This window comes from Hibiscus syriacus, unplaced genomic scaffold (genome assembly GCF_006381635.1).
Source record: "Hibiscus syriacus cultivar Baekdansim isolate YM2019G1 unplaced genomic scaffold, ASM638163v2 tig00116951_pilon, whole genome shotgun sequence".
Lineage (NCBI taxonomy): Eukaryota > Viridiplantae > Streptophyta > Magnoliopsida > Malvales > Malvaceae > Hibiscus > Hibiscus syriacus.
In genome coordinates this window covers 1,478,176-1,539,559 of record NW_024063482.1, presented here as the reverse complement: position 1 = coordinate 1,539,559, position 61,384 = coordinate 1,478,176, and the positions used below count along the sequence as shown (strand labels likewise).

General features: G+C 33.0%; 5 protein-coding genes, 1 long non-coding RNA gene and 1 pseudogene across 10 annotated transcripts; 4 read left to right on the top strand and 3 right to left on the bottom strand.

The window, feature by feature from the left end:
- The first annotated feature begins 8,527 nt into the window (after positions 1 to 8,527).
- Positions 8,528 to 14,172, top strand: LOC120188653 (signal peptide peptidase-like 4). 3 transcript variants are annotated; one of them, XM_039192066.1, is made up of 14 exons: positions 8,528 to 8,756; positions 9,589 to 9,747; positions 9,901 to 10,012; positions 10,568 to 10,684; positions 10,862 to 11,013; positions 11,126 to 11,308; positions 11,994 to 12,028; positions 12,236 to 12,392; positions 12,615 to 12,668; positions 12,865 to 12,957; positions 13,049 to 13,191; positions 13,371 to 13,441; positions 13,730 to 13,813; positions 13,937 to 14,172. In XM_039192066.1, exons 1-14 carry the CDS (start codon positions 8,622 to 8,624, stop codon positions 14,050 to 14,052), a joined length of 1,611 nt encoding a protein of 536 aa, XP_039047997.1. In that variant the 5' UTR covers positions 8,528 to 8,621; the 3' UTR covers positions 14,053 to 14,172. The 3 variants fall into 3 exon arrangements, with proteins under 3 accessions (XP_039047997.1, XP_039047996.1, XP_039047998.1); XM_039192065.1 differs by having other exon boundaries at positions 8,530 to 8,756; positions 12,230 to 12,392; positions 13,937 to 14,171; XM_039192067.1 differs by lacking the exon at positions 8,528 to 8,756 and having other exon boundaries at positions 9,621 to 9,747; positions 9,908 to 10,012; positions 12,230 to 12,392; positions 13,937 to 14,171.
- A 2,155-nt stretch (positions 14,173 to 16,327) lies between these two features.
- Positions 16,328 to 20,187, bottom strand: LOC120188652 (U-box domain-containing protein 33-like). Of its 3 annotated transcripts, XM_039192063.1 has the most exons (10): positions 19,828 to 20,187; positions 19,613 to 19,743; positions 19,302 to 19,423; positions 19,108 to 19,209; positions 18,765 to 18,924; positions 18,381 to 18,518; positions 17,937 to 18,279; positions 17,590 to 17,897; positions 16,692 to 17,423; positions 16,330 to 16,584 (listed from the first exon to the last, which is right to left on the bottom strand). In XM_039192063.1, the coding sequence occupies exons 1-10, from the start codon at positions 19,973 to 19,975 to the stop codon at positions 16,405 to 16,407; spliced, it is 2,364 nt and encodes a 787-aa protein (XP_039047994.1). In that variant the 5' UTR covers positions 19,976 to 20,187; the 3' UTR covers positions 16,330 to 16,404. The 3 variants fall into 3 exon arrangements, with proteins under 3 accessions (XP_039047993.1, XP_039047994.1, XP_039047995.1); XM_039192062.1 differs by having other exon boundaries at positions 16,328 to 16,584; positions 17,590 to 18,279; XM_039192064.1 differs by lacking the exon at positions 19,828 to 20,187 and having other exon boundaries at positions 17,590 to 18,279; positions 19,547 to 19,682.
- Positions 20,188 to 21,744: 1,557 nt separating this feature from the next.
- LOC120188942 (U-box domain-containing protein 33-like) lies at positions 21,745 to 27,065 on the bottom strand. The gene is made up of 9 exons (XM_039192313.1): positions 26,622 to 27,065; positions 26,236 to 26,357; positions 25,689 to 25,825; positions 25,453 to 25,560; positions 24,824 to 25,268; positions 24,543 to 24,677; positions 23,818 to 24,345; positions 22,515 to 23,261; positions 21,745 to 22,228 (listed from the first exon to the last, which is right to left on the bottom strand). The coding sequence occupies exons 1-9, from the start codon at positions 26,890 to 26,892 to the stop codon at positions 22,046 to 22,048; spliced, it is 2,676 nt and encodes an 891-aa protein (XP_039048244.1). The 5' UTR covers positions 26,893 to 27,065; the 3' UTR covers positions 21,745 to 22,045.
- A 12,611-nt stretch (positions 27,066 to 39,676) lies between these two features.
- LOC120188835 lies at positions 39,677 to 40,938 on the top strand. Its single transcript, XR_005522445.1, has 2 exons — positions 39,677 to 39,833; positions 40,896 to 40,938. It is a non-coding gene; the product is annotated as an uncharacterized LOC120188835 (long non-coding RNA).
- A 1,046-nt stretch (positions 40,939 to 41,984) lies between these two features.
- LOC120188973 lies at positions 41,985 to 43,350 on the top strand (annotated as a pseudogene).
- A 5,147-nt stretch (positions 43,351 to 48,497) lies between these two features.
- Positions 48,498 to 49,268, top strand: LOC120188972 (putative ripening-related protein 1). The gene is made up of 2 exons (XM_039192334.1): positions 48,498 to 48,551; positions 48,663 to 49,268. Exons 1-2 carry the CDS (start codon positions 48,498 to 48,500, stop codon positions 49,266 to 49,268), a joined length of 660 nt encoding a protein of 219 aa, XP_039048265.1.
- Positions 49,269 to 53,840: 4,572 nt separating this feature from the next.
- On the bottom strand, positions 53,841 to 54,886 carry LOC120188762 (transcription factor MYB17-like). The gene is made up of 3 exons (XM_039192161.1): positions 54,751 to 54,886; positions 54,542 to 54,671; positions 53,841 to 54,460 (listed from the first exon to the last, which is right to left on the bottom strand). The coding sequence occupies exons 1-3, from the start codon at positions 54,881 to 54,883 to the stop codon at positions 53,854 to 53,856; spliced, it is 870 nt and encodes a 289-aa protein (XP_039048092.1). The 5' UTR covers positions 54,884 to 54,886; the 3' UTR covers positions 53,841 to 53,853.
- Between the last annotated feature and the right edge of the window lie 6,498 nt (positions 54,887 to 61,384).

Sequence of the window (61,384 nt, the reverse complement as noted above, 5' to 3'; positions counted from 1 at the left end):
GAATATTCCTATCAGTACAAGTGGAAAATGTTAATAATTATTTATTATTAAGAATGCAATGTAATTTATTATTATATTAATATATATATATTTAAGATATCATTTGACGGTGGAACTTGGTCTATAGATTCAGCCCGATCTCCTGAGAGAATAAAAATTTGCCCATCATAGTTCTTTTTTATGACTTTTATGCTTATTAATATTAAAAAAATCGTTTATGATAGGGATCGATGCTGATTAAATAACAATATTTTATTGCATAAAATAAAATATTATAAGGAAAACGAAATATGTACACATGAATACGGATTTATAATAAATCGTGTTTGAATAATTTTTTCTTTTTCTATCGATGTTTCAAAATTAATAGGCTGATCATTAATATTATAGATTTATAATAAATCGATCATTTAATATTAACAACCATTACTAAGAATGACAAATTACGGATGTGACACGTTAATCAATTAATTAGACATTATTTTTCTCATGTGAGACGATCTTTACAATGATCGACTTTCTCTCCCTTATTTAAAGACCTCCATAAATCCTAATTTATTTACCTCTCGCCAGAGGCCAGACCTCAATATCACTCATCCCTTTCATCATCACCTTAATCCCTTCAATACCTAAACTCAAAATCCCTAAATCTTCTTAAACTCAAAGTCCCTAAGTTTACAGTACCCTAATTTTTAATTCCTTCCATTTTCACCCTTCTAACGATGAGTTTTCGAGGAGGGGGAAGGGGTGGTTAAAGGGGGAAGGAATTAGAAATTAGAATACTGTGAGTTTATGGAATTAGGATATTTAGAGATTTAAGTTTAAGAATTTAGAGAATTATGGTGACAATAAATGGATGGTTAATAATAGAGTTTCATTAATGGATGGGTGGATGTTTGACGATGCCATCCAATAGTGGTAATGAGCTTTAGGATTAAGAATTTTTAGGGTATTTGGAGATTTTATGAATTTTGAGGTGTTTTATGAAAAATAGGAAAAGTTGTGTGTTTTTTTTTTAAATTTATGATTTTAAAAATAATTAAAGAAAATTAAAAATAGGTCACATGTTAAACACAGACTAACCGATTGCGTATTTTAATGGACTCAACAGAATTGACTTTAAAATGGTAACTTTAAAAATATTACTTTGACAAAAAGTTTTAGACCTCTAAAATAAACAAGAGGTATAATTTGGACATATATTTTTATATTAAACATATTAAAAATATATATTATTTTGATTTTTAAGAAGTTGAAAATACAAATTTAAATGTAATCTCGAATTAAAATACAAATGTGACACTTATTAAAAAATAAACTTGTTTAAAAAATAAAATATTTACATTTTTTAAGATACAAAAAAATTATTCAGTGATATTCTTTTATTACAAATAATTCAGAAGATAAATTTTTAATAAATAAATAATAGTTTGATGTGATTATAATGGAGTATATGTTTAGATTTTTTTTTTATAAATATTGACAATATACACGCATTTTGTAAATGTAACTCATTGAACTTAGGGTTTCTAAGAAGAATAACCTTTCATTTTACTACTGAAATCACTTGATGAATTTATTTAATCAATTATTAGTTAATAACATAAGTATTTAATGATTTAAAAAATTGAATAAAATTAAAATTTCATATATTATATTGTATATTTGATATTTATCATATCTTATGTTAATTAAGTATTATTATATGGTTCAAAAGACTACAGTTTATTACATATTCTTGATGACTTCTTACGGAAGGTATAAAAGGCATATTGTTCAGTCTTACATGCATTCCCTTTGCTAATTACATAAACTATGCGATTAGTAAAATATTTAGCTTCCATGTGACATCGACCTAATAATTTTGTTGTGATTTTAAAAAGAAAAAATTACATGTCTGACATAAATATGTTTAATTATTAAAAAAAATCATGTATTTTGAAGGGTTATATAACTCATATCCTGATTTTGTTGAATAAGGGTGTGTTTGTTTGCTGTAATTAGAATTACGGAATTGGTTTTTCCTGAATTTCCGTGTTTGTTTCACGTAATTCGTTTTCCGGAAAATGTTTTCCGTGTTTGTTTAACGTAATTGGTTTTCCAGAATGTAATTCATTTTCCTAGTAACAGAATTTCCTTTGTGTTTTCTGTAAAATGACTTACGGATTCATTTTCCGTAAGTCATTTTCCGAACTTTTCACTTCAAAGAATAAATACTCAAAATAATTTTATTTTATGAATTTAATATTAATAAAATATTTTAATATCATTTTCATCAAAATATTATTTATTTATTTATTAATATTTATAATAATATAATATAATATTTGTAATATTATATATAAAATAATCAATTATATTATAATAATATAAGATATTATATTTTTATTTTAATAATATATAGTAAAAAATTTATATATTTAATAATGAATAATATTATTTATATATTTAAATAATATTTTAATAAAGATATTTAAAATATACTAATTAATATTTTTAAAATATAATATAACACTATTACTTTAATAAATAATTAATATAATTTATAATATTTTATTTCACTAAAATATACAAAAATTATTATTTTTATTAATAAAATTATAAAAATAATATTTTAATAATAAATAAATTATTTTAATATTTTAAAATAATAATATTAAGTTTTATGATAAATACTATTATTTATTACATTTAATATTTGTAATAAATAATTTTTTAAAAACTCTTCAACTAGTGGAAAAGGGTTTAAATAACATCTTCCAAACATCATAAAACGTTTTCCAGATGCTTTTCAGAAAAATGTAATTCATTTTACGGAAAATGTTTTTCGGAAAATGTTTTCCAGAAATGTAATTCATTTTCCAGAATTCAAATTCCAGTAATTCATTTTCCAGTTCCAGTAATTCAAATTATAGTAATTCATTTTTCGAAAAACCAATTACAGCTAAACAAACAGACCCTAAATGTGTTAAAATTAATATTTCAAGAAAAACGAGGAGTAAAAAACCTAACAAGTATATGCCATTAACGTTATTGAAGTATTGTTGGATTCATTTTCAAAAGGGTATGTGATCAGAATAATGTTATATCTCTTCCTCAGCGATGCTAATTGTATTCTAATTGACTCCTTGAGGAAGAGTTATAGCATCATTATTGGAGGTTCTAATGTTATAACAAGGTTCGTTTAATATATTTGTCAATTAACATCGCTATCTTTTATAGATGTTTGATCTTTTTGTAGTGTCACAAATGGGGCTAATTTGTTCATTCTTTGGTTTAAAATAGTTTTTTTTCTATATTTATTTTCTTTTCCATTTTCTTATGAGAAAAGAAAAAGAATGCATGCTTATAGGGTAATTTGTTCCATATAGCAAAGCAATAGAGAAATAAATCCAAGATTGAAGATTTTTGACTTATTTGTTCATATTCTTTATGATATATCATTGGGTGGACGTAATATTAAACTATGGTTGCGATTATTGTATCGTAGTAGTGGATGTTATGATGTGATTTATTTCTTAAAAATAATAATGATTTTATGTTGCGGATGCGATTTGCGGTGTTGCGATGATCTTTAAAAATATTATGATGCAATCGTTATACTGTGTTGAAATTGTAATTTAATATTATGCAAGTGGATGATATGTGTTGCATATTTAGTTTGGAGGTAAAATGGAGATTGAGTTGGTATTTGGAGTCTATTTGTTCTTCTTCTGTCTCCATAATTAGGGTTCCTTTGATGGATGGGGTGGGTGTTCGACGACAACAATGGCGTCCAACTGTGGTAATTGACTTTAGGATTAGGATTTTTAGGGGTATTTTGAGGTTTTATGAGTTTTGAGGTGTTCTATGACAAATAGGAAAAATATGATTTTTTGTTTAAATTTTATGATTTTTAAAAAAATTTAAAGAAAATTAAAAAGTAGGTCATGTGTTAAACACAAACTGACTGGATGAGTCTTTACCAATTTTTTTAACGGACATAATAAAATCGACTTTAAAATGATAACTTTAAAAATATTACTTTAATGAAATAATAGACTTCTAAAGTAAATAAGAGGTATAATTTGAATATTTATTTTTATATTAAGCCTACTAAAAATATATGTTGTTTAATTTAAAAAAAATAGAATTACACATTTAAATTTAATCTCGAATTAGAATATAAATGTGAGGCTTATTAAAAGAATAAACTTTCTTGAAAAGATAAAATATTTACATTATTTTTGAAGATACAGGAAATTATTTAGTGACTGATGTTCTCTTATTACGAAAAATTAACAAGATAACATTTTAATAAGAATAGATTGAGATGTGATTACAATGTAGTATCTATCCAAAATTTTCTTAACATATTGACAACATACACACACTATATAAATGCGATTCTTCGAACTCAAGACATCTAGAAAGAATAATCTTCCTTTTTATCATTGAGACAACTTAATGGTTCATTTAAACGTTTATTAGTTAATAATAAAAATATTTAACGACTTGAAAAAATTGAATAAAATTGAAAGTTCATTATACTATACTGTATATTAATCAAATTTCATGTATGATTTTAATATTTATCATTTTTTATGTTAATTAAATAGTATTATATTGTTCAAAAACCTAACAAGTATATATCATTAACAATATTAAAGTATTGTTGGATTCATTCTTAAAAGGGTATGTGATCCTTTAAAAATAATGTTATACCTCTTCCTCAACGATATTAATTGAATTCTAATTGACTCGTTGAGGTAAAGGTATAGCATCCTTCTTGGAGGTTTTAATGGTGGATTCATTCATAATTATTGTCGATTTCATCAAGTTCCTGATCGTTCTAACAAGGTAAGTATGTTCAACATATTTTTCAATTAACATTGTTGTTTTTTTATAGATGTTTAATCCTTCTGTGGTGGCATAAATGGGACTAATTTGTTCATTCTTTGGTTCAAAATAGTTTTCTTTGTATAGTTCTTTTCTTTTCCATGTTCTTTTTACGGAAAAAGAAAAAGAATGCATGCCTATAGGATTGTTTGTTCCATATAACAAAGTAACAGAGAAATAATCCATGATTGAAGTATTCTTTAGGATATATTATCACGTGGACATATTATTAAATTACGGTTGTCATTGTAGTTTCGATTACAATTGCGATATTTTGATTACGGATGTTACGACGTGATTTATTTTTTTTTTAAAATAACTACGATTTAATGTTACGGATGCGATTTAGGTGAAATGAAGATACTTCGTCAACTTGAATTGAAGAAACTAAATAGTTTCGATAAGATGGCTCAAAGAAAACATATTTAGGGATTGGAATTCTTGGCATTGGAGACCCCTTGTAAGTTTTTTTTACTTTTATTTATTGTGCTTAACCAAGATGCAATTTTGATTATGAGGACGCTCATTGAGTTTTTATTATATTTAACTAAAAAGTAAGTAATCAAACTAATGGTTGATTAGTGTTTATCTTGTTATTGTTTAAAGTGTTTAAAGTTTTATTCAATTATCTTTTTTTAGGTTATTTCGTCAATGATAATTTAAAAATTCATTAACTAATGGTTATTTGACATGTGACATTTTTATTTTTTTTATTAATATTAATTTTAAATAACACTAAATTTAAGAATTTCTAAAAAAATCTTATTTTTTTTAATTTCTCAAACCCCTATATCCTCGTAAACAGTCGGAGGTTCAGTTGGCTTAGTTTTGATTTAGGGATTGCGAGAAATGTACTGTAGTTCGATGAGAAATAAATGATTTTAGGTGACGACATATACCGATAATGGAGACAATCGACCAATGACAGTTTGACGACAAAAGGCAAGAGGGGTGATCGATAGTGGCATATGAGATTTAGATTTATGGATCTAGGAATTTTGAGTAATTTAGAAATTTTAAAGATCTAGAAAATTAAAGATTATGTTATGTGCTAAGTATCGATTGGATAACGGATTTTTCTAACGTTATTAACGATTAAACACTTTAAATAATAATAAAATAAATATTAAATTCTTACTTTAACAAAAAAAATGTTAAATACATAAAATAAACCAGAAACATAATTTAAATATTTATTTTTTAATTAAGAGTATTTTCATTGAAAAGTAAAAAATAAATAAATTAGAAGATTATGGCCTTATCATGTTTTAGGCAATTATGGCCTTAACTTAGAATGCTGATATGGTTCAACTACCATCTAATCAGTTCTGGTGCTATAAATCCTTTTTTTTTTTATATATAACTAACTATTATAGACTTTAATTTAATTGATATCAGGATCATCGTTAGTAAAATCTATCACGTGATAATATAATCAATTTATTTTGTCAATTTACAAATGACCATTATTACTCTATAATTCACATTTGTGTTGAACTTGATATGTTCACATATCAGGATAAGTATATAGACCCCAAGACATAGAAAAATGGGTCTATTTGGACTTTTTTTTCTTATTGTTTTCTTTTTCGTCAGAATAATGTTTATCATCTTGAATACGTCCTAAAATGATTGATTATGGTTTTATATTTTTCATTATTATCATTAATAAGTGTGAACTTATATTAAAATTTTATGGGATGTAACATTACATATTTTTATAAATACAAAATTAGATTATTAATAATAAATATAAAAGAATATTTAAATTATATTAAAATTCAAAAATTTTGAAAATTTTGAGTGTATCCCAATATTCTCTCGATCTATTTCTTGTTAAAAGTTCAGTTTGATGTCGATGGAGCGTGTGTAATGGGGTATCTGGCCTCCCATCCTCCACTAGTGCACAACTTATAGTAGTCAAATGTCCCAATGGAAATTCGTGGAAAAGATGTAAAGCCTATCCACTGGTACGGTCACAATTTACAACCAACCCTTTTGTTATTATGTGTAAGAGAAAATATATGAGTAGAAACTAGGGCCACGCGAATAGATAGATTCTCATACAGCTTGTCAGCTCATACGAGTAAAGAGCTGGGTCAAATTTCCATGATTCGGAAGATAAATGATGGCTCCTCCACAAATTCGAGTGAGCGATTACGTGTAAGAGTAAACGTAAAATTTTATGTTAAATAATAAATAAAAACATTAGAAAATTAAAAAATTCAGAGGGATGAATACCGTAGGAATTGCAATGTGCAACCAGGCAAACACTGGTTGGGTTGGAACATGGCTAACTTAGGCAAAGAGTCATTGAATAAGGGGGTCCACACATGTGGCACATCCCACACGAGTGATTCCAGCATTAAAGATAGTGCATGTGAGAATAGTAGGCCATTGAGTGGTACCCATGTGAGGGCCCCTTCCTTTCTGTTGCCGTCTGTCTAAAGAAAATTCCATCTTGTTGGTTCGCAAAACGGGGATTCGAAGATGATCAGCGGGTAATCGGCGAGGTGGATATTATTACTTGAGCCAGTAATTCAAAGTAAATAATCATTTAATCTGCCGTGTCTGCCGTACGGTTTATACGGAAACTTTTTATCAAGTAGCCGGGAACATTTCACTTTGTGCCACGCGCTCTCTGATTTTTCTTTTGATCCTCAATTAAATCAAATTAATCAAAATTAAATTAATCAATTCTTTTAACTATTAATTGATTTTTTTTTGAAATTTATTAATTGAATCAAATAAATAATCAAATGCACCAAACGATCAACCCAAAAGTCAAGTATCAGTCCTCATTAAATTTAAATATATAATTAATATTTCATTTAGAATTTAAGAGATTATGATTAATTAAATATTTTATGTAAAAAGTACATTAAATTAATTTTTATAATATACTTTTATTGCATAATTTGAATAATATTGATATATATTGATCTCATACAGTTGCTCATAATTTCTTTCAATGATAATATTGTTAAAAATATTTTTCATTAATTATTTTGAACATGATTATTGATTATTAAAGTCATTAAGTGATGATTCTTACCTAATTAACTATTTGACTCACGCTTTGAATAATAACCACTCGATTTAGTAATAAAATATTTTCAAAAGGATAAATATACATTTTAATACTTAAATTTAATGTTTAAATTTTTAATATAATTAGACACATCAATTTAGTTTTTATTTTAAATTAGTATATAAATCTAACTTCGTGATTGGAATAAAATGAAGTTTAAATGTTAATTTGAACTACTAAATCAATTTTAAATATTTAATGGGAACCAAAAAAATACCGAATACTAAATTAAACCTTAAAGCTAAATTTAAGTATGGACCTAATCAGATCAAAGAAAAAAATTAAGTATCAAATTGTACCTTAAAGTCAAGTTTAAGTACCAAAATATATATTTACCCTTTCTAAAATTGTAGAAGGCGTGAATTGCAAACGTGAATTGCAAACGCTGACCTAGAGCGTCAACCACAGAGGAAAGGTTAAAAAAGCAAGTCCAGTCAACAGCTATTACCAGACGGCATTTCTTTCATTTTTAACCTCAACACAACGACAACAAAACAACCCAAAATAAAGTTATATTTATTTCCTCTGCTCCATCTTCTTCATTCGTTATTCTCCTCCCCCCCCCCCCTTTTCACTTCGTTTATATATCTGAAAGAAAAAGGAAGAAACTAAAGAATCGTTCTAGTTTTATGGTAGTTTTTTTCTTCTAAATATGGAAATAAATAGGGGTCTGTTCATAGTAGTTTTAGTTGTAGTTTTGACTGTTAAGTTGGGGTCGGCTGGGGACATAGTTCATCAAGACAACGTTGCTCCAAAGAGACCTGGTTGTGCTAACAACTTCGTTCTGGTATTCCTACAAAAAGCACTCAGCTTTACTATTTTTCCTTTTTTCTTTCATGTGGTATTCTCATTGACGTCTGTTTGGTTGCTGGGAAAATGGACGATAAAAGAATATTCCTTTTTTAGGTTTTCTACTTGATATCGGGTTTAGATGTTTTGTTAAATTTGATGAGTAGTTTAATTGTTTCTTTTTTGGGGGATTTATTTACTCCAAATTATGACTTTGTCCTTTTGTTCCTGCTGTTTGATTGCCGGGAAAATTTTATTTTCTATGCTTGTTTTTCTGATTCAATATTATTGTGCGTTCCTTTCTTTTTGCTTTGGATTAAAGGAAAATGAAGGGTTTAATCTGTCATGAGCTAAATCTTTGTGAAAGAAATAGTTTCTCTGACTTAGCTAAGTAGTACTTCTTTTGAGTATAAGACTATTTTCCCATAATATTGGTATGGTCAAGCACTTTCAGATATTTCCTAGCAGCCAAACGACACCAGAATTTTCCTCAAAATTTTGAAGTAGATCAAAAGGGTATTTTACTTGGAAAATATCTTTCTACTGGAATGTCTTTAATCTCCTAATATTTGCTAATTGTACTCAGACATGCAAAAAGTTAAGTAAATAGTGGAAAGTATTGTCGCATATATATATTTTTTGCGTCTAAATTTTGGACTTGATAATAGTTCCATGACCTCTTTGCTGGCGTTTGACAATTGAGTTAGTATGATGCTTGTTTATTCATAATACTTTTTTTTTCTTGGTATATTATTATGTTCCTTTGGTATATCATTTTTGTAAATTGTTGAATATTGCTTTTGGATTATTTATCATCCAATTTGTTATAGGTAAAAGTCCCAACCTGGATTGAGGGTTTAGAAGACAATGAGTATGTTGGTGTTGGTGCACGTTTTGGACCTACTTTGGAGTCGAAGGAAAAGCATGCAAACCACACCAGGCTTGCACTTGCAGATCCTCCAGATTGTTGCAGCAAACCTAGGAATAAGGTGTTCAAATTCTGATCTTTTTACAATAAATTTATCCAATTTGACTCCCAGATAATTAGATATATTCACATATACGTGTGTTTTCATCTAATCAGTTGCCCTTACTCTGTTTCCTTTACTCTTAGTTAATCTTGAATATTTTGTCTGTGGTAGCTTACAGGGGAGGTCATTCTGGTTCACCGAGGTAACTGTAGTTTCACAGTGAAGACTAATGTTGCCGAAGAAGCTGGTGCTTCTGCCATCCTCATAATAAACAATCAAACTGGTATGTCATTTCATTTTACCACTTCTTCGGCCAACTACTAAGAGATTGTCCATCTCGATGGCCTGTTGTGAACTTGTGATAAAAGCTAGCTCCATACCGTATACCCTTTAATGTGCTATTTGCCTTGAGTAGAGGCATTCTCTTGACTGATAGGTCTCAGTCCATTTTATAGTTAGTTTTTGTGTCTGAATCAAAAGAGAAAGAAGATTTTCTGCGCTACATATTGCTTCATGTTGGAAAAGAGAATAAATTTTGTGGGCTTACATAGGCTTAGGACCTCTACGTTTTTCAACTATACCCATACCGCAACTGGGATTAAATTACATAATCTTACCCTTTATGGATGTGTTTAACTAATGTTGCTTTTCATTCATCCAAATTCAAGATAGCTGTTCGATCCTTGGAGCTTATTTGAGCTTCAATTGTGATAATGTTACATTAAAGATGATAGAATTTATTGTAATGGTAATGGCTAATTACAGTTTTGACAGCTGTCAGCAGTCCAAAACTTGTTTTTGCTTTCCAAAGATTGAATCAGTTAATCTTATTCTACAGAACTCTTCAAGATGGTTTGTGAATCTGATGCTGATGTAAATATAACAATACCGGCTGTCATGCTCCCTCAGGATGCTGGTTCACGTTTGAAAAAATATATAAGTAACAACACCATGGGTATGATTTTCTTTCTTCTGCATTTCTTTTATATTAATGTCACAGTTGATCCTGCATCTTTGTTGTTCCAGAAAAATGCTCTCTTCTGATCTTTTACCTTGCTTGAGATGGGAATACCAAATATGGCATTTTGTCAGAATGGATTTTAAATTATCTTCAATTTTCATATTTATGTAGTTTCTGTTGCTCTTTACTCTCCAAAGCGCCCGGCCATTGATATTGCTGAAGTGTTTTTGTGGCTAATGGCTGTTGGTACCATTTTGTGTGCCTCTTATTGGTCTGCATGGACTGCTAGAGAAGTTGCTATTGAGCAAGACAAGCTACTCAAGGTCACTTTTATGCCCTAATTTTATGTGTTCTTTGTTAAAATTCTGTTCTATCATATATATAGCTAAAGAATCGTTCATCAAAATGTTGTGTTGATTTATGTTGGTTGCTCAGGATGCATCAGAAGAATTTCTACAAGTAGGAGCTTTGGGTTCTAGTGGTTTTGTTGACATAAATACAACATCAGCAATTCTCTTTGTAGTAATTGCTTCATGTTTCTTGGTCATGCTTTACAAGCTTATGTCATTCTGGTTTGTTGAAGTTCTGGTGGTTCTCTTTTGCATCGGTGGAGTAGAGGTGCGCCTGTTTTCATATATTTGTATGCTTAGTTCCAGGTGGCTTATTTCTTTCATTTTTTTTATTGGTAGTTCACAAGTTATTACTGAGCTATTTCATGTTATCTTCTACAGTTTTCAACAATTTTTTTGGGAGTTTTGTGATTTTACTATTGCTGCTGGTCTTCTTTCCTTCTGTTTATAGACTTCTCTTATTCCTGTTTTTGATGTGTTCATCTTTGTAAATTTTAACCAAAACTCGATTTTGCATCATCTGCAATGTCACTAAATCTGACTGATGGTTATGAATTATGAAGCCATTTCATGAAAGCTGCAATGTTATTTCACACTTACATCTTGTACACGCTGCGCACCATCATCTATATGTCTCAGGACTTTTCTGAAAAATCCATAGATGCATGCACATCTTTGGGGGGGGGGAATTTCAACATGAATATCTTGAATCTGTTTACTGGAAGCTGCAATCAAGGACTACTTGTTCCTTTTTTTTGTTCAAACTCAACTTATTGAGAACCGGCTTTTGTCTCTGTTTCATAATTTCTTTGGTAAATACTGTGATGTGTATTCCATGTTACATTTTTCCGACATTCTCTTGTGATAAGGCTTGATAGAAAGGGCACGGGTTTGGGGTTAGGGGAGGTCCTTTTGAGATGAATGCTGATCCTTGATGTCCTTTATGCTTCCAGGGCTTACAAACGTGCTTGGTGGCATTTTTAGCGTGGTATGCATATTCCTTCCCCATTGCCTTTCCATTTTTACATCAAGAATACCAAAGTCTCAATATATGGAACAAGTCTGCTACTAAATCTCTATTACAATGTTCTAAGAGCAACACTGCTCCCCAGAATACATACCTTTACTTTCTACATTTTAATGATCAAGTTACAAATCATATGAAATTGACAGCTAAATATGCATGTAGTTTCAGGTGGTTTCGACGCTTTGCTGAATCATTTATTAAAGTACCCTTCTTTGGAGCTGTTTCACATCTATCACTGGCTGTTTGCCCCTTCTGCATAGCTTTTACTGTTGTTTGGGCAGTGTATCGCCGTATTTCATTTGCCTGGATAGGACAAGATATTCTTGTAAGACCATTTTTTTTGTATCATATCTTCATGTGTCGTTATTAGTACTTCCCTTAGATACTGATCAGGTGATGAATTGTATTGTATCTGATGTCTCCACTTGCTTGTGGTGACATCTCTTGTTATTGAAAGTTAATATGCTTGTATTGGAGCCGTGTTTAATTAACACTCTTTTTTGTGAACTGATGAAATTTAAACCTCCTTTTTTTTGCTTTCAATCAGGGGATTGCACTAATAATCACTGTCCTTCAGATTGTTCGTGTACCAAATCTCAAGGTTAGCACCTTCATCTATTTGGCTTTTTCTGCCTACTGCTTAGAGAGACATGCATGTTTTGCTATTATATGGTTCTTATATTCTACATATTTCTCTACACATGATACGTAGGCATGTAGTTGGTATACATTTGAGAACAATTGAAATGTGTTGAAAGCTCCTTTTGATGCTCTTTTCTGTTTTTCGATTGAATCAGGTTGGAACAGTTCTTCTGGGTTGTGCTTTCTTGTATGACATCTTCTGGGTATTTGTTTCCAAATGGTGGTTTCATGAGAGTGTAATGATAGTTGTAAGTAGTCATAAGTCATAACAATAATGGTTGGTATTCTTTCTGTAGACCTGTGGAATGACAATTATTTCATTATTTTTCTTTTATATAGGTAGCTCGTGGTGATAAGAGTGGAGAGGATGGCATACCGATGCTACTAAAAATTCCACGGATGTTTGATCCTTGGGGTGGATACAGTGTTATTGGATTTGGAGACATAATCTTACCTGGCCTTGTTGTGGCATTTTCGCGAAGGTATGAACATTGGAGCCTCGTGGCTACCAGCTCTCGACCAAAAAAAGTTTCTTTTGTTTGTTTTCATAGTACTCTTATCTTCATTCAAATGTTTCAGCAACTAGGTTTGCTCAAAACAAAGTGTTCAGTTTCTGATGTTTAGTCTGCTTATCAACTGACACTACTGATGAATTTTGCAGATATGATTGGCTAGCAAATAAGAATCTTCGATCGGGATACTTTGTACGGGCAATGACTGCCTATGGTGTAGGTATGAATAATTCTAAATTTGCTGAGCCATCCTGTTGATATGTATGGGACTGTGATGGAACCAAGCCAAGCTTGAATTCATTTCGTTTTAATCTTACTTAGCCTCTAATGACTGTTAACAGAGAAAAATATTGCTTGAGCCTAACCTTCTGAGCTTACTTACTACTCCTGTAATCGGAAGAGCACGAAAATGATGTTCCTCAGATTTTGCAGTTTCCTTTTACTATCTGTCTTGCAATGCAAAGACCATTGGGTCATTAATGCTCTATTCCTTAAATTCACTCAACAGGTCTTCTGGTCACCTATATCGCCTTGAACCTGATGGATGGACATGGGCAACCTGCTTTGCTTTACATCGTTCCTTTCACGCTTGGTAAGTGGTTGTGAGATTAAGAACGGGTTTGGATGCTCTAACATATATTTCCGGGCTCGTAAACCCCGACAAAATGTTAACTTTTTCATCGTCTCTTACCATGTATCTATTGCTTGGTTGCAGGCACCTTTATTACATTGGGAAAGAAGAGAGGTGATCTTGAAACTCTGTGGACAAGAGGAGAACCGGAAAGACCTTGCCCGCATATGAAACTTCATCCCTTACAACAAAAAGAATAATTGTAATAAACTATGAAAAAATAAGTACCTCAAACTGAATGCCAGTTTTGGCTATTAGTACATAAATCAGCTGAAAAGCTTTTACCCTTGTAGGTTCTAGAGAGAAGCATGCAATATTTGCAGTATTGCAAACACCTGTAGAAATTGACCTGTAACAGAGAGCTTTTAATCCAATTCAGCTAATTATGTAGAAATTTACAGTTAATTTGTGTAACCCTCTGATTAGATGATTAGAGAGTAATTGATTAGTTTGAGATTACCATAAAACCTGCGTAAAGACCACCGTTTTGAGTGATATTTTGCGTGAATGTACCGAGTAGGGCTGTAAATGATTCGAGCTCGACTTGACTCGAAAATTTTAAAGCTGAGCTTGACTCGAAAGCTCGTGAGCTTAAAATTTTCATGTTTAACTTAACTTCAATACTTGAAGTTCCATTCGAGTTTAGAAAAAATTTGAACTCTAAACATTCTCAAACTTAGTTCTTTGAAGTTCAAGCTCGAATTCAAGTTCGAACATGAATCTTAAGTACATGAAAATCTTATATTATATTTTTTTTAAATAAAAACAACATATAAATATTGATATTATTAATAATTTACTTGAGAATTAAAATTTGATATATTATTTTTTTCAAATTGCTTGCGAGTTTTTTGAATTGGATATTAAGTAGCTTGTTTCGGTTAGTTAATAACTTAAGTTTGAGCTCAAATCGAGTTCATTCAATTTAAGTGTTAACTGAACTTTGATTAAGTCAAATTCGAGTAGTTCACGATTTGTATTGTGATACATGAACCAGTTCACAATGATGACAACGTTTTTTTCTTTGGACTAATGTTTCTACTCGAACCTCTTAAAAGAACAAAATCTCGAAAATTCAAAGCACATATATTCGGTAAGTATAATATGAATGAATGCTTTAAAATTCCTAATGTCCCTCTCTTTGGTGTTTTAGATTAGAGGTTTAATCCTTTTAAAAATAGGGGATGATACATGCATCACAAGACTCACATCAAAAGAAGATAGACTATTACTTCCAATTGATGCACACGAATAAGCCTTGGAAAAGAAGAATAACAGACCAACAAACTTGCAACTACTTTTTGAATGGGATCCTAATCTTATTCGATCAACATGTCTTCTGGAGATATGACCGGCTGTCTCTTAGCTTTCCAACGGTTCTTGAATTGCATCAATCCAATACTGGGAACTCAAGAGATGCCCATTCTAGTGAAGACAAAACATGCAAGAATTCCTATACGGGATTAATACGAATTTTCAATATTTTCATATTAGGAATAGTTTAAATCAAGGTTATAAAGGTAATTTGCTTGTATTGACAAAACCCTAGTAGCCCCATCTTATTCTCCAAACCACCACCTTCTAGAAGATCAATCTGGATCATTCATCACATCCAACAGTTGAGGAACAAGTAATGCATTCAAATTCTTAGTTTCCATCACCACCATCGGATCAAACACTACATCAAAGGCACATATTGATGCAGCCCACATCACTTGGATTAGGATAGACTTCAGTTATTATTTTATTATTCTTTAGTCATGTTAGGATAATGACTCATTTTCCTTATATAAAGGATGCTCCTCCTACCATTGTAATCATGAAGTTTTATTATTTTCAATACAACATGAGTTCTTGAGAGTTAGATATTCACACTCTAGTTTAACTTTTCATTACGACTAGGAGGGCTAGTTAATTGCGATTAGGAGGGTTCGTAGGACAATTATCAATCTATTTTCTTCAAATCCATCATCACCATCATCACTTTTGTTGTTCACCTTCATAAGAGAGATCTTTTTGATTTCTTGATTATCATTCTTTATTTTTAAGTTCTTTATATTTTGTTTATCTTGTTTTAATTTTGTTTATTACCTTGTTTCTAGCACCTAAAAAGAACCTTCGCCGCTGCCGCCACCTTCCCCATTCATCTTATTCTTTTTTTTATCGTATCTAGAATTTTCTAAGTTTGATTCTTCAACAAGAACAACATTCAATTATCTGCTGCCGCTTCCCTATCATATTGTCTAATTTACCGTTCCAAGTGACATAATTTCGCATCGACCTATCATTACACCATAATATTATTGGTTAGATTTAAGTTTTCGTTCCAATACGCTATTTCCAACATCAGAAGTGAAGTTAAAATTTAGCTTAGATTTCGGTTTTACAATTGCAGATATATTGCTTTGCTATCAAAATATTGGGTTTCTGAACTCGACACTATATAAATGCAAACAGAATATAGGACTCGTACAGTATTACACCCTTTATAAACATGGAAGAAGCGGTCAAGGACAACATGGCCAAACATGTTCCAGGAACAAGAAACAGTTTCAATGATTTTGCTGCCATTGCTGAATAGCAGAACGAAGAGGAAAGTTAGGGATAAGATCGAGATGTGGAAGCCTGAGGTTTGTCATAGGGGAAGTATCATGGTCAGCCAGCCAATCCTGCAATGCCGATGCTTCGTAAGTATAACCATCAGCTGCCACACACGGATCAGTCATAACTCCCTGCAACCCGACATCATCATATGAATTACAAAACTGTGATTCATTGGATTCAAATATAATCCACCTAAAAGAGAAATTTTCAAAACAAGGGAAAAAATGGAGCTAACCTGTAAAATGGGACAAATGAAATAAGATGGAGGCTCGAGATTATCTTCATCAGAGTCTGCAACATGTGATATCGACACTCCAGAAGGTTTCATTGTCTCAAGTACCTTGAAAACATCTGATGCAAGATCAGGTCTCCGGCTTCGGTTTACATCACAGCATCTTATAGCCAAGTGCGTCAACTGAGCAACTTGGTGTGGCCAGTTTCCAGCTGAAGAATCCAAGAAGGAACTCGGACCATTTAATAGCTCGTTTTGTGCGATCTCAGCTATACCCTGAGCTAACCTCCCACTAAGTAATTGTAATACTATAATGCCAAAAGGGTATAAGTCCAAACTGTGAGATACTCTTCTTGTACCACGAAAATCGGGATCAAGGTAAGGATTAGCATTGCTTGATTCCGTCGTGTTGTTTGAGTTTTTCAAAAGAGAAAGTGCACGATGAATTCCGAAGTCGGTAAGTTTGCAACCAAAGTTTTCATCAAGAAGAATATTCCCAGGTTTTAAGTTGCCATGCATTAGTTTACCCGAATGTAAAAACATTAGAGTAGAACAAAGCTGAGTAGCTATATGCAACCGAGATTGCCATGACAGCGGGGGCATGCCATTCCTGCAGTTCAAACGATCTTCAAGACTTCCATTAGGAACATATTCATATATTAAAGCCCTTCTCCCAGGGCAGGCTCCGATAATAGTTACTAGGTTTGGATGCCTCCATTTAATCAAATCATCAACCTGAAATACAAGACAGCATACTCTATTTCACTCTATTGCAGGTTATCACATCTTTGATTCTAAAAAAATGTACCCTCGGCAGTCGAGTGTTGGCCTTCAAACTGAAACAACAGCATAGAAAAATTTAAAATGCCAAAAGAATGTGACTTTAGGTTCGGTTCCTTACCTGCTGTTGGAGTTCAAAGGGATCTTGAATGCTACTTCGACCAAGCACCTTTACAGCCACTTCAGTGTGACGAAGGACACATTTATAATATACATTCCCCCGAGCTCCTTCTGCTATCTTATACAATTGGTAAAAGCCCTCAGTTGCTTCCTCAATCTCCGACAGAGAGAACTCTATAAAGTGTTGCTGCAAGTGAGAGCTTGAGGTATCTTCGGATTGTTTTCTTAAAAGCTCTTCGTTTATCCTACAAGTATTTTCGAGCATGACCTGCAACTCATCTTTTTCTTTCTGGACAATCTGTAACTGGTGCAAAGTTGCATCATTAATCTCTGATACAGACAACCGGTCCAGATTGAATTGGTCCATATGTGCGCTTAAGGTCTCTTCTGCTTGTTTTCTCAAAAGCTCTTCAATCATTTTACGACTATTTTGGAGCTCAATTTGCAACTCGTCTCGTTCTTTCAGGGAAACCTGCAACTGCTCCATAGCTGATGCTAATTCATCTTCTAATTGTTTCATCCTGCGATCTGAGTTGGTGACTTGGCTCTCCAGTATAGACTTTTGCTCCCTGGCAACTGAATGTTCTTCTTCTCTCAGCCTCTTTATCTTTTCAATGCTCTCCTTCTGTTTTGTAAGTGCTGTCTCCTTTTCTCTCTTGCATTCATTGTACAACCTTTCAAATGTTTTTGCCTGCAAAAAAAAAAAGAGGTCAGGATTAGTAACCATTACAAGGCTGAATTTGAAACTCCATAAAAGAGGGAAACCAAGGTCTGAATTGCAGAAGACATTACTTGGCGCATAGCCCGGGCGGCATTCATTTCAGCTTTCACACGCTTGTCGGACTCTTCAAATGCTTTTCGATTTGATGATTCAGCTTCCTGCAGCGCTTGTTCAAGCTGATCAAATAGTTGATCATTACTACTTCCTTCCTGCCAAAAAGCCATGAACCATTAGAGACATCAGCAACAGTCAGTTCAAATTTGAAAATGCGTCATTCCCCAACATCCAGTTCAAAACTAAGCTATAGTGATAGGAAATTGGTAGCGACGATGATCAATATATAACTACTGAAAACATTAGTATACATTCTCAACATGTAGCTTTTATGGCAGATGAATTCCTACTGTACTGTAGTATTCCAGGATATTGGGGCATTGGATAAATGAATCACAAACCTCTCTAGAGCAAAGCATTTCATACGGCTCGAGCTCGCATTCACTCTCATCTCTTTCGTCGAACACAGTCGAATCTAAAATACCAGCAGCTTCACTAGAGCTTGTCAAATAACTAGAAGCAGATGGACTTAATGCATTTGATGATTGCCCGATTTCAAACCTGCTCCAAATACCTTGAAGTCAATATAACGGAAGCAGTTGGAATGTGCAATGCCATTTGTCATAGTTTACTAAAGACTGAGAAACTTACACCCATGACCCATTAGCTAAAAATCTGCATCTGAAAAGTTTCAAAAGATAAAAAAAAATTAAAATTAGGATTCCGGCGATCATCGAGCATTACCTTGTATGTACAAGGTGCTCCCTGCAAATGAACCAAATTTGACAAGAAAGTGGCGCATTTTCGTTCAGATATTGTGCTTTCTCAGACATCAGCCACATTCCCCTGGTCAATCTCAGCAGATGAGAGAAGAGAACAAGTAAGATGGTTAATGTTTAAAGAGAGTGTGAGCAATTCAATAATAGAAGTATTTGTACTCTGAGAAGCGCTCATCAGCTGCGGCTCCCATCACTAGCTTCTTGATATTGTGCCTACGAATCAGTTCCAGAATCCCCTTTGCAACATCATCCATCTGAATATGTAGCCTTATGGCACTGACCTAAACAATATTGAAGAACTGCTTATGGGATAAAGGGGAAGTTTTTTTTTTTGAATCTTCCAATGCATTCAACAACACAAAAATTCAATGTTCAGAATTGATAATGGGAAACCATTTTCATACTTAATATTTCAAAACCTATAAACCCAGAAATTATAAAAGTAAATAGGTTTACAGAAGAAATAGTACCCCTGCTTGACTACAGAAAAGAAGGTGTTCATCCGTGATCCGATTCATCATGTCCTTTCCAACTTCCTCTAGACCCCTAATTTGTCGCTGATCAAACATGATTTCAGCCAAATCCTCATCAACTCCGTACACTCCATAAGAATAAAAAAAAACAGATTAAAAATGGCAAAGAAAAATCTCCAAGAAACGATTAGAAATCAACAGTGAGTTCTTACCGGATGAGATCACTCTGGAAGGCTGATGAACATGAAGAATGCAAAGTTTTCGAGGATTAAGATTGTGTAAAACCCATAACAAAGTGTTCTCACTTTCTTCAACTTCTCCTACTGCAACGTATATCGTATCATCACTAGACGTAGCCATAGTTGTTCTGTTAACTCCCTCACCTGCTTTGAAATTGCAGACATGGAACTCGGTTAAAAGCCAAAGATAAAGCAACCCATTTCTCTCCTCCTTTCTACTATTAAAGAAAATACTAACAAAAGCTTCAAGGCAAGTTCCTAGTCAATACGGGGTCAATGAGACTATTTCATACGGGACGAAGGAAAGAGATCCCCTAATAACTATTGGGAGTTGATGTAGGTGACTTGTCACTGTAAAATCATTTTATAGTATAATTTTGTGGTTTGTTTTATCGTATCAATATCAAAAGGAAACTGTTGAATTCCAAAATGGTTCTTGGCTGCTGCTTGGTTCCGCAAACCAAACAACGTTTCTTCTTTATTTATGGGATATAATAATACGAAGCATATTATTATTCCTTGGTTCTTTTATCTTCTTTCTGTCTAAATGCGTGCATTTTGCCCTTTTTATTAAAGTGAAATCACTTTCATAACTTGGAGGAAATTGGAGTATATATTAACGGATAAAACAATTTTAGTCCACTGACAAATTTCTCAATTTAGTCCATGAACTTTGTTTTGATACATATCAGTTTATGAACTTTACAATTTTTGTTTACATTTTAGTCCTTTTATAATATAATGTGATGTCACGTAATAATCTCTCGATGTGTCATATTATAAAACTAAAATTAAGTTAAAAAATTTTAAGTTCAACAATCAACGTGGACAAAAAATATTTAGAAATGAAGTTAAAAAATAGGATACATTATTTGTATAGTCTAAATATATATGTGATAAAAATATATTAAAAACTTATTATATATTATTAAAATAAAAACATTATAATATATATACATATATATCATTATATTAATAATTTATTAACTACAATTTAAATTATATATACAATGCCTTCTTTTCTGGTTTTGAACTTAATGTCTCTACATGGATAGTCTTTAGATCGTTGGATATTAGGGTTCGGCTACAAGGACACTGGGCGGAAAATAATACCAGAAAAACTCGGCACTTAATCTACTTCAAATAAATTACGACTTTATCTTCTCACTCACTCACTCCTTTTTTTTATTAGCTTAGGATCAACGCACGATAGTATGTATTTAATAATTTTAATTATTTAACATGAAGCGCTCATATCCTTTCGTACATGATATTTGAATCCTAAAATCTCAAAAAATAATAATAATTTCTTAATCACTAAAATCACTGCTATTTTCTTACTCACTCAAACATGTAATGTTGAGCCTACATATTATAACACATATCCACATATGGAAGTAATAACAAAATATAGATTATAAGAATAATTTTAAGTCACAGACTTGATCCACCAATTTTCCACGTGTAATAAACTAAATATTTTCATAATAAATTCTACATATATTATAAAAATTATATTGGATAGATCATATAAAGTATAGCGAGAGTTAGACGGATCTCGATACTCACATGGGTGGTGAGACATGAATGATTTTAATTTTACGAATGCGTGAGACCAACCATTACTGAGACTGGAATGTGCCAAAGGATAAAGGATTAATATTGAAGAACAAGCATTCAGTGGCAGAAATGTAGCTACAAACTATGTGATTATAACTCTAGTACAATGTACATACATAATTTAGATACGAGAATAAGAGTATCATCTTCCACATATATATATATATATATATATATATATATATCATATAATATTATATATATAATATCCGTAAGACTTATTTTTGTAAACATTCACTACAATTCCCATTAACATAAGCTACGAACGCACAGCAACAAACCATCACAAGCTTTTATTTATCTGAGCTGTGGAATACGAACAATTTCCTGTACGATTGTTGAAGAAACAAAACCTTGCACGTAATAGACCATGTCCAATCCCCAGCATCATTTTCCATCATTTGGGCATTTGCATCTTAACAAGCTGACTACCTCACCAATTGACTGCAGAACAAATCACCATATACCCTAAAAAAGAGGAATATAAACATACAAATAGACTAATTCGGCTGCTTTTCTAGCTTTTAGCTACTTAAGAAACAATTATAAACAATATGATAGTATTGCATTTTTAATGTTGTTGCAGCCACTCCTGAATAGCAGAGCGAAGAGCAAGGTTAGGGACTATATTGGAATGTGCCAACTTATCATTTGTCATGGGTGAAGTATCGTGACCGCTATCAAGCCAGCCTCTCACAGCCTCTGCTTCATAAGTGAAACCGTCAGCTGCTACATGAGGATCTCGCATTACTTCCTGAAATGTTGCAAAATGGAGGAATAAAATTTAATTGAAGAACCAGTTAATTCTTTGCAGCTAGTCACCACATGCTTGTTAGTAAAGGTTAACTGCAAAAATAATTGCTTTTAAAACATTATAATATATTTTATATTGGATGTCTTCTGTTGTCCCTATAAATCATTTTATTTCTTTCTCTTTTACATAGTTCCATGAAGGTAAAGGACGGAAAACTTGATCATTGTAGTTGTGCCACTCCAAGAAGTATATGAAAGATCGGATCAGCAGGAATAGATTAGCTTACCTGAAAAATGGGGCAGATAAAATACGAAGGAGGTTGGCAATGCTCTTCAGAACCCAGTTGAAATGAGGATGAGCCTCCACATGAAGCCCTCATTGGTTCAAGCACCCTCCACACATCTGTTGAAAGGTCTGGTCGACACTTCCGGTTCATTTCACAGCACCTCAAAGCTAGGTTAGCCAATTGCTCAGCTTGCACAAAAGGCCAATCTCCGGCCAAAGGATCCAAGAGTTGCATCAAATTTCCATTATCTAATGCATATTGCATTTCCTTTATTATACCAAAGGCTTGTCTTCCAGTTAACAACCGGAGCAAAATGACTCCAAATGAGTAGACATCAGCTTTTGGGGTAAGTTCTCCTGTTGAAAGAAACTCTGGATCCATGTACGCAAAAGTTCCCTTAGGGTAAGTTTTACAGCAGACAGTTGTATTGTTGCTTAGCAGACGACAGATTCCGAAGTCACTCAGCTTAGTAACAAAATTGGCGTCAAGGAGAATGTTTGCAGGTTTCAAATCTCCATGCACTATGCCATGGGGCTTACTAGAATGAACGAAGATGAGCACAGAACATAACTCGGTAGCAATACGGATGCGTGTTTGCCATGATAAAGGTGGGGAATTATCTCTGCAGCTAAGTCGGTCTTCAAGACTTCCATTGGGAAGATATTCATAAACAAGAGTCCAAGCTTCAGGACAGGCTCCAATGAGAGTGACCATGTTTGGATGCCTCATCTTACTCAAAACATCGACCTAAGACACAACCAACAGATGTCATCCAATGCTCCAAAACTTGTAAGCAGATACAGTTTGACTTCTAAATGTGTGGTTCTTTGCCACTTGCAAGACAAAAATATTCTTCCATTACCCAAATACAACATGCTTGATACTAACCAAGTACAGAGAAATTTAATGTAAGTTCTTTGTTCTTACAGTTTTCTGTATATGGCAACCTCCTCTTATTAGAAATAATTTATGTATATATATATATATTACACACACACAACATGGTACTACTGTTAACAAATAGGTAAACTAAAGCTTATTTAGCATGCAGAATTGCTTGAGAACACCCCCCTATATATATATATAAATATATATATATAAATATATATATATATAAAACATAGATATTCTAAGACACAAAATACAGTTCCAGGATGGCGGACAATTAACTTTGAGATATGTAAAAGTAAGGCATGCTACAAACATAACCAAATAACATGTTCAACTCCATGTAGCATGAAATCCATCCGAACACTAAATAAATCAATACTTATAGCTGACCAAAAAACTAACAATAATATACCTCTTGTTGAAATTCCGATGGACCTTGCAAGCTATTAGAATGCAACAACTTTATGGCCACAGTGGTATGACGCAGAATACCCTTATAAATATTTCCATATCCCCCTTCCCCAATCTTCAAGGAGGGATCAAAGTTGAGAGTTGCTTCCTCAATCTCTGCGAAAGAGAACTCAGTGAAAAACTGATGCAAATGTGTATCTGAGGACTCAGCTCGACTTTTCCGCAATTCTTCAGCCTCTTTGAGTGCATTATCTCGATCCATCTGCAACTCCTCTCTTTCTTTCTTGTAATTCTGCAAAAGTTCAACAGCTGAGAGTATCTTCTCTTCGAGCTCCTCAATCTCCTTTTCAGATTCCGTAATTTGTTTCTCCAGTGATGATTTCTGATCCAATGCAGCTTGAAGTTCTATCCTGAACTCATCCCGTAGGTTCATTATCTTGCCAAGTTCCTCTTTTTCTTTTGCTAATGCTTCCTCAATTTCTTTCCTTTGCTTTACCTCCTGTGCATACAGATTTTCTGATGCTTTGACCTGTAAATTAATCTCGATTGGTTCTTTTACAAATACATTAAGAATATTTTATAATAAAAAATTATGGAGGATTTATTTTTTCCAGATAACAACATCAGGTATTAATTTCTGAACATCTCCCAATACAGGAAGAAAATTTATGAAGGAACCATTAGTCTGGGTGTATGTTTGATACAGAATCAAATCTGAGAACTTACCCCATGTATAGCCTCAAGAGCATCTTTCTCTGCTTTTGCACGTCTCATTGCCTCTTCAAAAGCTTCTCTTCTTGAGTTTGTTGCCTCAGCCATTACTTGTTGAAGTTGGCCATACAGAGTATTGCCGGTTCCATCCTACAAGCAAGAATGAATCAATCTTTTGTTTTCAAATAGTATAGATATAAAAGTGTGGCACTGCACAAAGCAGGTTGGTCAGTTTAAAAATATAAGAGAGTGAAACTTAAACACTCTGAGAAGATAAATGAAAGTCTTGCACATACCAGAACACTGGGAAGAGATGATAGATTAAAATTCCCTTTGGCCCGAGAATTTAAACTATATTGTAATCCATTTTCATTTGGGACCAAAGCTGCATCAGCCATTCCACTGGAAGAACATGGTGAAAAAACTGAACTCTGAGGACTTCTTCTGGATAAACTATCACATTCATCAGAACTCCCTTCTACATCAGATCTTCTTTGTGGAGTTGATATCCTTTCAGTGCCATCAGGAGAAGCAAAATCCAATGAACTTCCCACACGCCCATGAACATTTGCAGATCTTGCTCTACGTAATGAATCTTGTGCAGTTGTAGAGGGTTTTACTTGACTAGTTGACTGCAGTGTCACAGATTGTGACCTGAAATGATTTTGCCCAGGTTCAAGGTTTGGACTTGCTGGCAACGATGCTGCAACCTTTCTATCAGTTACATCTGAACTTGTATTCCTGTTTTGATATTTTATTTACATTAGTCACCAATGCAAACCGTAACAGATCAATTTCATAATATTGATATGTAAATGTACTCTTTCTCCAACAAGTCAACAATAGGCCAACAGGTACAGGCATTCTGAAGAGATTAAAAGCTTGCTTCGCTTTTAAAGTTAGACCTCATCAAAATCAAGCATACCTTGTGTAGATAAGAAGTCCCTTGCAGAGAAACCATATTGTATGGCAGGTAGAAGGTGCATTTTCACGCACAAAGATGGCTTTCTTGGACTTGAGGTCCACAGCTTTCCTGCAATGGAGAAGGAATACGACAAAAACATCATATGTATGCTTCCTAGAGAACAAGACATGCTAGTTTCTTAGAAGATCCACAGTAGATCCAGTTGATAACATGTTGGGTTGAGGATGGATGATTACTTATGTGGTTTATACTTCGAGTAATGTTTGTCTGCTGCTCCTCCCATTACTAGCATTTGGATCCCATTCTCAAATATCATTTCCAAAATACCCTTCTCAATAGAATCCATTTCAATGTACAGACTCTCTGCTTGCACCTACAGAAAAATGACAGAATAACATATTAGAGAAACTTTTGCAAATGAGTTGGTTTGATACTTGTAAACGAAACTTGAGGACTCAAAGACAATGAACTGAAAGAGGAAGTGATCATAGATTTATAAGTTCAGTTATATTATTCCTGGTTTTGACATGTAATCACTGAAAATTGCATCATAGACTCATAATAAGTGTTCATTAGTTGAAAATTAAAAACTCTTCTAGCGTGAATCAAAATTCAAAAAGTCAACGACCATACAAACTAAAGTGAAAGAAGAAACTGATACCATAAACTCATAACTACTGCAAACGGCTACCATAAGCAAATTACAAACTCTTCTAGCATGAAACGAAGTTAAACAATAAGTCAGTAACCGTACAAACTAAGGTGAAAGAAAAAAACTGATACCCCGCGTTGGAGACAAATCAAAAGGTACTCATTCAGGATGTCCTGCATTTGTCGTCTTTCAAATTCCCAGTATGCCTTGACTTCTTGTTCTTTGAGTTTACTAGCTGGAAATTTTGTACCCACTGCGAAACAAAAACAAATAAAACAATTTCTCAAGGATAAACAAATCAAGCAAGAGAAAATAATTTCAGTAATAGTTTCAGAATTATTCATTTCATCCACCCATCAATCGAACAATCACATCAACTGAGTTTCCCCAAAATCAACATAATCATGATTGTTGGACAAAATCAACATTGAGTTCTTATGTGTTTGAACCCTTCTTTTACTCCTGAAAAAAAAAATCTGAACTTCAATAAAGACAAGTCAACTGAAATCAAACTTACTTTCAGTAACTGGAATCATTTTAGCCGGTTGGTGAACATAAATTATGCAGATCTTTTTCCCTCCCGAATGTTGTAAAGCCCAGATTAAAAGGGATTTATATTTTCCCACATCTTTTCCAAGTGCGACATAGATTTTCTCTTCAATTATATCCTTCACCGTCTCCTCCACGATTTCTCTTCGACTCGACAGGATTCCTGGAGCTCTAACGTCACGAACCCTCATCGAATTCAGTCCTTGAGTAATTACGGGCGCAACACTCAGCAGGGCCATGCTCGGATCAATAAAAATAATCACAAAAAATCCATATAAACAAAATTCTCAACTAAACTCACCAAAAATCTATAGGGAATATAGCTTCTCCACACATCTTTGACCGAAGAGGTTAAAAAGGAGAGAATTTGGTAAGATGCAAAGAAGATGGTGTGGAAGGTAAGGGTTATTGTTTTAGTGAAAGGGAGTCATTGTCTGTATCTGTGATGGCGAAGAAATAAAAATAGGAAAAGTAGTGCAAAATTGAGTGAGGAAATGGATTTTTAGATAAATACTATGACGACTGAAGATTGACAACCTCCATTTGTAAGATTATTACGCGTTTTCCCCCTCTCTGCGGATCAGTTTCGAACTCTGTTCCTGATTTCGATGCGTGCCGTCGAGTTTTATTTTATTTATAAGGGTAAATTACAAGTATGGTCATTTGATTTTAGTTTACTTCATCTTTATGAAGACTGTCTCCACCAGTTCTCTGTATCTTTTGTTTGGATGGTAGTTGTTAGCTAAGCTACTTTTTTTTTTTTTAGAGTTTGGTGATTATAATATAATATATGTTTATAATCTTATTTAATTATTAACAATGTACATATATTTTATATACACAAAAGCTCGTACCTAAGATTTATAAGAAGAACAATATTCCCTTATAGCACTAAGATTATTTCATAAATCATTAAGCTACTTTTTTTTAGAATAATTGCATGTAAACTTTATTATAATACAAGCTTTCAAATATTTTTATAATTTTCTGTTTTAATGATCATTGTAGGTTTTAAACTACTATTATCTTTGAATAAAATAGAGTTTAGAAGTTAAATTAAGAACTAATTTTTAATGTATTATACTGACTAGACTAGATGTGATAACTAAAATATAATAAATTAATAATATAAACGATCAAATTTTATTTTTAAAATTAATGATTAAAGTGGACAAAATTGAAACAAAATAACTATTAGTGTAATTTACCCGATATTTAGTTTAATTTCCTTGAAGAAGAAGCTTCAACAGAATTACCGTTGGGTCCCACTTATGTTGTCTGGAAAGTGTGGGTTAAGGGTTTTTGATCCGATATGGTCACGGTCAGACTTGCAATCTGTCACTTGTCTATTTTGTTTAATTTTTAGCTAAATAAATAAAAAAATTAAATTACACCTTTTATTGATTTGAGATGTTTAAAATATTTTATAATGTATTTGTCTAATATTTAAATGTTATTCTTTTAAGCGTCTATATTATAATAATAGTTAAAAATCATTATTCAACACGTTTCACGTTTATTTTTTTCAAAACTTTATCTAAAAGTACTTAAAATTATTAATTTTATAAAAAAACAATTTATTTAAATTAAAAAAACTCAAAATCTCTAAAAAAAAATCTAATTCAATCCCTTAACACCGGGGCACCACTAACCCTGACAATATATTGAAATTCCAACGTTACACAACTGGTCAAACTCCTTTATTTATGCAATCAACGGTCGAATAAAATCTTTAGGTCATTCATAGAGACCAACGACCAAACACCCCTTATATTGTAATGCTCTTTCAATCGTGCTTCAAACTATTTGTATGCTAATTTCGTGTAATGATGCACGCTTCTTCTCGCTAATTATCGATATGCTAATTATCGATATGAGTGTCACGGCCGTTTTTCGGTTGTGCCCGGAATTGGGCTTCGACTTGAATTGATTGGGTTAGAGTCGCCACCGACCATTTTAAAACGAATATTCGTCGGTTGTCTTTATTTGCGAAAATTAAAAATTTAAATTGAAATTTAAAAATTCGGTTGGAATTACTTACCTTTTGATCGATTGAAATTATCGCTGAAAATGTCTAAAATGTTAGACGATAAAATAAAATAAAAAATAAATAAGAGTAAAAAAAGGATATATATATATATATATACATGAATATAAGAATAAAATAAAAATAATTGGCAAGGATAAACAAAAGTTAGTAGAAAATGAAAAAAAAAAACAAAAAAAAACAATAAGAATGTTAGTTTAAAAAAGGAAAAATGAATAAAAGAAAAAAAAAGAAAAAAAATATTAAAATAATATATATATATATATAAATAAAAAACATAAAAATGACTGACTTAGAATAATAGTAAAACAGGGGTGAAATTAAAAGAATTCGAGATTAAATTGATAAAATTGGACCAAAATGAAGGCTTACAACGGAACGAGGGACTAAAAGGGAATTATCCCTTTTTATTCAGAAAACACGGATGGTGAGGGGGAAAACGACGTAGTTTTAATGCACTTCAAAATGGCGTTGTTTCATCTGATACATATAAGCCCCAAAATGGGCTCAAACTCTCACCTTTATCTTATTTCTTCATTCCCGTTTTCTCTCTAAAATGAGAGAAGCAAACTCTCATCTCGCCTCTCTCTAAAGTGCTCAATCGGAGGGAGCTCGACCACCCATCGACCACCATGAAACGCCGCTGCGGTGGTCGGAAAAACCAAAAATGCCTAAAAGGTTCCTCTCGATACCGCGAACCTAAAAATCCACTTAGTTTCCACTAAAAAACCCCTTAGACTCGTAGATCTAGGATTTACCTCTCGAAAATAAACCATAAAATCGGTGACCTTTACCGTTCCCGGCTCTTCGCGCGACGGTGAGAACTCCTTTTGCTCTGATTTTCTTCCGATGGCTTGGTTGTATCTTATTTTGGCTTAAGTTTTGATCTAGTTTTGTTGTGTGTGTGGGTGATGTGTTCGATGATGTTTTTTATGGTCGCTGGTCTCTCGGTGTGGTGCTGAGATGTTTCTCTGTGTTGATGGTTGTTGTTTGTTCTCTGTTTCACTGTGGTTTTTCTTGATAGTCATGGGCTTACTGTTGATACCCCCTCCTGTGATGTGTGGTGGGGTATTTATACCCTCACCGGTGCTGGTCAGTTCTGATGGTCGTGGTAACAAACCCGTCGTTGGTCGAGGATTTCGGGATGGGTCAGTCCCGATTTCCTCGGCCGTAAATCTCGCGCCGATGTGAATGTTGGCGTTCATGCTTCCTTGACTTGCGGCATTGGTGCTTGATCTTCCTAAGCAGGAAACCCTAGAGGGTGAGGGTTGGGTCAGGGTCGTTCTATGGACTGCTTGGACTGTATTTTTGGACCTGGACAAACATCGAATAAAAAAGAAAGAAAGAAAAAATAAAAATAATAAATAATATACTATAAAAATATTTTAAAAACATATAATATATAAATTTAAAAAATGTTTTAAAAATTATATATTATATATTTTCAAAAAAAATTAAAAACTATATATTATATATATTTTTAAAATGTTTTTAAAAATTTTATAATATATAAATGTTTTCAAAAATGTTTTCAAAACTATGTATTATATAAGTTTTCAAAAACGTTTTAAAAACTATATATTATATTTATTTTCAAAATGTTTTAAAAATTATATAATATATAAATGTTTTCAAACATGTTTTCAAAACCATATTATATATATATATTCAAAAACAATTTGCAAACTATATAATATATAGATATATATGAAATAAAAAATAAATGGACGAAAATGAGTGTCTACAGCTGCCCCTCTTTGTCCTTTTTCGTGGAACGAAAAATAGAACAAAGACAAAAAGACACAAATTTTCGTTTAGTGGAGTTGAAAATTGACTCTGAAAGAATAACTATCTGTCGAATTGAGTTGCGGATGGCTCATCCGTCGTGAAGTCAAGTCCATCTCGAAATGTTATGAGTTTGAAGTCGTAGTTCGGAATTTGAATCGGAATGTGGCTTCTCGTTGTAGTCCGCCTCGGTCTCGGTTTAAAGACCTTGGTTTGAAAATTCGACTGGAAAATATTTATTTGACTCCCCCATGTGGTTGATAGGCCCTCGAGCTGAGTAAAATCGAACTCGAAAAGTCTTTGGTAGCTTTTATCGACTTAAGTTATGCTGCCAGAAAAACGGTTTATTGTTACTAAGGCACGACTAACCCAGATCTTCTTCTCGGCTTAAAAACCTCGATTGCAGCCAGATAGTAGTGTGACTGAGGAGACATCAAGCTGAATAGAATCGAACTAGACCAATTTATTGACATATAGCCCTTCTTGCCTTGAGCTATGCTGTAAATTTGGTTTTCCTCTGAGCTGAGCGTAGTCAAACTCGAAGGTCTTAGGTTGGTAGATAACACTTCTCGACTTAAGTTATGCTGCAAATGATATGCCTTGGAGCTGAGCGTAGTCGAAATCGAATGTCTTTGGTTGGCAGATAACCCTTCTCGACTTAAGTTATGCTACAAATGATATGCCTTGGAGCTGAGCGTAGTCGAACTCGAAGGTCTTTTGGTCACAGATAACCCTTCTAGCTTTGAGTTATGCTGTAAATTATGTGCCCTCGTAGTTGAGTATAATCGAACTCGAGGGTCTTCGACAGATAACCCTTCTCGACTTAAGGTATGCTGCAAATTATGTGCCTTGGAGATGAGCATAGTCGAACTCGAAGGTCTTTGGTTGGCAGATAACCTTTCTCGACTTAAGTTATGCTTCAAATGATATACCTTGGAGCTGAGCGTAGTTAAACTCGAAGGTCTTTGGTGACAGATAACCATTCTAGCCTTGAGTTATGCTGTAAATGATGTGCCCTCGAAGCTGAGCATAGTCGAACTCGAGGGTATTTGGCATATAACCCTTCTCGACTTAAGCTATGCTGCAAATGATATGACTTGGAGTTGAGCGTAGTCGAACTCGAAGGTCATTGGTTGGCAGATAACCCTTCTCGACTTAAGTTATGCTGCAAATGATGTGCCTTGGAGCTGAGCGTAGTCGAACTCGAAGGTCTTTTGGTGACAGATAACCCTTCTAGCCTTGAGTTATGCTGTAAATGATGTTCCCTCGAAGCTGAGTGTAATCGAACTCAAGGGTCTTTAGCAGATAACCCTTCTCGACTTAAGCTATGATTCAAATGATGTACCTTGGAGCTGAGCGTAGTCGAACTCGAAGGTCTTTGGTTGGTAGATAACTCTTCTCGACTTAAGTTATGCTGCAAATGATGTACCCTCGAAGCTGAGTGTAATCGAACTCGCAGATCTTTGGCAGATAACCCTTCTTGACTTAAGTTATGCTGCAAATGATATACCTTGGAGCTGAGCGTAATCGAACTCGAAGGTCTTTGGTTGGCAGATAACCCTTATCGACTTAAGTTATGCTGCCAATGATATTCCTTGGAGCTGAGCATAGTCGAACTCGAAGGTCTTTTGGTCACAGATAACCCTTCTAGCCTTGAGTTATGTTGTAAATGATGTGCCCTCGAAGCTGAGTGTAATCGAACTTGAGGGTCTTTAGCAGATATCCCTTCTCGACTTAAGCTATGTTGCAAATGACGTGCCTTGGAGCTGAGCGTAGTCGAACTCAAAGGTTTTTGGTTGGCAAATAACTCTTCTCGATTTAAGTTATGCTGCAAATGATGTGCCCTCGAAGCTGAGTATATTCGAACTCGTGAGTCTTTGGCATATAGCCCTTCTCGACTTAAGCTATGCTGCAAATGATATGCCTTGGAGTTAAGCGTAGTCGAACTCGAAGGTCATTGGTTGGCAGATAACCCTTCTCGACTTAAGTTATGCTGTAAATGATGTGCCTTGGAGCTGAGCGTAGTCGAACTCGAAGGTCTTTTGGTCACAGATAACCCTTCTAGCATTGAGTTATGCTGTAAATGATGTTCTCTCAAAGCTGAGTGTGATCGAACTCGAGGGTCTTCGACAGATAGCCCTTCTCGACTTAAGCTATGATTCAAATGATGTACCTTGGATCTGAGCGTAGTCGAACTCGAAGGTCTTTGGTTGGTAGATAACCCTTCTCGACTTAAGTTATGTTGCAAATGATGTACCCTCGAAGCTGAGTGTAATCGAACTCGCGGATCTTTGGCAGATAACCCTTCTTGACTTAAGTTATGCTGCAAATAGTTTGTTTAAAAAATGGCTTTCCTTCACGGGTCGAAGCCGGTCTCGATTCTTCAGGTGGTTCATTTGAGTGAGTCTGAACCAAATGAGACGACCTTTCAATGACTCCCCTTTTACGGGAAAGCCCACTGATGAATTCTGACAACCGGATATCTTCCGTTGTAGAATTTAAATCTGGCTTGAAGAAATTAACTTGAAATATGTTGCTCATTGTTGAGTTGAGTTGAGTTGAACTGATTTGTTCTAAACTGGTTCTCGAACTCATCTGAAGCTGATTATAAATCTTTTAATCTGTCGAATTAGTTGAGAGGTAGCATATTGCTGCTGAGTTAGGCAACCACCATCAATCTTTCAAGGTGCTTTTGAATCAAGTGTACTTCGCCTTGAAGTCAAAACTTGACTCTAAAAGCTGTAAAAAAAATCATGTATGCTAAAATGATGAATGTGATGCACCTAACTATGTCTAAGATGCATGCAATATGAATAAATTATGTATTATTTCTTGGATGAAGTCTCGTGCTTTGTCTGCCAATCTGGTCCTTGGAATCGATCGTACCCCATTCTCTTTTCGAGTTTTGGCTTTATAGACCTTTCAAATCTGAGACTGTTCTGTTTGAAAAATGTTTTTCCCTTTTTCTTGTTTTAGGAGGGAAAAGGATAAAAATCTATAAAATATTATTCGCAATTGAATCAAATTATAAACATGAGTTCAAAGAATATCAAAGGAATCAATAGCTCGTTTAATGCTTCCAGAGTTATAGTTCTTTGACAAATATTCAAATGGATGAGTTGACTTTAGGTTAACCTAAGGTTTCAGCCATAAAAAGGTCATTTTTTGGACTGTTATTGCAACAGGCTTTTCTTTGGCTTGGTAGTTTAATTGGATGTGGATAAAATGGCGCAACTAGCCTAATCAATTACTAGACCTTCTATTTCGATCCTCTGAAATCTTCCATTTGTTCAAGTTTTGTAAGCTCTTCTAACAAAGGTAGTGCAGAAATATCGGTCTAAAAATGAATTCTTGAGTGCTTGTATGTATTTGACTATAACAGGTGTTCCTTAACTCCCTTAGTCTATTTTACCGAAACTCCTTATTTAAATTTGCCATTTAATGGTTAGCTGGATCCATAAAGCCGGGGCGTTTAACCAATTGCTCTAGAGGGACAACTTATTAAATAATCACCTTTATCAGGTTAGCTGAATCTTATCCATAAAGCCGGGGCGTTTAACTAATTGCCTTAGAGGGACAGTTCAAACTTTATTGTATAGTATAATTACCTTTATCAGGCTAGCTGAATATTATCCATAAAGCCGAGGCGTTTAACCAATTGCTCTAGAGGGACAACTCAAGCTTTATTGTATATATATAATATTATAATCTGGGTATACGGATCTAATTTCTTAAGTTTGTCAAGAAGAACCTGTTATAGTCTAGGTGTTTTTGAAAGTCAAGGAATCTCATCTTTAGAGTTCAATTTTCAGGCAACTGACCTAAACTAAATTCACTTACTCGGCTATTCCATCTGTAGAGATAATGATCATCATTGAACGTCTTAAACAAAAGGTATAATAATTGTCATATTCAAAAGGATGCCCCACGTTATCCGCACCTTATGAAAGGAAAATGTTATATTGGTTAATTGCAAGAGCAGGGTACGGTGTTTAAGGGTATATTCTGGGTAAGATCAAGGTCCTTGTTTTAGATCATGTTACTTTGTCAAAGATCTGTAACTTTGAACCATTTAGAGAGTTTCTTAATTCAGTTGATATTCGAAGAATTGCTAGTTTGCAAATGTGATTCATTGCTCATTATCATTAAAGTAACATAAATTTATTCAAATGTTCTTACAAAAAACTTGAGAAAATATGAGAAAAACAAACTCAAATAGAATACCTCAAAATTGAATAAGGCCTCATCAGGATGCCACATTTTCCATGACTCTTTTTGCTTTGGGAGTGTCATCGCTTTCATCATAAAATTCCAGCTCTTTTATGTCCATCATTAGTTGGATCAAGGCTCTAAATTTGGCACATTCTTGTACATCATGTCCATCTTCATTGTGATAACAGCAATGACTGCCACATTTGGAATCTGATATGCTAGGATGTGGTGCAAGAAACCCCACATTTATTATTTACCTCCATACCCAAGCAAGAGGTGTCTTCACTTCGAAAACTCTGATTTTGGCTTTTTTACCCATTTCCTCAATGATTGCACTTTCCTTATTCTCTTGATGATTAGATGGAGTGTTCTGTGTAACGTGAGGTGATTTTGAATTGTTAAAATGAATCCAACCCCTGTTGCGCATCCTTTGGATAACCCTCTTAAAGGGGAGGCAATTTTCAATAGCATGCCCCGGAATATCGCCATGATATTCACAGTGCGCATTTTTGTCATACCACCTGGGGTATAGGGGCTTTAGAGGTATCTCAGGATAGGGTGACACTACATGTATGTGAAACAATTGTTGGTAGAGCTCCTTGTATGTCCTGGGAATGGGATCGCAATGCTCATTTTCTCTCATTGGTTATTGCCTAGAAGAGGGTACAACTGTAAACGATTTTGAAATGTTGATGATCTCTCTTTCTTTCTTCTTCAAATGAGGCTTTCCATTCGTCATACCTCCTGGTTTAATGGTAATTTCTACCATCGTTGTTTTGACCTCTTCATCAAAATTCGAAATACGGTAACTATCTGAATTATCTGGTAAGATTCTGGGTTAGACAACCACTTGCGGGGTAGGTGGCATGGTTACCCCTTCCGATGAACCTGCCCCAGGAGCACTTGTCTGACGTAGGCCAGCTAACTTGGCTACGATTTGATCGACCAGGGACTCTTGGCCTTTCGTGATTACATCTAGGGTACTCTGGTTATTTTGATTTATCTTTTCTTCTAACTCTCTCTGGAGCTTCAACATGTTCTCTTCGATCTGAGTAATTTTGGCTTCCATCTTCTTTTCGGTTTTAATGAGGATGACACGTGTCCTAATCTTGTGGAGGTATGTCTAGTGTTTGTACCCTTTTTTTATGAAAATCTCTTGTTAGTTCATGTGAATGCCATGAAAAAAAGAAAATTATGCGAAATATGCAATAATGCATGATGTATAAAATGTTCGAGGCATTTATCCAAAAAAATGTGCATGTTATTCTGAATAATCCTTATTGGGGACAAAAATGTTACGTCTGAAGAGACAAAAAACTTTTTGATGGTATAGATCCCGCACAGCTTCTGACAAGTTGATTCGTCTTCCGCCTTTTTTCACCAGTTGAGTATCATGTCGAACCATTTTGGTTTGGTTAAACTTGTGCAGGTGACGAGCTACTTGCCCCAAAAAGGGTCTCGAAGGACTGCATCTCCGGCTTTCACTCTATGCCAAGCTTGTTCCAAACGAAAGTGCCATCGGAACCCTCAATCCGAAGTTTATCGACTTTTTTTCTAATATTTGTCAATAATGGTCTCCAACTTTGCTAGGGTTTCACCATCTTGTTCTCGTAGTTTTCAAAATGACTCTCCGGGTCAGTAACCTTTTCCTTGTCGTGCCCCTACAACATTTGCCTCTGAATATTCTTGGACCACGGCTGGGCTTGAGCTTTTTATCTCTTTGTATTATAACTTCTTTGTCCATTAATGCAAATTATTCATGTTTAACAAACACGTTTTGGTGGATCAACACCTTGTTTTAAATGATGCAAACGATGAAAACAAAATAAAAGAGAACAAAAATAAAAAGAGTTAGTGAGGTAAATCAAAACAATAATAAAAATGAAAAATCCTACCCCACATAATATCTACCCTACATGCTTATTATTCCTACCTGGACATGATCTCTATCCCGCATTCTAATTTCAAACAAATCCTAACCGCATATTTGTCTAGTTTACATGCTTTGAACAGAAAGTAAAAAAGGAAATAAAAATAGTCTAGGGTTTGGAATGAGGTTTTGGGGTAGGCTCTAATTCCTTGTACTCTCCCGGTTTAGGTTCTAAAAAAAGTACTCGAGTTCTGCTTGCCGGTGCCCCCTTGGGCTTGCCAGACCCTTAGTCCTAAGCCCATTACAAGCTCATGTGGACTAAGTTAAACTCGAGAGGATACATTCCCTTATGCTCGCACAGTGAATAAATTCACACGAAGATATAAGGTATATGAATCCCAAAGGTTACTTGCTAGGCCTGCACGGTGAATAAATTCACACGAATGCGTCACTTTCACCCCCACTTAAAATGGGTTTGGAGCTCAGGTTTAGAGCCTTAGATGAAAAAACAAGTTTTTACAAGCTGGAATCATTGAGAAAACCGTCAGTACAACTATTTATTCAAAAAAATAATCAAAGATAAATAATTGGAATCGAATAAATAAATTTAAATTTAAATTCACCATTTTCGCATAAAAAGACAACCGAAAATTAATTTCGGCCTAACTCACTTACCTGTCCCCAGCGGAGTCACCAAGCTGTCGCGGCCGTCTTTCGGTTGGGTCCGAAATTAGACTTCGACTTGAATTGATTGGGTTAGAGTCACCACCGACCATTTTAAAACGAATTTAGGTAGGTCAGACACCATCTTACCTGATCTGCGTTGTGCCAGAAACATGTTGAGTTCGGGAGTCGGTTACGGTCAAGGAAGGATTAGCACCCTTGAACCATCCTTTCGGTACCAATTAATTCGTCAGTTATCTTTATTTGCGAAAATTAAAAATTTAAATTGAAATTTAAAAATTCGGTTCGAATTGCTTACCTGTTGATCGATTGAAATTACCGCTGAAAATGTCGAAAAATGTTAGACAATAAAATAAAATAAAAAATAAATAAGAGTAAAAAAGGAATATATATATATATATATATATATATATATATATATATATATATATATATATATATATATATATATATATACACATGAATATAAGAATAAAATAAAAATAATTGGTAATGATAAACAAAAGTTAGTAGAAAATGAAATAGAAAATAATAATAAAAAAACAATAAGAATGTTAGTTTAAAAAAGGAAAAATGAATAAAAATAAAACAAAAAGGAAAAATATTAAAATAATATAATATATATATAATACAAAAAATAAATAAATAAAAAAACATAAAAATGAGTGACTTAGAATAATAGTAAAACAGGGGGTGAAATTAAAAGAATTCGAGATTAAATTGATAAAATTGGACCAAAATGAAAGCTTACAACGGAACGAGGGACTAAAAGGGAATTATCCCTTTTTATTCAGAAAACACGGATGGTGAGGGGGAAAACGACGTAGTTTTAATGCACCTCAAAATGACGTTGTTTCATCTGATACATATAAGCCCCAAAATAGGCTCAAACTCTCACATTTCTCTCATTTCTTCATTCCTGTTTTCTCTCTAAAATGAGAGAAACAAACTCTCTTCTCGCCTCTCTCTAAAGTGCTCAACCGGAGGGAGCCCGACCACCATGAAATGCCGCTACGGTGGCCGAAAAAACCAAAAACGCCTAAAAGGTTCCTCTCGATATCGTGAGCCTAAAAATCCGCTTAGTTTCCACTAAAAAACTCCCTAGACTCGTAGATCTAGGATTTACCTCTTGAAAATAAACCGTAAAATTGGTGACCTTTGCCGTTCCCGACTCTTCGCGCGACTGTGAGAACTCCTTTTGCTCTGATTTTCTTCCGATGGCTTGGTTGTATCTTATTTTGGCTTAAGTTTCGATCTAGTTTTGTTGTGTGGGTGGGTGATGTGTTCGATGATGTTGTTTATGGTCGCTGGTCTCTCGATGTGGTACTGAGATATTTCTCTGTGTTGATGATTGTTGTCTGTTCTGTGTTTCACTGTGGTTTTTCTCGATGATCGTGGGCTTACTGTTGATCCCCCCCTCCTGTGTTGTATGGTGGGGTATTTATACCCCCACCGGTACTGGTCAGTTCCGATGGCCATGGTAACAAACCCGTCGTTGGCCGAGGATTTTGGGATGGGTCAGTCCCGATTTCCTCGGTCAGAAATCTCGCGCCGTTGTGATTGTTGTCGTTGATGCTTCCTTGACTTGCGACGCTGGTGCTTGATCTTCGTAAGCAGGAAACCCTAGTGGGACAGGGATGGGTCAGGCCCATTTTATGGACTGCTTGGACCGTATTTTTGAAACTGGACAAACACCGAATAAAAAAGAAATAAAAAAAATAATAAAAATAATAAATAATATTCTATAAAAATATTTTAAAAACATATAATATATAAATTTAAAAAATGTTTTAAAAATTATATATTATATATTTTCAAAAATGTTTTAAAAACTATATATTATATATATTTTTAAAATGTTTTTAAAAATTATATAATGTATAAATGTTTTCAAAACTATGTATTATATAAGTTTTCAAAAACATTTTAAAAACTATATATTATATTTATTTTCAAAATGTTTTAAAAATTATATAATATATAAATGTTTTCAAACATTTTTTCAAAACCATATATTATATATATATTTTTAAAAACCATTTGCAAACTATATAATATATAGATATATATGAAATAAAAAATAAATAGACGAAAATGAGTGTCTACAATGAGATTTATTGATCAATTATTATAGATCAAGTTTTGTAGAGGTATGTTATAAGAACGATTCTCTTAATTTAATTTACTTTAATTGTAAATACAAGAATTAAATTCTTAACTTTATTTAAAGAATTTAATACTTTATTCTACTAAATAAATTGATTGTGAGTTATTAGGCTCGTTTTGTTATTGGTCTTTGGAGTAAAATACCTATCTTCATTCTTAACTCTTGGGCTACTCAATGTGGGCCCAATAATTTTGTTTACCCGAGTTGTGATTTATAAATACGTATATAATATAGGATTCCTAATTATTTTTTCCTTGAGCGGTGGGGAAGGTTAACCAGCCTCAGCCGCCCGTCTTAGTTCCAAGTCTAATTGAAACTTGACATCTTTCCCGAGTTTCACTAGCTAATTTCCGTTCTTCTATTTTTTGCAGTTTCGAGTTTCTGCAGTTGATTTTCTGTTGGAGCTGTTCGGTAGGTGAGACAATACAATTTGTGTCTCCACTTGAGACAATACGCTGAAACTGCTACTTTCTCCTCCTTTTTGTTGTATTCAATTTGTGTCTTCTTTTGTAGGAAAGATCCCCCCCTCCCTCAATCTTGTTTGATGTTTAAATTTAAAATGCCTGTAAATAACGTAAAGCTGGGTTTCTGTTTCTTGGTTTCGAGTAAACGAATAAGAAATGGTTGAAGGTTCTAGAATTTATAGTTTTTAAGCTTTGATTTCCTGGAAAAATTCCCTTGATGCGTTCAACTGGTTCCGAACCTACAATCTGAAGTTCATAATCCCGACTCCCTTCTTTTGTTTCTCAAAAACCGAGTTTAAAACTCTTTCAATGTTGTGTTTGAAAAAACTAGTTATTCATTCTAGTATTAAGCAGTTATGCTGGTGTGTGTTCAAGTCCGTGAAAATGAGGAAAATTAATTGCGACATACTTTGATGATAGTGCTGAATTAAATTTTATGAATTTTAGTCATCTGATATGATCCTGTTCAACCATTTTTTCTTTGTAGCATTAATCTTATATCTGAGTTTCTGAGGTGATCTATTGTGTGTAATTTGTAAAATGTGATTCACTGTAAGTGCTAAAAGATTTTATCATTTCTCTGAGTAGATAACTTGGATGGTTCTCTACTTTGTTTAGTGTGTTTTAAAATTTTCATGCTGGATGGTTAATACTCATGAAATTGATAAATGTGCTATGGAGTCCCTAATCCCTAATTTTTTGCCATGTTGAAATGTCTTGAAAACCAATTGATTGTTAGGTCGGGACCAATACTAAAGCTACTTTTTCTTTTGGTGTAAACCGTTCTTTGTTGTACAACTCTGTAAATATTAATATTTTAAAGACAAACAAGTCTTCTTCTTGATCGATGTGTAAATTTGGAAGATACATTGGCACATCTATTGGTTTTTACCTCACTATATCTGTTTGTTTTGGGATCTCCAATGTGAATTTATCTATAAGCGGTTTTACGGAATTCAGTTGCCTTAGACTGATTTGGTACCTAACTTGTCATGATCTCATGGTTCTTTCAGGTGATGGCTCCAAGTCAACCTAATACTGGCCTTTTGTAGGCTTGAACAGGGACACTCATTTTCGTCCGGAGATTTTATCGTATGATTTTTTTTTTTTTAAATATATAGTTTTTTTTAAATCGGTTTTTGAAAGTATATTATATAGTTTTGAAAATTATTTTTGAAAATATATATTATATGGTTTTGAAAATGATTTTTGAAAATATATATATATATATATATATATATATATATATATATTATAATTTTGAAAATTATTTTTGAAAATATATAATATATAGTTTTTGAAAATATTTTAAAAATATATAATATATAATTTTAAAAACATTTTGGAAAATAAATATAATATATATATATATATATATTTAAATAATATTATTTTTTTATTATTATTATTTTTATTATTTATTACTATTATTTTTTTAATTTCTTATTCATTTAATTTTATTTCTTTTTTTTTTCAGGTCCAGTAAAAGTCCAACAATGGGTCCAATGTTCGGGTCCAGCAGAAACCCAATCGGGTTTGGACCTGACCCAGCCCTAATCTGATTAGGGTTTCATGTCTAGTAAGAGGGCGCCACACAGTTAGGGAAACTGGGAGCCAGTCATGCGAAACGGCCGACCGAGACGTCCGGCCGAAGATCCCGGGATTTTAGCCAACAACGTTCACAGCTTGAAATAATCGGGAACGACCCCGTTGCCATCGGAAATATTCCCGTTGGGGGCTATATAAATACCACCGAGTGAACCACATCACAATCACGAAACAATAACGGAACCACAACCAATAGAGAACACAAAACCAACAGCAAGAGAGATACACAAAAAACCGAAGCAAACCACAACACAAAAGAAAGAAAATAAGCAACCAAAACCAAAAGCCAAGCAAAGAAACAAAAGTCAAATTGTTGGAGCATGTCGAGGGAGAGGAAGAGTCGTCGGTCGCCAAGAAAAACGAAAGAGGGTAAAAAAATCGAAACGTTTTGTTTAGATCTACGTCATTCAGGGTTTTTTAGGAAGTTTGGGTGTCAGCGGTGGCCGATTATCCCTTCGATGGAGGTTTTCTAGAGAGAGAAAGGAATTGAGAAAATGAAGCTTGAAGGCATGGGTCGGCTAAAAGGCTATTTATACCTTCTCCGAAACTATATCGTTTTGGGGAGGGGTTTATGTGTAATTTGTGAATGGGAAAATCACGTCCTCAGTCCTCCCACTTCTGAGGCGGAGTTCAATTTGGTCACCACTTGTAATTTTACCTCTTAATTTTAATCTAGTTTTAATATCATCATTTTTGTTTTTTTAATTTTACTTTGGTATCCTAATTTTGTTTTTTTTATTTGCAACATTTTATATTTATTATTATTATTATTATTACTCATTTATTTATTTATTTATTTTCTTTTTAACCTTTTTTCCTCTTAACATTTTGTCCTTTTTTTCTCTTTTAAAATTTTATATTTTTATTTCATTTTATTCATTTTTATTTTAATATTTATCTAATTTCATTTCATTTTTATTTCTTTTCGCTTTTAATATTTATCCTTTTTTTGTGATTTAATATTTCTTTTGACTTTTTTAAAGGAATCCAACCAATCAAAAGTAAGTCATTTGAATCAGTTTTTTTAATTTTAATTTTAATTTTAATTTTTGTAATTAAGACAACCGACAAATTAATTGGTACCGAAAGGGCAGTTCAATGGTGCTAATCCTTCCTTGACTGTAACCGACTCTCAAATCCGACACATTTCTGGTAAAAAGTATATTAGGTAAGATAATGTCCGATCAGCCTAAATATTTTTTAAATGATTGGTGGCAACTTTAAATCATTTTGTTCAAGTCGAAACCCAATTTTAAGCCCACTTGAAAGTCATCCGCGACACCAAAAAGGAATTGGCTCCTCGCCCTTCAAATCGAAAGGGGGTAAGGTCCTGTTGTTCGAAGTTCTCATGAAGTAGCATTCTTGATTTTATACACTTTTATGCCCTCTTTTCTCAAAAGATAGAGGAAGGTTCTTCTATGGTTAAGTCTCGTCAAGTTACTTTAGGGGTAGTTCCTTTTTCCTTTGGAACTTATAGTATAATGCTCGTGTTTTTATTGTTTTTGTTTGTGTTTTTTGTTGTAGAAAACCAGCAAAAGAGTCCACTTTGTGAGGAGTCTAATTCGGGAGGTTGCCGGTTTTGCTCCTTAATAGAAGAGGATAACTGAACATCTCAAGGTTGGGAAAGATAAACGTGCTTTGAAGGTAGCCAAGAGAAAGCTAGGCACTCACAAGAGGGCCAAGAAGAAGCGGGAGGAGATGTCTAGCGTCCTCCGCAAGATGAGGTACTTGGTCTAGCCGAATAAATCTTTCTCGAAATCTTGATTGGGACTGAGGTTTTATAACAAGATGCATTTCTTGTGTACTTTTACAGGTCTGCTGGAGGCGGAGAGAAGAAGTGAGTTGCATGAAAGTTGTGCTGTAAATGAGACAAGACAGATTGCGAGCTACTCGAGATCGATTCGGTCAAGTCTCGATAAATACTCTGATCGAATGGACTCGACTCGAATTCTTAACGAGCTGAAACGAGCTACTTGATACTCGACTCGAAAAGCTCGTTAGCAGCTCGAAAATATAATATATTAAGATTTTATTTTTTTAAAAAATAAATTATTAATAATATTAACATTTATGTGTTGTTTTTTTTAAAAAAAATACAATAAGGTTTTCATTTTGAGCCTTTTCGAGCTGCTCAAGAGCTTCAGTTCAGTATTTCAAGTTCAAGTCGAGCTTAAAAATTTTAAGCTCGCAAGTTTTCGAGTCGAGTCGAGCTCAGTAATACTCGACTCGGCTTGTTTACACCCCTAATCGCCTCATGTCTAGCTTAGTTTGTAGACGGTAACATTTCTTCGTTTTTAACCATTCATTCATCTTAACCATCCAAGTTAAACAAGAAATCTGATTTAGAACAAAAAGAGACAAAGAAATCTAATTTCGAACAAGAAAAGTCTAATAAATTAATGTATGATTAAATAAAGTCTTTTAGAAATTGAACTGGAAAAAAAGAGATACTTGAAATGTTATTTATCTTTTCAAATGAAAAGTGTCATATGGTGCGTTATATTTAATCAATTATTATTATTTCAATCGAAATTAATAACTAGATATAAAGGAATTGTGTACAGGGGCCTTTGATTCCGTGGATTGTTTTATGAAATCTTCCACCGAGAAATTGGATCAAAATTAATTTGGACGGTGCTAAGGATAAAGAAAATGATTTTGTGTCATGCGGTGGAACACTCCGAAAGTGTTTGGATTCGTAAATTCTCTAAGTTTAGAGGCGTTCTTCATGTGATTATGGAACGTGACAGTTTGAAAGCTATTCATATGATCAAGCAATACTAAGAAGGCTATAAACAACACACGATAGTGACACATATTTCGATTCATTTACAAAAGAATTGGAAAATAGAATTTTAACATGTTCACTGTGAAGGAAACAAAGTTACAAATCCTGATGTGGACCAATTCAACATCATAATTATCATTGCATCTCCAACCTTTCATAAAATTCAAAGGGGATTTTCTTTAACTTATCATTTTCTCTATATTACATTCATAATATATGATTTATATTTCATTTACTATGATATGGACATATTCATTTATATATGTTACATCTATAGTTAAAATAATAATATTATTTCATTATCATATGATACATAAGTTATTATTATAATCTATATGTAATATCCCAAATTTTGTATAGTGACTAAAATGTACGTTTTGAAAGTTTAGTGGCTAAAGTATAAACTTTATTTTAGCCTGTAAATGAACAGTTTCGATTAAAACTGAGATTTTAGTGGGGATTAAATTTTTGGTACGAGAATTGTGTTAAAAGCTATAAACCAGTAAAGTTCGGTATTGAAATCGGATAATCGAATCGGACCGAAATTTTACGAAAATTTGGCATGCAATTTTAAAAAATTGTATTTTAGTCACTAAAATTTCACTGTTTTGTCAAATCTGAAAAATTGCACTGTTCTTAGCCAAATTTCTCTGATCTAAAATATTAAAATAATATTTCCAACCATTTTATAACATAAGTCAAATTTTCGTAAAAATTCGGTTCGATCTCATTATCCGATTTCAATACCGAACTTTACTACTTTATAACTTTTAACACAATTCACATACCAAAAATCAGATTCCATTAAAATCTTTGTTTTAATCCAAACTGTTCAGACTAAAATATATAACTTTTAAAAATTACAATTTTGGTCCCTAAACTTTTTAAAGTTTATACTTTAGCCACTAAACATTCAAAGCTTATATTTTAGTCACTATACAAAATTTGGGGTATTACACTATACTCCACGTCTTTATATTATATGCTTATTATTTTTAATTATTTAATTTATATTATGTTTTTTATGAAGGTATATAGGCGGGCACATCTTGGGAGCTGACACAAGCTAGCAAATGGAGTCCAAAGCTATGGGAACTTGACTAGGACAACTCCGGAGAAGCTAAGGAACAAATTGGAGAAAAGTTGTCAGTTGCATCTTAAGCTCATAGTTGTGTTGAGCTGGACTTTTGAGCTAGCTAGGCTACTCAAATTAGCTGGGAAGCTGCACCAATGTCATCACCCATCAGAGTACTTCAAATATATGCAAAGTCAATTTTTCTACAATTCATGCCTTTTCGCAAAGAGGTGCTATTTCGGGACTTGACTTTTCACTAAGAGCTGTCAAAAGATTCGTCAAGTCATAAGTCACCTATGACCAGCTCACTTTCAGCTCACTCGCCCTAGAACATGCTCATTCATGAAAGGTCACATTCCAAACATTGTATCCTTTCATGAAGGTTGTTGTCCATGAAGAGTCCTTATCATATAGGTGCACGTTGGTAAAGAGTTTTCAGTCAAAGGAGGCCTAATTCACGAAGAGGCTTGAGGAAGACAAGGTGCCTATTCGGCTACACACACATGCATTGCACATGGAGAGTTTGGCGCCAAAGTGAAAAAATACAAGAATATTCGGCCAAAGGGAGGTTCATTCATCCTAGCTAAATCATCATGCCCATTTTGAAGAGTTAGTCGAACCAACACAAGGCCTAAAGACATATGCATTCATCCAATAAGTTATGTACATTCATTAAATTATGTACATTGGCCAAAACATCACTTGTTTATTCGGCCAAGACTTTCATTTCTTATAAATAGGAAGGCATTACATCATTTGTAATATCTTATCTCATATTTTAATCAAACTATTTTGTGAGTTAAATCTCTCTTCCAAGTTCTTTTAAGAACTTTATCGATTAAGCAAGTATATTTATATACTTGTGGCGTCATTCATTCCAACATGATACTTCAGATTCTTAGATTTCTATCTAGTGGGTTTAAGTCACTTTCTATCACCCCTCAATTAAGTTTATAAAGACTGAGGTTGTGCTTCTTAGCATAGTTTCTTCTTTGGCTTATTTGAGATACTATTTCAACACCATCTCCATTGCTGCCCATCATCATTAACAACCATTAAAGGCCACCATTATCATCAATCATCTTCCACAACATACTCTATTCCCATCATTAATCTTATTTCATTTCATTTCTATTTCATTAATCTTATTATCATCTCTTATGCATACTAATCTTTATTTAACTTTATTTGTTGCAGCATACTTACAATTTAGGGATAACACCTGCTGTCATTTTTTAGATCTGACACACAATAAGTCTATCTATTCCCTTCACTCTTGAAGAGTGTGGATAGGCTTACATCAGATCCTAAGACAAAACTTGCTCAACAATATAAGTTAGAATGTTCTTGGTTCAATGGATAGTACTGTTGTACGACAGCCTAATATAAGACTAACAAAAGACGTTACATGAAATATTAATATTTTTTAACATTTCCGGTAGAAAAAATAACATTTTGGGTAGCGCTCTACCAAAAATGTTAATTTCGCTACCTAAAATGAATATTTCCGATATTAGCATTTCTGGTAGAAAAAAATAATATTTTAGGTAATGTTCTACCGAAAATGTTAAAAAAATATTAACATTTCTGGTAGCGCCTTTTCTTAACCTTATATTAGGTCGTCTTTCCTTAGATATCCCTTCAATAACCCAACAAATACGTTATGGTCTCTATTGTAGGAAGAGAGTGTAGTTGCTCATCTTCCTAAATCCTCCATTTAGATTTCTCTCTCTTGTTTATCAAAGATGATTAATTAAACTTTGAAGGTTAACTCGGTAAAATAAAAAAATAATTTAAAGAATAAATTATTTATCAGACCTTTATAACTATATAGACAAAATTTTCATTTTGACTTAATTTTATATATAAAAAATTTGAATTTGATTTAGTGATATATGTTTCTTTAATAAAATTATAAATATAATACGAGTGAGTTTAGAATGAACGACGCACATCGCTGATCACCACTAACGTAATATACCATTGAATATCATAAATTTTTAATGACTTTTAAATCATTATTAAAAATCTCAAAGGTTTAACATGCAATTAATCATATTTCAAAATAATATCAAAAGAAAGTATTCCATAAACTATTCTCACCCCCTCATCTATTATCCTATTTAATTAAATAAAATTATATCATCTTTATTTTTCATATAATATTTTCTTATAAATTATAATTTATAATTCATCATTTTCTACTTCATACCTTATATATTTATTCTAACATGTTAATGAATGAAATCGTTAAAACGAAAAAAAGACACTCAAAAAACTTAACTCACGAATCAAAAGAGGCAAAAATAATAGTAGTAGTAGTAATAATAATAATAATAATAATAATAATAATAATAATAATAATAATAATAATAATAATAATAATAATAATAATAATAATAATAATAATAATAATAGTAATAATAATAATAATAATAATAATAATAATAATAATAGTAATAATAATAATTCTACTACGTTAAAAAACGATTAACATATTCGTTTGAACCCTAGAAACTGATAAAACCATGGAAGCAGCTGGCTACCAAGACGAGGCCTATCCTCCATCGAAGCCGTTAAACTTATATAATTATAATTCTAATCGTTTGGATTTTTTTTATTTTAGTGATTTTATTCATTAACATATTAGAATTAGTATATAAGGTATGAGGAAGAAGATGATGATTTGTAAATCTTAATTTATAAGGAAATATTATGCGGAAAATAAAGTTGATGTGATTTTATTATGTGATAAGAATTGTTCATGAAATAATTTCTTTTAATTTTATTTTGAAATATGATTAATTGCATGCAGGGCCTTTGAGATTTTCAATAATTATTTAAATGTTATTAAAATTAATGATGTTCAACGGTGTGTTACATCAATAATAGTTTATGAGAAGTAAATAAACTAAAATTTTATACGAAAATTAAAATTAAATTTTATATTACAATTGATGAACATTCATGATTTATCCCAATTGAAAACAAGCATATCTTACAACATAATATATCTGAGGAAACAAAGCAGACCTAGAAGAGCACGCCTAACAAAACTCCCAAACGAACCCGACATCAATCAAACAAAAACCAAAAGAAATAAGATCATCCTCAACCCTAAACAAGCTGCAGGGGAATAAAATAATGATAATAACAATAATATTTGATTTTGAAAGGGTGCAATTCTTGGAAAAACAGGTAATATTTGTTTTGACATATTGAAATACTACACTTGATTTTAGCCAAAAGGCTGATAAATGTATATATAAATCCCACAATAGTTGTCTAAAGTGACGATACTAACAGCAGGAAGTAGAAGATGAACATTCATATTGCTTCAACTATCTTCCTTCTCATCATCATAAATCTGTTTATTCCTCAAGTAGACGCTTGTGCTTGCCTTTCCAGTGGCGAGGCCAAGCTCCTCCTCCAGGAAAATGCAACGAGGTGAACAGCTCTGCCAGCTGCGCCGCGGGTCAGGCTTATGACCTTTACGATTGTTCGTCCCCAGTTTCACGCCATACAAAGGCAAACCTGACTCTTCAAAGCTTCGATCATGCGGGGGATGAAGGTCAGCCAGCTGAATGCGATCTTAAGTACCATGACGACGATGAGCTCATAGTGGCGCTTTCGACTGGGTGGTTCGATCACAAAGGGAGATGTTCTAAGTTCATCAACATCCGTGACAGTGGAAGGCGTGTTAGAGCAAAGGTTGTGGATGAATGTGTGTCCAGCGGGGGTTGTGATGATGCTCATGATTACGAGCCACCTTGTGGTAACACCATCGTTCGTGCCTCCAAAGCTGTTTGGAGTGCTCTGGGAGTCCCCGATACTCAATGGAACAGATTGGATATACATTGGTCTGATGCATACCATATTTATGTCGGTGTGCATCATCTGTATCATGCTGATTGACAAGGCTTTGGTGTGTCCATAAGGTGACATTTTGTATGTTAAGCAGAAATCAATTACTATTTATGTTTGAAAAGTATTAGTCACTCTAATAATGAAAGAGAATATTCTTTTTTTAAGATTTCGGATTTGAGTAGTTGCGTTTACGGAGTGTGTGTTATCAACCATTAAGAAAGATTCTGAACATATATTATCTTATAATCATCCCAAAATATTTAAAAAAGTATTTAATTATGTCTCTCAAATTTAAAGAAAATCTCATAAATCCTCCCGATAATAATAATACCATCTATATTTTCTATGATGCATTTCCTATTTATTTTATTCATTTCCTCTATTTATAATTATAAAATAGAAGACTAATTACTTGAAAATTTATATTTAACTTATAAAATCGTGTCATTATGGGAACCACTAGAAGTTAAAATTTATATTTAATTCAAGTCAAATATTTATGTAATTCAGATAAAAATCTTACACATGCAAAACCAGTCTAAGCTAATTGCAACCACTCTCTCGTACAATTACAAATACCATACTCTCGTCAAATATTTAATTGCAAACTGTTAAAAGAATTTACAAAAGCTCAAAGCAGTGTAAAAGAATTAGCAATTTTATCACCTTCAGCACTCTCTCTGCTTTTGCCTTCTCATTGTCTTATTTCTTCTTTCTTTTTCCCTTCCCTTTAAGAGAAGATCCTGTCAGTGACAGATCTATATGTAATTGAGGGAGGATACATGTTTACTCTGATGATAGAAGAAAGTTTCAAGTTTTTTCCCTTAGTAATCAAACAGAAGAAAGTTAACCTAATTTATCCTTCCAATCCCAGCATTGAAGTTTGAACAGCCTCATGTTATACCTAAACCCAAAATCACATACCCCTAGTCATGAAGTTTAATTTTTTAATTTAATCATTTAACTTTCAAATTGTTTCAATTTTAATCATTCTAATTTATTTTATTAATTTTTTTTGTGTATATAAAAATTTTATTAATATATAATTAAATAAAAAATAAATTTAAAACTATACCCAAATCCAAAATCACAAACTCCTCATATATTAATAGAATAAGTTTAAGTGATTAAAATATGAGTAATTTGAAAGTTAAGAGATTAAGTTTAAAAAAATTAAACTTTAGTGACCAAAATAGAAGTGAGAAGATAGTTGAGTGATGAATGAAGTAATTTACCCATTAAAAATTAGCGTAACAATTCCTTTAAATTTTTAACGGCGAGGTACCAAAATAAAACCTAAACTAAACGTTAAGTATGATTTTGAAAAAAATACCAAAACAAAACAAAAGTATAGTTTAAATACTAAAAAAGTAATTATGAGACTACACCACCCACACAACTACATTTGATTTGCTTCAAACTAACCCCTCAAGAAAAAAGATTTGCTTCAAAATAAAATTTGTACAATATTTGTTCACTGATATTGAACTAGACACGAGGCAAACTTCAGTGACCAATATTGAAAACAAAGTTTAAATATTTATTCACTATTGGGATATTGAACTAGACACAAGACAACTTCATTTGATTTGCTTCAAAATAAAAACTATACAATATTTATTCACTATTGGGATATTGAACTAGACACAAGACAACTTCAGTGACCAATATTGAAAATAAAATCTAAGTATCAAAACAGAACAAAAAAAATAATTCAAATATTAAACATATAGTTTATTCATAAAAAATGTTTAGGCCCGGGTTCAAACCGGGGGACCTCTAGTGTGTGAGACTAGCATGATAACCAACTACAACACCAGGACAACTGCATTTGATTTGCTTCAAAATAAAATTTATACAATATTTGTTCACTACCTAGATATATATTGAACTAGACACAAGTCGACTTTAGTGATCAATGTTGAAAATAAAATTTAAGTATCAAAACGGAACAAAAGTAATAATTTAAATATTAAACATGTAGTTTATCCATAAATAAATGTCTAGGTCTGGATTTGGACCAGAGACCTCGAGTGTTTTAGACCAGTATGATAACCAACTGCACCACCCAGACAACTACATTTGATTTGCTTTAAAATAACAACTGTGATCAAATATAAGGTGTGGAAATAAGAATACAAATATAAGATACAACGATAAATTAAACTCTAGGTCATTCAAATATTGGTAAAATTATAAATATTCATTACAATTTAAAGTTATAAAAGGATCACCTAATTCATCAATTATTATAAATATGTCACATTGTCATTAAATTTATAACATATGTCGACTTTTTAATTACAATTGAGTAACACGATTGTAATCAATTAGCCGATATTTTCTTATAATATCAATTTATTCAGTTAAGTCACATATAATCAATTTAGTTAATATTTTCTTATCACTTTATCGTTTTTACATGCAATATCAAATATGAAGAAAATACGCACAACAAAATTCATAGATTTCAATTCAAATGATTCAAGAATTACATAAATTACTTCAGTTATGGTATAAAACTTCAACATCTTACATTATTTACGCTTTACTTTTTACTAGAGAGATTCTTAACGCTCTAGATTGTTTTCAACCTCCATTCAAGTCACTATATTTGAGTATTTCTTTATGTTGATTGATGGTTGTGTTTACTGTTTATTCACTTGTTGATTTTTTTTTTGAAAGAGGGTACTTTGTATTATAGACAAATGCAAAGTACACCACCTCAAGGCCATCGTTAAAAAATCTCCCTAGTCCTAAATGGAGGAAAAAGAGTGAACCAAGAGGTAGAAGAGAACATATATAAGGATAGCACAGTGCAACAAACAATACATACCCCTAACCACAACAAAACTCACACTGACAACCATTGACAAAGAAAAACATACTCCACTGCCCCATAACGCATTGTCTGGGAATCAACATCCAAACGCTCCATGCTATCATCAACACCCTTTTTCAACAGTCCAACAATGGGCACACACGGCACAACAAGCACTTTATCTTCTAGAGAATCACACAAATCCACCTCAGAGCCCACGTGCGCCCTAGTAGATGCCTCCAAAGCAATAAACGAGCCACTCCTCTGACAACGAAAACATGCGCAGCTACCCCATAACACACTATCTGGGGAACTAAATCGTGAGTCCATAACTCATCAAAACGAAGACTTTCACCTGCTTCCTCCGCAACTGAACACTCCGGTCCACATCCAACAATCACACACACAAGAACGGACAGTGGACAACATCTATAAACAACACCAAAGAACAAAAAGCTAGCCAATGCAAACACAAGACGACTACAGAAACGACACACGCTCAAACTCGGTAGATCACCAAAGCACAAGAACAACACCACCCACCATAGCACATGCCACTGGGTAACCACACCCACCAAACATGAAACAACGAAATGAATTAATACACCAGAAAACAGCTTGTCGACCAAAAATACTCAGCCACAGCAAAACAGACTAACAATAAAAATAACCTACTAAAAACCTTACACTAAAAAACTATTTCTAAAACTACTCCAGCTCCTCTAAACAATCACGACAAACATCCTCAAGACCAAAACCTAAAGCCTCCACAACCCCTCACAAACACGCACCACACTCGTACTCGACTCCTATTCTCTGAAATAAACACAATCAGAACCTCACCTTTGTAACCCACTTTCTGCCATAAAACTTACCAAATAAGAGTATTTGAAGGAATAACCACACACAACGAAACAGATTCTGACGAAAGACCTGAAACACTCTCCCACATGTTGTAATATATCAAGCAAGCAAAAGGAGGTTCACTGTGACATTTACACAAACCACTTGCATGCAGAAAACTCTAACGTGCTCTAACTCCAGGAGCTGACTAGTACCAAGCAAGAAGAGAACACCCAAAACATCCGAGTAGCAATTTTGGGGACGGAAGCCAAACGAACCCTACTCCCCAACAAATACCCGGGTTGGGCCGACCAATCCCATATTCAAAGAACAAAAAGAGATTCAGTGACACTGTGTTGGCCTTTAGAGGTCTTGAGAGAAACGGTCAGAGGATTCGAAGGTGAAATAGGATTTGATCACGATTAATGAGAGTCGGGGATTCATCCACCCATTATGCACATTCTTCAACCTACGTGATAGATGAGTTGAGTGACATCCTATTTACCTTGAGCATTCGAATCAATTTTTTTTAACATAACAACACCTATTTGATCTTTGATTAATGATCAAAATAATTATTGATAAATTCATCATCTATTTAATACGTAAATAATTAGATATTGATATTAAATTTTAATTGATAATTAAAAGAGACAATTCTAAATCGTGGACATAAATTTTAAAATATACATATCACTCGTGTTTCCTTATCTAAAGGGTAACATAATGCTAGGAGTGCCCCATATTAAGACAATTGATAAAAGAAGCAGAGTCCCTATTAAAAGTTCCACAGGTTGTATATATATATATATAACAAAACAAAGTGGGTTCAATGGCGGCATCACCTTAGTAGGCAATATAACCTTACCATATAGTTCTTTTGGGCCTAAAATTAGCTTCAACATTCAAGCAATAAAGTGCAAAATATTTATACAAAACATATGGTTGATATTTCGCTCAACATTGTGGCTAAGTAGTATCGTCTTCCAAGAAGCTCATGTCATTGTTAATGGGAAAATCCAACAGCAATTGCAGCGCAGTGTCGGATGAATCTTCGGACTCGTTTGAAAACGAAGAGAAAGATGCATCAATGGGATCCTCAATTTGATTTCTTGCTGTGGTTGAAGTACTCGAAGACCCTGCCATGTTGGGATAAACATCGATGGTGACACCCGAAACCGATCCGCATTTCGTCGATGAAGATGCTTGTGAAATCGGGCTCCGGCAATCGGTTTTAGCTTCTCCGTTCATGTTCCGAAATGATTCTCCGACTTCGGAGTTCCATAAGCGTAGGAAATAGTCAGGGCCAGGTTTCACCAATGGAGGTGGTGAGTTGAAGAAGAGTAACCCCTTGGAAAGACGAGCCTCGGCTTCGAGCCTAGCACTCTCCCATTGAGCCATGTGACGAGTGGCGGGAGATGAACGCGGTGTTGTGGTTGAACCACAATGGGCGAACGGCTCGTGGGTCAGTGGGTCAAGACCCAAGCAAAGTAAGCGTTTCTTTAAGTGAGTGTTCCATAGGTTCTTGATCTCATTGTCCGTTCGTCCTGGTAGTTGAGCAGCAATGGCTGCCCACCTGGAATAATAATCCATCCAGAAGATTAAACAAAAATGAAAAAGTTCATCGTTTCCCTTTGATACCAAAGAAATTAATAACCTGTTTCCCAGAATGGCATGAAGCTGAATGACGAGCTTCTCTTCGTCAACGGTGAAGGGGCCGCGTTTTATGTCAGGCCTAAGATAATTCGTCCACCGGAGCCGGCAACTTTTGCCACAACGACGAAGACCTGTGAAATAAATAACCCTCACCGGATAAAATCCATTCGAAATGTCACAATTAAACCAACAACAAAAAAATGAAATTACCAGCAAGCTTAGGAAGAGAACGCCAACTTCCGTAGCCATGTTCCTTGATGTAATTTATGAGTATCTCATCTTCTTCAGGACCCCATGGCCCTTTCTTCAAATCTTTCTTATCACAACACGGAGTCCTCCCCATTCCCCTTTCGGTTTATGATCTATCAATGGTGTAAAGTAAAATCATATAAAGAGAAGAAGAAGAAGAAGAAGAGGGTGAAAGAGATTGTTTTCAAACAATGAGAGTTTGATGTTATCTAGGCAAGTTAATAAATATAAGAGACGACGACCAGCGAGTTTCAAGCTGACACGAACACTGAATTTCAATTAATATTTGGGGGGAGGGGGAACACAAAAACAGTGTATGGATGTATTTATGTTTGACAAATACAGCATTGAAGAAACACTTGAAAAAACCATGAATGAGAGAAGATTAAAAAAAGAAAAAGATTAATAATGGGATCCTTTTAGCAGAAGTGTATATAAGGGAGTAATGGCACATGAAACGGACGTGCATGAGATGTACGTACGTAGATCAGTGTAATAACTTAAATAAAAGGTGTTTGCTGGGGATTGGGGTTTTGGTCTGTAAGCTGCCTTTCGATGTGAAATTAAACAGGGACTGAAATGTAACTCGATTCGACTTGAAAACTCGCGAGCTTAAAATTTTTAAGTTCGACTCAAATTCGAAATCCTAAACTGAAGCTAATAAGCAGCTCGAAATGAAAAAAAAAATCTTAAACTTAAGTCGATTGAAGCCTCAAACTCAAACTCAAACATGAACCTTAAATACATGAAATTTTAATGTATTTAAAAAAAAAACAATTCATAAAATATTAATATTATTAATAATTTATCTTTTAAAAAAAGTAAAATCTTAATATATTATATTTTCAAGCTGCTCACGAGCTTTTCGAGTCGAATATCGAGTAACTCGTTTCGGATCATTAAGAACTCGAGTCGAGCTCGAGTCAAGTCTATTCGATCCGAATATTTATCAAACTTTAATCGAATCAATCTCGAATAGCTTGCAATCTATCTCGTCTCATTTTCGGCGTTAGTGCAAGGGAGACTCACGGCCGGGCCTAACATAAGGTAAGGTCTAATCAGGTTAAGTGATGAGAAGCAGATGTTGTTGGTGTGTAATAAATACTTTGGTATGTAATAAATACTTCTCATCATCTGCAGATGATCCAATGTGTTTGCTAGAATATGTATGCAAAACTGGACCTAAAAATTTATGTTAAAAGATTCACTATATATATATATATATATATATATATATATATATATATATATAGATGCTTGGAGGAGTGGAATTATATAACTGAGAATAATTTATTATTATTTTTTCAATGAATATATTATCATTTTCCGGTATTAATCTCAATTATCTATTTTTACTCTTCCAATAAATTTAAATCTGAGCAAAATTAAAATATTTATATATTGTGTAGTAGGATCCTACACATACACACACGCACACGCACACGCACACGCACACGCACACGCATACACATACACATACACATACACATATGTATATGTATACGGTTGAGGATCCACTTACACAAAGTTTTTATATCTTTTTATGATCGTTTAATAAATAAAAATAGATGATTGAGATTATCTATTTTTTCCCAGTGAATATCTTCTCATTATCTTATTTACTATCAACAGTATCAACCATCTAGATTTGAAGTTCATACAGAATAAAGATTATAAAATAAAAATGATTAAGTTATTTAATTTTAAAATTAACAAAAGTTAATAAATATTTAAATTAGTATAGTAAAATTATCATTAGATTAAAAGTTGGACGAGATCCCCTCTTATGCTCTTTATAATTTCATCACTAATTTCAAGAGTGTTTGGCTCAAATCATAAAAGATTCTTAAAAATAATTTTTCATTTTAATATAACATTTTTTACATTTAGCAAGTATTTTTTTTGATTTTCTAATCTCATGTCTCGTTGATATTCCAATAAAAATGAATAATTTTAATACCACAACTTCCTCAGATAATGTAAGATGTGAAAGACATACTTCATTGTTTCACATTTCTCCCTTCCATTTTATAATTTTTTTTTTGTTGGATAAGTACCATTTTATAATTTTAGTCATTTTTATTCGTTCATTTTAACAATGGACCCCCCCCCCTTTTTTTTTATAGAGATCATAGATTTAATCATCTTCAATGGTATTTTAACAAAATTTTAAGGAAATAACATAATTTAATTTAAATATCAATTTTAGTAAAATAATTTCTCAATTTAATTTAATAATTAAATTTTATATTCTTATTTAAGAGGTATCGGGTTCGATTCCTCTCCCATGCCCACAACACTGTTTTTCTTGACGACCAGAATATTTTAGTTTAAAAATTATTATTTAAGAATCAAATCTAGTAAAATTAAATACAAATTTTACATCACTCCATTGATTTCGTTGGACAAATAATCAAGGTAAAAAATTGAGAAAACGTGGGTGTTAAAAAAATAATTTGAAATCTAAATTACATTGTATTTGAAACTTATGGTGGAGGTAATAAGGAGTTTCATAAAATATAATAAATAATTAAAACTCATCATATAGATACATCTACGAGTGATATGACAAGTTCTATAAGAAAAATTAGACCACGTGATGAGTTTCCGTTTTTTAATATATTTTATGAACGACGATTTTCACCTATACTAAAATAAATGACCGTACCAAATTAATTTTTCAACACATGCATTTCTCAATTTCTTTCTATGTTTCCAAATTTTGTTACGCTCATTAAAATAACTTTTAATAATATATTTTTATTGATAATTGTTTGACACATTAACAATAAAAAACATAAAAAAAAATTAATATCATAAACAAAAATAAAAACCCTACACTCGCGAAATTTAAAAAGTAATGCATCAAATAATAATGAAATAATACCTAAATTATCCCTTAACATTTATCAATATGATCATTTGGTCCCTATTCCTTTTTTTTTAGCATTTTATACTCTAATATTTTCTTTTAAGACAAAAAGATTCGAACATTGACTAAATAGTCCATTTTGACCCTAATCTTTTTTTATGAAATATTTTAACCCCCAAATGATTCATTTTCATGTAAAAATACACATATTTAAGAGCATTAATTATTAGTTAACTAATAATTTTTATCTACAAAAAATAATTTTACTCTAAAATAAAATATTACAAGTTAAAATACTCTAAAAAAAGAATAAATACTAAAATAATTATTTTAATAAATATTGAGATTATTTTTTTCATTATATCAATAATAAATAATAATATACTTTCACCGTATCCGAGCTAAACAAATGGAGACATTATATAAAAAAGGAAACAGATGCAATAAATGTTTCTTGTGGAAAACTCATCGCATTTAAGTTTTGGGTGGCAACTCGTACAAATGCCTCGAAAGCAGGAATAATTTGTGAGGATCCGTTCCCTTGCATCGCCGGGAATGTCTCAGGAAAGACGGGTTAATATACAGTTAATATACAACATTACCGGATACATTAAAATGTATTTAATAAATTCGGTTTAGCGGTACCTATTATGTTGACAACTAATAATGTTTTAGGTAGAAAATATGAAAAACTATTAAAAAATTTGGTAACCGGTAAACTTTGGTTATCAGTAAGTATCTATCCTTTTTATAAAAGTGTCCATACTTTTAACATATCAAGTAAATTTTACCGGTTTTGTCATAATGAATCTGGTTTTGTCATATTTTTACCTGTTATATTGTAAATTATCTATCCTTTTTATAAAAGTGTCCATACTTATTTCACTGTGAAAATATATTTATTATTATCTTTAGTTAATATTGTTAAAATTAAAATCTAAATAATATTTAATAAAATATCAAAACAATCAAATAATTTTTTGTGTAAATGAAATTATTAAATTAATATTATAGGTGGAAAACATGAAACACTATTAAAAAAAATTGAAACATAAATTACATAACTTTCAAAAAAGTATATATCATTTTTATAAAAGTGTCCATACTTATTTCACTGTTGAAAACATATTTATTATTATATTTGGTTAATATTGTTAAATTTAAATTCTAAATAATATTTTATAAAATATCAAAACAATCAAATAAAATTTTGTGTAAATTAAATTATTAAATTAATATTGTAGGTGGAAAACATAAAACACTATTAAATAAATTGAAACATAAATTACATAACTTTAAAAGCAGTTATAAATCCTAAAAAGTGTCGATACTTTTAAAAAATATATCGATCTAAAACGATATACCAGGTAAAAATATGATAAAACCGGTAACAAAATGATAAAACCGGTAAATTTAAAAGTGTCGATACGTTATATAAGGATCGACACTTTGTGAATTTAAAAGAGAAGCAGTTATAGCGCCTATAATGTGTCGATACTTTAAAAAAATATATCGATCCACAACGATATAACAGGTAAAAATATGATAAAACCGGTATCAAAATGATAAAACCGGTAAAATGATACCGGATATATTGAAAGTGTCGATACTTTCGTAAGTACGTGTAATAAATTATCGACACTTTCAAAGAAATAGGTAATTATCCTTTCGAAAGTATCGACACCTGACATAAAAGTATCGACACTTTTGTATTTGTATCGATTAAATATAAATAACATATCCGATGAAAATATAAAGGCCATAGCTAAATATCCTCTGAAAAAAGATAGAACGGACGAGTTTTTGAAATCGAAGAGTAATTGTTGCTGCATTTCAGAAGGCGTTTCTAAAGCGAAGTTTGTTTGAATCGAAAAGTATGTTGTCGAAACCCTAATTTTTAATTATTACAGTAATCGCGATAGGGTTTTTTATGTGTTGTTTGGGGTTTTGGAGTAAGGAAGCATTTGGGACCGATTGCAGGTAAAAATAGATATTCAAGGAAAAATATAAATGTCGATACTTTTATTAAATATTATAGGTAGAAAATGATATTATAGGTTGTATAAATGTGCCGACACATTTTGGTGTGGCCATTCAAATTCTTTTGAAGAAAACCGTTTTACCACAAGAGTAGTTATCTATATTTGTATATTGAAAAGTGTATGTAACAAAATAATTTGATTTGCGTAAACTGATATATGAAGGAAAAATGGAGTCAATGGGTTGGAAAATTGTTGGTGGAGCAGATGACTTTGAAATTGAGGCCGAGACTCGAAAGCAACCAAAGGGTGGATATATGTACTTCTAGTAAGTATCAATGTCTTTTTGTTATTATTGTTGAAATGGTAATTGGATTAAAGTATCGATAAACTTTAAATTGATTACAAATTTTAAATGTTAACAGTATGGTCGAATGCAAAAGGATGAAGGGAGATGGCACACAGAGCGGTTCGGTATGTAAAATGAAATTGACATTGAGTAGTATTAGTATTTAGTGTTAATGTATTGATTAAGAAACATTTATGTTTAATATTAGGTGAAAAAAGATGTGAGGTCCAAATGGAATTCAATGAGTGATGCTGAAAAGGAACCTTACATCACACAGTCAAGGAATGATAGTAAAGAATACAAAGAACGGAGGAAAGCACATGAAAATAAGGTATTCATTAAACTTGTAAATACGTTGATACAAAATATAAGAACTATAACATTATATATTGTTAAAAAATGTAGGAAGTGTCGACAAGATGCAGCATTAAAAGGGTGAATTTATTAATTAAACACCTTAAGGAGAAGGGTCAGTTGAATGTGCTGGGAGAAATAGGTTTTGGATCGTTGATCGGAGTAAGGGATCGACCTATTCGGAGGGAATTGTGTCGATCCTTGATGGCACAATTTGACGTCAGTCAATGTATGGCTAAGTATGGTGATTATTCATTCCCTCTGGGGGTATCGACTGCTGCAGCCGTATTGGGGGTACAAACAAAGGCAAAAGTGTTATAGAAGTCTGTAGGAGTAAGAACTGGAAAGCACTTGCCTCCAAATATGGTTTGAATCATAAGGTGACATATGTTGAAGTTGAAGAGGATATCAAAAGTGGATCTTACTGGGGGGATGAGCTGAAGGCCCGAGTTCTATTGTACCTTGTCGGGATATTTCTTTGTCCAACGGGTGATACGTCAACGAACAAGGAATATATGAAGCTCATTTGCGATGAAGGCTTGAAGGGTGAATTCAATTGGGCTGAATATATCCATTCGAGATTGATTGAATCAATCATCACCTTTAAAAAGGGCAGCCAGAGATACCTCAAAGGGTGCATAGCAATCTTAGAGGTAAATGAGTTGAATCACTTTTTGTGTTTTTATATAAAATATAAATTTTATTATAAATGCAGGTTGCACTGTTCGATTTTTGGTCGGGCTGTGAGGCAGTGCCGGCTTATGAAAGAACCGGAGTGGCACGCATCCGTGCATGGGGGAAGGAAGAGGTGGTTAGAGTGATGGTGAAGTTGAAGTTGGATAGAGGGAAGAAGCAAGAAATGGTAATAAATGTAATTAAATAATATTAAGAATATAATCAATGTCTTACTATTGTAATTTAATTTTGAAGGTTATTGGCAAGGATGTAGAGGAGGCAGTGGAGGCAGAGGAGAAGAAAGGAGGGATGGTTGTATTGGGGGATGACGGTGAGTGGGACGACGGTGAAGCAAAACAGAGTAAC

What these genes read in the sequence shown, in the direction of transcription:
- LOC120188653 (XM_039192065.1), top strand. Translation starts at nt 8,622, where the DNA reads ATGGAAATAAATAGGGGTCTGTTCATAGTAGTTTTAGTTGTAGTTTTG. An exon ending in GTGCTAACAACTTCGTTCTG is followed by an intron (nt 8,757 to 9,588) that starts GTATTCCTACAA and finishes AATTTGTTATAG; the next exon opens with GTAAAAGTCCCAACCTGGAT. An exon ending in ATGAGAGTGTAATGATAGTT is followed by an intron (nt 12,958 to 13,048) that starts GTAAGTAGTCAT and finishes TCTTTTATATAG; the next exon opens with GTAGCTCGTGGTGATAAGAG.
- LOC120188762 (XM_039192161.1), bottom strand. Translation starts at nt 54,883, where the DNA reads ATGGGGAGGACTCCGTGTTGTGATAAGAAAGATTTGAAGAAAGGGCCA. An exon ending in TTCTCTTCCTAAGCTTGCTG is followed by an intron (nt 54,672 to 54,750) that starts GTAATTTCATTT and finishes TTTATTTCACAG; the next exon opens with GTCTTCGTCGTTGTGGCAAA. An exon ending in CATGCCATTCTGGGAAACAG is followed by an intron (nt 54,461 to 54,541) that starts GTTATTAATTTC and finishes TTATTATTCCAG; the next exon opens with GTGGGCAGCCATTGCTGCTC.
- LOC120188652 (XM_039192062.1), bottom strand. Translation starts at nt 19,975, where the DNA reads ATGGCTACGTCTAGTGATGATACGATATACGTTGCAGTAGGAGAAGTT. An exon ending in TTTTCTGTAGTCAAGCAGGG is followed by an intron (nt 19,424 to 19,612) that starts GTACTATTTCTT and finishes AATATTGTTTAG; the next exon opens with GTCAGTGCCATAAGGCTACA. An exon ending in GAGCACCTTGTACATACAAG is followed by an intron (nt 18,925 to 19,107) that starts GTAATGCTCGAT and finishes TATTTGGAGCAG; the next exon opens with GTTTGAAATCGGGCAATCAT.
- LOC120188972 (XM_039192334.1), top strand. Translation starts at nt 48,498, where the DNA reads ATGATAATAACAATAATATTTGATTTTGAAAGGGTGCAATTCTTGGAA. An exon ending in TGCAATTCTTGGAAAAACAG is followed by an intron (nt 48,552 to 48,662) that starts GTAATATTTGTT and finishes TACTAACAGCAG; the next exon opens with GAAGTAGAAGATGAACATTC.
- LOC120188942 (XM_039192313.1), bottom strand. Translation starts at nt 26,892, where the DNA reads ATGGCCCTGCTGAGTGTTGCGCCCGTAATTACTCAAGGACTGAATTCG. An exon ending in TGATTTGTCTCCAACGCGGG is followed by an intron (nt 25,826 to 26,235) that starts GTATCAGTTTTT and finishes ATTTTTCTGTAG; the next exon opens with GTGCAAGCAGAGAGTCTGTA. An exon ending in CATCGGAATTTCAACAAGAG is followed by an intron (nt 23,262 to 23,817) that starts GTATATTATTGT and finishes GTTGTGTCTTAG; the next exon opens with GTCGATGTTTTGAGTAAGAT.